Source organism: Aphelocoma coerulescens (assembly GCF_041296385.1).
Source record: "Aphelocoma coerulescens isolate FSJ_1873_10779 chromosome Z unlocalized genomic scaffold, UR_Acoe_1.0 ChrZ, whole genome shotgun sequence".
Lineage (NCBI taxonomy): Eukaryota > Metazoa > Chordata > Aves > Passeriformes > Corvidae > Aphelocoma > Aphelocoma coerulescens.
This window is the reverse complement of record NW_027184085.1, coordinates 31,759,246-31,820,751: the sequence shown is the minus strand read 5'-3', so window position 1 is coordinate 31,820,751 and position 61,506 is coordinate 31,759,246. Positions and strand designations below refer to the sequence as shown.

At 38.4% G+C, this 61,506-nt stretch overlaps 2 protein-coding genes across 6 annotated transcripts; both read left to right on the top strand.

Moving 5' to 3' along the window:
* Window positions 1–9,720: 9,720 nt before the first annotated feature.
* Window positions 9,721–11,415, top strand: CER1 (cerberus 1, DAN family BMP antagonist). Its single transcript, XM_069002432.1, has 2 exons — window positions 9,721–10,248; window positions 11,122–11,415. Exons 1-2 carry the CDS (start codon window positions 9,721–9,723, stop codon window positions 11,413–11,415), a joined length of 822 nt encoding a protein of 273 aa, XP_068858533.1.
* A 9,710-nt stretch (window positions 11,416–21,125) lies between these two features.
* On the top strand, window positions 21,126–57,807 carry ZDHHC21 (zinc finger DHHC-type palmitoyltransferase 21). 5 transcript variants are annotated; one of them, XM_069002006.1, is made up of 9 exons: window positions 21,126–21,222; window positions 24,013–24,105; window positions 27,422–27,620; window positions 28,411–28,509; window positions 31,194–31,305; window positions 32,286–32,424; window positions 38,669–38,785; window positions 52,236–52,279; window positions 52,814–57,807. In XM_069002006.1, exons 3-9 carry the CDS (start codon window positions 27,467–27,469, stop codon window positions 52,944–52,946), a joined length of 798 nt encoding a protein of 265 aa, XP_068858107.1. In that variant the 5' UTR covers window positions 21,126–21,222; window positions 24,013–24,105; window positions 27,422–27,466; the 3' UTR covers window positions 52,947–57,807. The 5 variants fall into 5 exon arrangements, with proteins under 5 accessions (XP_068858107.1, XP_068858106.1, XP_068858110.1 ...); XM_069002007.1 differs by lacking the exon at window positions 21,126–21,222 and adding an exon at window positions 23,513–23,546; XM_069002005.1 differs by lacking the exon at window positions 24,013–24,105.
* Window positions 57,808–61,506: the final 3,699 nt, after the last annotated feature.

Genomic DNA, 61,506 nt, shown 5'->3' with positions numbered 1-61,506 from the left:
GGGGTGATGTCATGTAGGTACTGGAGTTTCTTTGGTGGATGCCCTAGTGCATCTTATAAAAGTACCAATGGCTGGACTTTGGCTGGTGACAGAGTACCAACAGGAGCAAAGTCTTGTATTTCTTCTACCTCCCAAGGCCAGCTTGAGAATTGCATCTGTTTCACATTCCTACGCAAATTTTTTCTTTTTTTTCCAGAATTACAGGATGGTGCTGTAATTTTTAGTGTAATTAAATAATGGGACATCTCTAAACCTAATGTCACAGCAAATGATGATTTATTAAAAAAAAAAGTAAACTTAATCCTAGGATATTATCTTGGGATATTCACTGATACATGAACATCAATAGGATTTATATGTGTGTATAAACCAATGTAATCATGAGACATATTTTGTAGTAAAGCAGCTATGGCTTTTGAAAAGTATTAATCTAAGTCTTTACTAGAGATTTGAGGTATTTAAAAATCCAGATTTATTTCTGAGAAAGGCTTAAATCCCAGCAATTAATAGGAAAAAAACAGCTGGCCAGAACTTATTATTTTAGATATATATCGTTGCAGTATAACCATTTTGTAACAATATATTAAATTTATACTTGACCTGTCAAAAGCTTGCTTTTGGACATTTTTACTGCCAGCCTTAAAATTACCATTAAAAAAAAAAAAAGATACAAGGATCCGAGCATAGGCTTATTAAAAAAAGAAAATTAAAGCTCCTCTCAACAGGAGCCAGTGTGCGACAGCTGTTTTGGAACTGAGCAGGGTGAATTTGCCCTGTACCTATGAACTCTCATTCTCCCCATCTGTCTGCCTGCTGCCAGCAGTTGATCCCCCCACTTCCTCATCTATTCAGCCAGCCTCTAGATCAGTTTTGCACCAGGGCTGCAAAACCTCCTTTTCGGGTTCCTCTCAGCAATTTCTCAGTCCTGCAAGGGACAGACAGAGAAGAAACACCTCTCCTCTCTGACCTCAAGGACACTGTTTCAGGGGTTATGTATTCCTCCTCTTTGCTTCTGCCATGCATATGTTACTCATCCTTCCTCCTTGCTATGACATGTTAAATCAAAATGTGAGTAGCTGAACAGTTTTTGTATATAGGAAAAAATCACCCCGAAGGGACTGTTGCCAATAAACATCAGTGCATCGCAACATCAGAGAAAAACATACTGGGGACCAAACGTCCTCACCTTTATTGTTGCTATCAACAGATGCAGACAAAAATATTTCCAGGTTTTCTCTCTTTTTTTTTTTTTTCATGGTAATAGTTATGACAAGCTTCTAGACAGTTTTGCTAGACACAAACTCTTCCGTTTAAGGAGTTTTCTAGGTCAACATAGATATGCTACTTGTCTCCAAACCAAGTACTCCTGAATCCCTGGTTTTAGACCTAATTTTATTTCTGATAGTTTTCATTACAGAAAAAAATCAGCATTGAAAAAAGCACTCTTGGTATCTCTTAGTGGTGTGTTCTGGAATTCCAGGGAAAATTGACTGAGACATAAACTTTTATTTCTTTAGGGCCCTTTTTAAATAAAAGCTGTAGAATTTATTGGTGCTAATTTGAAAAAGCCTATTGAGATTATTCAAATACCTCTCCCAATTATTTAATAAACTAATGATATCAGCAGAGAGGGAATTTTGACAAAGGTGCTTGTTACTTGATCAGTAACTAATAAAATACTCATGCCATCTGACACAACAGTGACTCAGGTTTGCTTCTGTCAGAGTAGGGCAATTTTTCCCTTTTCTGTACTTCATTTGAACTACTTTAAAATGACTGCAGAGTATGAAGATTTCACTACACAACAGACTCTTAGTTGTGCAAACTGCATGAGTTTACTGGTTTAATTATATCTAACACAATATACTAATGAAACTAAAATTCTTATATTGCGGAGCAAGTATATTTTCTGCCCTGAAAGGCTGCTGAATTTTTTTTCCAATACAATTAACTGTTCCAAACATTTACTAATAAATTTTATTTTTTTTCTGTACTTAATAAAGTATTTTTTCACAGATTTTTACATCTTTTATTTTTATTATTAGAATACTGGAGTTCAAAGAACAAAACATACTCAAATCAGGGAAAGCACAAATAATTTATTATTTTTTCTGTTGACATAGGAAATTATTGCTTCTAAGAAGTTTAGTAAAGGATGGGTCCACAGTCCTGAGGAGCTTTGGGGATTTTTTCATCTTCAGTATTTTTGAATTAGACTCTGAGTAAACTCCAGGAAAGATCAGTATTTAGAGGATCAGCATCACCAAGAGTATTTCAAAAGGCTGAAATTAAGAAAAAGGAGCATGTAAATTCTGGTATTCACATATGGATGTCACACTTTCTGGATAAACAAAGGATTAATTTCACCAGAACTATCCACATATCCATATCCAATAGAGGGATGGGCTGTGTGAGTGCTGCGTGTGCTTGTCACTTTAAACCACCTTCACTCCCTATCAAATATCTTTTAAACATGTCAATATTTCAAACAAATTTGACAGAGAACTAGTTAACTCAAAGCCAATGGTTATGAAAAAAATTAGATAGCCAATAGGTCACAGGATCACTTCTTCTGAACCAAAATATTCTACAACACTTGAGTTTTTATTAAGTTTATGTATATCAAGTATTTAGCCTGAAAAATATCAGAGAAGTTTTCCAGATCTTCTTTTTACACATGGATACTTAGTTGAATGTTTTCAAGTCTTTATTCACTCATATTATAAACATAACTTTGAGAGAATTATGCATAAGATTCAGTGAATACCAGTGATTCTACATTATTTACATCATGTGACTGGTGCTAATGTAATTCTTCTATTCAGAACACTATGTATATAGTTATGTTTAACTCTGTAATGTGCGTTAATAAAAACCCCAAAATATACTTCTGTGAATATGAATTTCTTTATTTCGAAATCTCACAAAAGCTTGTTTTCTCGTGATAAAAACTATAGTGTTTAGCATAGTAGAAATGCACTTACAATTCAGCATAATATTGCTGTTGTTTACTCCATGCAGTTTCTGAATTCAGTTTTTTCTTTTGTTTGGGCCTATTCTTGAGTGAATACTATAAGGATATTTGTACCATGAGTTAACCATACTTAAAAGAGAAAATGATGTTTATTTTGAGAAATTAATCCAAGGAAAGTTATAGTTCGGCAAGCAGATATACAAGAAGAATGGATTCAAGAAAGACTGTCAGCCTATAAAAATGAACTTTAATATGATGCTTGATTTAAAGAAGAATGTGAAAAAAGTCATTGTTCCTCAGAAACCTCAGTCATCTTCAGGGGAGAGAGGTAGTTTTCCTCTCTTATTACCCTTTGAGAAGCTATGCTGGCATTGAGGTAATACATTGTTTTCAATCAGAAGTAGTACCAATCAATAGGACCTAATTAAAGGAATCCCATGGGTTAGGGGTATAGAAGACAAGGGAGTCCAGGAGAGCTGGTCAATATTCAGCATTCCTGCCAACTCAAGACCAATGTATCTCCACGAGCAAGAAATCAAACAAAGCTGGCAGGAGACTTACAGGGATGAGCAGGGAACTTCTAGTAAATTTCAAATGGAAGAAAGAAATTTATGGAACGTGGAAAAAGATAGAGGCCATCTGGGAGTGATGCCATGATGATTTTTTGCCTTTTCTTTTATATCCCTTTTATATACATTTTTATAATTTCTGTATTCTTAGTGTTTTTTAGCCTACATTCTTAAGCTAAAAGAATTTGTCAAGCTAGGAGACTAAACATTTTAGAAGTTTTGTAGCTAGGGATCAGTGTGCCCCAGACCTCAAGGTCCTCTCCAGAACACATTCTGTAAACCAAGATAGAACCATCCAGGGGAAGGTTCCTCGGGGAGGGGGGCTCACTTGAGCCTCTCACTGGGGAATCTTTGATAGATATGCTAATTAGTAAGACCTACAATGTTATACCAGATCGATTGTGTGTGTGCATTGTGGTGTGCATTTCGGTGCATTCCACCTGGATGTGGTGCACCTAAAGATCCTTAAAATAAATACAGAGGTAAAATCCTTTCTCCCCTTCTAATCATGTTTTGATTCTTGATTTTAAGACCAGGAAAAGGCATCAGGAGGACTATAGAAATATTGTGGGTATCCTGGTGATGGATGACCCAGAGAAGGCTGAGTAACTGAATTCCTTCTTTGCCTCAGACTTTACTGCTTAGGCCATCCTTCAGGAAACCCAGACCTTGGGGACAAGAGAGGAAGGCTGGAGAAAGGAAGACTTGCCCTTGGCCATAGAGGGTTTGGTTAGAGATTGGCTAGGCAAACTTAAATCTACGAGCCCTGATGGGAGGCACACATGGGTGCTGAGGGAGTTGGCAAATGTTGTTGCTAAGCCCAGTCTGCATCTTCTTTGAAAAATAATGGAGGTGAGGTGCGTGACGACTGGAGGAAAGCCAATGTCACTCCCATCTTCAGAAAGAGCAAAAAGGAGGAGCTGGGAAACTAGTGGCCAGTGAGCCTCACCTCCATCCCTGGAAAGGTGAAAGAACAGATCACTCTGGAGGCCATGACCAAGCACACAGAAGAAGAAAAGGCCATCAGGAGTAGTCAGGATGCACTCACCAAAGGCAAATAATGCTTGACCAATCTGATGGCCTTTTGTGATGGCATGGCAAGATGGGTCAATGAGGGGAGAGCAGTGGATGTTGCCTACATTGACTTCAGCAAGGCTTTTGACAGTCTCCCATAACATCCTTGCAGGTAAGCCCAGGAGATGTGGGTTAGAGGAATGGACAGTGAGGTGGATTAAGAACTGGCTGAAGGCAGAGCTCAGAGGGTTGTCATCAGTGGAGCAGAGTCCAGCTGGAGGCCTGCAGTCAGTGGTGTTCTCCAGGGATCAATACTGGGACCAATCTTATTCAACTTGTTTATCAAAAACTTGGAGGAAGGGAAACTGGGGGGAGTGGCTGACCCACCTGAAGGCTCTGCTGCCATTCTGTGGGACCTGGATCAGCTGGAGGGTTGGGCAGAGAGAAACCTGATGAGGCTCAACAAGGGCAAGTGTCAGGTTCTGCACCTGGGGAGGAGGAACAGTCTCAAGTGCCAGCACAGGCTGGGGTTGACCTCCTACAGAGCAGCCCTGTGGAGAAGGACCTGGGACTCTTGGTGGATCACAAGCTGTCCATGAGCTGGCAGTGCCCCTGTGGCCAGGAGGGCCAATGTCATCCTGGGGTGCATTGGGAAGAGTGTGGCCAGCAGGTCGAGGGAAGTGATCCTCCCCCTCTACTTGGCCCTAGTGAGGCCACACCTGGAGTTCTGTGTGCAGTTCTGGGCTCCTCAGCACAAAAGAGACAAGGAGTTACTGGAGAGGGTCGAGTGGAGGGCCACAAGGATGATCAGGGGTCTGGAGCATCTCTCTTATGAGGAGAGACCGTGGGAGCTGGGCCTGTTTAGTCTGGAGAAGACTGAGAGGGGATCTCATCAATACATACAAATATCTCAAAGGTGGGTGTCAGGAGGATGGTGCCAGACACTTTTCAATGCTGCCCAACACTGATGTTGGATGAGGAGCAATGGCCATAAACTCAAGCACAAGAATTTCCACCTCAACTTGAGGCAGAACTTCTTTGCATTGAGGGTGGCAGAGCACTGGAACAGGCTACCCAGGGAGATTGTGGAGTCTCCCTCTCTGGAGACATTCAAAATCCACCTGGATGCATTGTGTCACCTGCTCTAGGAGACCTTGCTTTGGCAGGTGGGCTGGACTGGACAATCTCCAGAGGTCCCTTTCAACCCTAATGATTCTGTGATTAAGAATAGTGTTTCTGAAGTATTGCATATAAGCACAGTGAGCAAAAGATTATCATTTATTCACAGAGAAGAAATTTTAAGATAAGTCTATATAGATTTTTATTTTACCTAAGAAATCTTATCTGCATCTTCCTTGGATTATATTACAAACATTTTGTTGGTGGGGTAAAATTCTTCAGTGAATTATCTCTCTCAAATTATTCGCAACAATCTAAGAATATGCATCTTCCTGAAGACTGAACTGTGTGTTTGCCCAGACTCCTTTTTCCCTGTCCCACAGGTCTTCCCAGTCTCTTTATCCCTGTCCCATGCCTTAGCAACCTGCAGCAACCAATCACATACCCAAGGGAACTCCTCATGCTGGGTCTGGAACTGGACATACTGTCAATTAGGCAGTACATATGTGCCAGGACCATTCAGGAGATGCTTCAGGAGGAGGACACCTGTACAAAACCCAGCAGTATGGACAATTCTAACGGCGAGAGAACCACCCATTGTGTCCTGTGTATTAACCTATAGCCAGGAGAACATGGGCCAACACGAGTGAAAGGACACTCATCCTAGCCCCACTGAAAACGTAAACATTTTAAAGTGTGAGCACCTTCATTTTGGCTGCAGTAGGAAACCTACTGCTGTTCTTCATTCTGTTGCTAAAACACAGAAAAGAAACAGAGAAAAGTGAACACGAAAATATAAATGAGTGAAGCAAGAAACAGGTCAAGAGAGGACTTGAAACAGAGGGGTGTTCATAATGTAGAGTATCTAAGGTTGGAGGTACAAAACTAAACAAACCTATTGTCTGTTCTTTCATCTCATACCTTGTTAAAAGACTCCTGGTTTCATAATTAAAAATTTCCCATGAGGCCTGTATGTGATCTGTTTCCCTGAAACTCAGTAAAACAAAGACCACAGATGGCCTTCTTTGATAAGTACAATTATTGGAGAACAAACTGCATAGTGATAATTCATTAGTTCTGAGGTCTTCATATGGGATCTGTTAAAGATATATCTGAATACAAGTTTGTCTACATAGGATGTGTTTTGAAAATTAGGAGATATTGAATTGGACTGTATATAGAAAATCCATTTTAATGATTTTATCATCAATCATGGTATGATGAGACTATTTAGCTCAACAGAAGGCAAGTAATTCAAGTGCTGCCCAAGAATTATTTTTAGGCATCAACTGGCAGCATAGATAATGTCCATAATGACTGAATAAACTCCAGCTTTGAAACGGATGAATAATACCACTTCGCATTTGCATAGCACTTGTCATCTGTAGACCTGACAGTTTTAAAAGGATGGGCAAACATTCACAGTGACTATTTCTAGTGAAAACAGAATGTCCTGAATAAATTGCTACTCTGAAGGCAAATCAAAGCCTGCTTGAAAGGCACTGCTGCATAGAGCCAGAAGATTTAACAACCAAAATACAGTGAAAACATGCTCTATGCTTATATGAAAGGGTAATCAGGCAGGAAAACAAGTTTTTAGAAAAGAAACAGCATTGTTTTTTTGTATAAATCTGAGATTAGGTCTATTTGGAACATAATGTTTATGTGCCCAGTCCAATCCCTGTAGTCAATTATTAGTCTTTGCAGTTGATGTCACCACAAAGAAACTTGCAAATGCTTGCTATTTTTAACTTTAGAATGATTATCTGAGCTTGCTGTCTGAGCTGGGATGCCTTCCTGTAATGCATGCAGGCTCTTGCCTAAGCTGAGAGGCTGAGGAGAGACCTGCTACCTCTGCATAGTTATATAGGCAGCTGACTTTGAAACAAATTAAGGCAGTATTTATATATTGAACAAACCATGCCCAGATGTACCAGGTCCCACATCTTACCAACTTTGCCTCTTGGAAAGCAGCCATAGCATACTATTGTAGGCATGAGGGAACAGTCTTAGACTTGCTTGGCAAAACCACAGCTGGCATGCTGCTTTTGGGTCTCATCAGATCTTAGGTAAAACCATCCAAAAAACCCCAGGAACTAAAACTGGCTTGACCTAGAAGTGAAGAGAACTCTTTTATCAGCCTTTGGGTTGCGGAGCAGCTTGCAGAGTGACTTGCTGACACTTCTTTGCTTCAGTCTTCTTCCCTAACCTTCTGTAAATGATCATTTGTGCATTTACATCTGAAGCCCCCAAAGGCCTTTCTTCTTGCTGTATGTTACAGGACAGAATGGTATGTACCAGGAATGGATTTTGATCTTGAATACGTTTTTTTTCATATCTGGAAATATCTATACATATATGTCAATACTAAGATTTTTATACATTCCTTCTTAACATTCACACTGCAGCAATAACCCAGGCCAGTTTAGGTTAGATAGTCTGGGAAGCCAAATCATTCCAGTTCTATTCACTTAGTTTTTATCTGTGCATTATCAGAGACATCCTTAGATGACTTGCAAATATGTATCTCGCTTCAAACAGACAAATTTCATGTTTGAAAGGCACTGGCAAATGTATCACATCCTCTGTGTAAACATAATACAATATAATACATAGGTGTGAATATCAGCCCAGTCTCGGGGCTCTTCAGCAACTAAAACAGAGTGGAAAAAAAGAAGGAAATCCCAAAATTCAATGTTCTTGTAGTTGCTGAATAGTTTTGAGTGACTTTTACCAGTACACATCAGATACAAGGTATTTTAGTTACAAAAGTCAACTGCTTCAGTTCAAATTGTTGGCCAACACAGATACGACGTGAAGATTCAAACTGCAGTTCTAGGTAATAAATTAATTCCCTGAAAATTAAAGTCAAGTAACATCATACATCTAGTACACACTATTTATTTTTTCAAGAATAATAAAAACTTTAGAGTCTATGGATAGACTTTCGTAGAAACAGGAGTGTGTAGAAATTAGGGTACCTAAATGGCAAACTATCTGAAGCAGAATTTCTTTTTAGTATTTTAATATTAGGATCCCTATTTGTAATGTTTATTGAAAATAACTTTTCTGTCTCCCAAAACCTTTCTCTACATGCTGTTCTAGCAGACTTTTTTTCTTACATGTTGCATAACATGGTAGTTTTGCAGAAAATGCCTCTATTTTAAGGTCTAGTAGTCTTGAGGTATTTCTGTTGAGACTTTGATAGCTACAATCATAAATATGTCTTTTCTAACATGTTTTATTTAAATGTTCATTTTGTTTACCAACTTTATAGGATGCCTGGAGTGGCTTTGGTGCCTGAACAGGACGTGGCACTGTTAGTTAATCTTTGAGAACCCAGGAGGCAGAGTTTCCTCACCTTGAGACCTTTTGCTCTTTTCTGGTGACACGTCTGCCCTCCAGCAGCTGCAAACCTGCTGTGAGGAAGATCAAGCAAGGGCTAGTGCTCCCTGACAGATTCCTCTGATTGTCTGAGTGGCAGTCTGTTAGCAGTGCAGACCTTGGGTCCTATCTCAAATCTGAAAGACCAAAGTTAGATTTCTGAAAACATGGTCTCAAGATCGAGCTTACTGTTTCTGCAAACTTTAATCAGCTTGTCTTTTCCTACTGTAATGAAATAACACTCCCTGTTTTGACAGTCTCTGGCTGTATGGAATGGAAAGTCAAAATAAACAATGAAGACCACACTGAACATTCTAATACACAACCTTGGAAGTTTCCTTAATTCCTCAGCCTAAACTAGACACCTTATCCAAACATTTCCTCCTGTTGACTCCTTCTGTCCTCCACAACATCCTGGGTTACTAGATTTTAGATAGGAGATTCTAATACACATAACTCAGATTGAAAGCAGAGTTTCATTAGCACAAACTTCCCTATCATAATTGTAATCTATAGTAAATGAATGTAATTAGCCACACCAGTGTCTCTCCCAAGCCCTCCTCTCCTCTGCCATAATCTGACACTAGGTTCTCATATAAAGCTAGCATACTACATTCACTGCAATAGCAGGAGGTCTACAGGGTTGCACTTTCCAGGATCATGTCACTGCTTCTCCTTCAGATGTTAGTGCTCTCATGTCTTGGAGCCACAGAGCTACAGAGAAATTCTCAGCAAAGGAAAAGCAGAAGGCCATTTCAGCACTTTTTCTACCTAGACAAAAATCTGTTTGAAAGTCAGAGTTCTCCTGAGCTGGTAAGCGAGAACCCAGTAGGTGCTGATGAGACCCTGAAAGTACCAAGCTTTTTTGTATCAATTCCACAGACAGCATCTGGAAGTGAGAAGAAAGAGGAGAAAAAAATGTCCAGATTCATTCTTCCCAATACAGGACTCCACGCAGACCAAGACCTGAGAACCTGGGTTGCACCCAGAGAGATCTCTCCTGCGGAAAACTTCTCTCCACCCCATTATTCCAGCAAGAGAGAGTCTGAATTTCCCTACAGAAAAGATGCCAAGAAATTCTGGGACCACTTCATGTTAAAGAAAAATTCAGACTCTGAAGAGGTTGTCCTGCCAATCAAGACCAATGAAATGCACCAAGAAAACTGCAGAACCCTGCCTTTTTCCCAGGTAAGAACAGGCATTCAAGATCAACAAACATGCCTTTGCCCCCCGTCTCCTGTAATCAGCAACTGAAGGGACAGGGCTTATTTCAGTGGCTAAGTCACAGGGCTTCAGAACACTTGCTCATTGTAAGTGGCTGAAAGACACTGATGAAAAAGTTTTAGTCTGATGAGGCAAACTGCTAAATTGCAGCACTGGAAAGCCAGAGACTCAATTTTCAAAGAATTATTTATTATTTTTATGCACAGATATTCTGACAAGGCCTATGCAGGCAGGGAAGTGATGAGTAATTATCCATTCAATAAATAAACATCTCAACTGTTTGTAGATCTGAATCATGATCTCTCTCTCTCTAGATAGATAGATAAATAGAGCTAAATATGTGTATGTACACACACACACACACACACGTGTGTGTATATATATAAACAGGAAAAGCTGTTTGTTTTCTTACAGTTAAGCAAGGATTCTTTTCTCCTGTATTAAGTAGAAAACTTGCCTATGTCTAATTCTGTGCTAAGAATTTCGGAGAACTGGTAAATTGTCCTATGCATAGATGAAGCCATTCTATCATATTGTAACATCAAGACAAGCAAACAGTATAGGTAAAAGTGCTGTATTCCCGGTAAGTTACCATCTATTCTCAGTGTTTCTGTAATCACAACCTGTTCAGGACCATGTCTTTTCATACCCAGAACTAAATTTATTTCACACAGACATATGTACATACAGATGTGTCTTAGAAACCTGTACTTTTTGTTCTGAGAAAAAAAAAGTGCAGTGTTTTTTTTTTTCCTTTTTTTTTCTTCATTCATGCCTTCTAGCAAAGTCCATGGGCCATTTCTGCACCAGAAATCTTGGAACTGCTTTCTGTTTCAGGGTGTTACTCATAACAGCTGTGAGAAGGTGACAGTACAGAATAATCTGTGTTTTGGAAAATGCAGTTCCTTTCACGTTCCTGGTTCAGAAGATCATCTTTATACCTTTTGTTCTCATTGCTTGCCCAGCAAGTTCTCCATGAAACGCCTGGATCTCAACTGCACTGATTCTGTTCCAGTGATCAAAGAAATCATGATTGTAGAAGAGTGTAAATGTGAAACTAGGAAGATTAAAGACCCTGTGATTGGATCTCTACTGTCAGACTTGTATGCAAACGTACATGGGCACAATTAACCTGTGCAAAGTACTGCTTAACTTGATCATAAGAATTTGCAAATAAAAAAATCCAAAAAAGTTGTCATCACAACAGTATGCAAAAATATGAAAAATGTAGACTTTCTACATGATCTTCTCTGTTTCAACAATAACTTTACCTAAAATGTAACAAATGTTTCCTTGCCGTTGTTAGGGAAAAGGAGATGAAACTACTGGGCTTATGTGTTAAGTTCTTACTTCAACAAGGGAAAACTAAAAATTTTTCCACCCTTCCTATCACTGTTTCTAGCATGCTAGTAAACAAAGGCTGAAGAACTAACATGATTTATCTGTGCAAAAACTGAATGCTGACTTTTTCTTCATTGCCTTTGCTTGCAAGGAGTACCAATTTAACTTTATTGGCAACAAAGAAGAGATTTAGTCTGTTCCCAGCAAAAATATGTCTACTTTTACATCAAGATAATGGCTGGAGAATGTAAAACATAAATGGAAATGACGTACATAGAAAGCTGTGACTAGTTAATGTCATACTGATTGATCCCAGCTGGAGTTCAGTTCTCATTGAAAACTAATATACTGCACAATTTACACTGATAGTGGCAAAGGGTATTTTGCCACAGAAACCACTTGTTCTCTTTTCCACATACCTACATTCGCTCTGTACCTCTAATTTTACTCAAAGTGTTCAACTGCAGAAGGAAAAAAAAATATAAAAAATGCCGTAGTCCTACAGAAAACATCACAGATTAATACACTGTCATTGTTATTTAAATTCACAGTGGAAAGACAAGGCACATTTTCCAGTCTGATGAATTTTAACATTGTCAATGAATCTAAGATAAAGTTTAAATAATGTTCTCAACACTTAAACTAAAGCAAAAAAGGTATTCATGGGACAGAAAATCTGAGAAGTATTTTATAATCATAGCAATACCTTAACAACTTTACAGGAACAGCTGAGAGAACTCTGCTAGGAAGGGTTGGAGTCTACTGCTAGGCAACACAGCACCAGGGGCTATCAGCCCAACTGCTGGCTTTCCTGCTCTCTCCAGCTGCTTCTCCCTGGATTTCTCTTGCAGACCTGGCACACCAGACAGCGATCAGCTTCCAGCAACAGAGCTCAGCATACTTCTAAGCCAGTTTTTTCCAGTCCTCTGGGAATCTGCTCTCAGACCTGGGCCACTGTTGCTAAACTGTCACAGCTCTTTTTTAGGGTATTGGAAGTCACTATTGACTTAGCTGGTTAAGTTCAAGGGCTGGGTAGATGATTCCTTGTATTTGAACTGCAATGGGATTAAAGCTATCTTAATATTCTGTCAGAAAATATATGCAGCATGGCTTTGGAGTGCAAGGCCCATGTTAAATATTTACCAAAAATTGCATCTGAATTATGTTCTGATACTGGATCTGAAGCTGTTTACTTCTGCAGGTCACTCACAGTGAATGAACTGAAGATTAGTATATAGTTATTTTTCATTATATATAAACCTGTTTTTAAATAATAAAAATTGTGTACTAAAACTCAAGAAAGTATTTTCTCTATTCTTTTACATGAAGGACCTATGTGAAAACTATATATAGCTGTTTATGGCATGATATATGGTGTCATTCCAAGTAACTAGCTATCAATGTCTTATAATCCCTGTACTGTGTATGAAAATTGGTGTTCATTTTTAATCAAGCCTAAGGAAGAAAAGCACAAAAGCACTAAAGTTCTCAACTTTTTTCTCTTTATTGATGAATTTTTAAAAAAAATCTGAAAAAGCCAAGTGTTCCGTTTTTCTCAGAATGTTTGACACGTTTTAAAGCTGTCCAACTATATAAGAATGTTCACCCACATTTTCTCTTTTGTTTTCTGAAATGCAAATGTGTTTTTAGGTTTGATACTTGCAGAGAACCACTTGAAAGTAGGACCTACATACACTCCCAGTAAGATTACACCTCAGTTAAAAAGAAAAATCTTCCAGTCTTGTCATTTTGACAAAACTGACGGATATACTATGAGGTTATCATGAGGATGGCTGAACTGAAGTTGTATTGTGGACTGCGAAGTACTCAGTCTATTTTTTAAAGCTTCTTCTCTATGCTGAAGCATTATTCCAGTTGAAGAAAGCTATTCATGTAAGAACTTTGCGGGACGAGATTCTTAGTGTAAATTTGCACAGCTTAAAAGTAGGTGAAAAGAGATAATGACAGCTGTAGTAATTGATAATTAGATTAGTGCTGTAGGTTTTTTGGATGTATGTTTAATTAACCCAGCAATGACTGGTTGCATGTAATTAGCACAGTATTCCACAAAATCAATCAATGTGTTAATTGGATCAGATTTCTCAGCCTTTAAAAACATCTATATTAGGAATATGTTTTATCCAGGGGCTAACAGGATTTTGCTCTCTGGGCATAATGATTGCCTCTACAAACAGAACACTGTGGATCAGAAAGGTGAGGGATCTGATCTGCATCACTGCATGGATGCTTTCAATAGTAACATTACAGCAACAAACCCTAGTTATGTCCGCTCAGAGCTTGCAGGCTTTCTGTAAGTGCAGCTACGCCGACAATATAAGTGCTGCTAATGTGATCTATTTTAGAGCACTCCTTGTGCAAACCTACCTTACATGTCGCAATGACCGCCACTGACCAGGGCAGCCCCTGCGGTGTGCGACAGGAGTGGGGAGCACCTGGAAGCTCTTGGCTTTAAAGCTGCTCCTCAGGAGTTCAGCTCTGCCCAGGGGAGCTGAAGCTCCAGGCACAGTGGCTGTCAGCAGCCCGGACGAGGGAGAGGATAAAAAGTAGCAAGGAGGCTTGCCACCTGGGATAATCCAAACTTATCGGAGGCAACTCACAGGGGACAAGCCTCGAAAAACTCCAGGGAACCTCTTATAAAGGGAGGTGTTACAATGGGGATGGCTTAACTGGGGACCAATAGAAATCTCTAAGGGAGGGATATGGACGAGGATAGACATTTCCTTGGACCAATAGCCTCAAGGGGAGGAGGGAAAGGGATCACATGCCCCAATGGGGCATCGACGTTTAGGGGATTTCCAAAGGGGGAGGTATCTAGAGGGGTAGGGTCTCGGGGGATTGACGGGGACCATATAAGGGTAAACTGGGAGGTTTCAGATGATGGACACTGGACCTTCGGGAACAACAGGAGGGGTTTGGGTGATTGATAGGGAAAGAGCTAGAACAAGGGGAGGAGAACAACCATGTAGGGAGCGCCGGGGGAGCGGCTTGGGTCTGGGGAAAACCAACTGGGAATAGGAGTGGGGAAGGTAGGGATGAACCATTGGGGTACAGAAAACTTATATAAAAATACAATAAAGGTATCGCATCACCACACTTACAGAACAAGACTAAGCTATAGTTTCAGAGCTCTCTGAAAATTCCGATCAATTCCAAGAAGAGTTTCTATGCTTCTGCCCTTTTACTTGTCCTATTGTCTCTTTTTCAAATGGATGTGCTTTATGTAGAAAATAATTGAAGAGAAGTGCTGTTTTTTTCCTATTGCTCTAGCAAAATAAATCTTCAGTCCAGGCTATTCTTTTAAGTGTGGATGTAATGCAACCAGTTTTAATGTCTGTAAATACATCAAACACCAGGGTTACATCAAACTCTTACTGAATTCTGTACAACCACGTATTCCAGGGAAAAGTCTCTGAAGCTGCACTTCATGCTGTGCTTGGTACTTTGTTCACCATCTACGAAACATTCACAACTAACCCCATGGCTCTCAGCTGACTAGCTTTTACTGGCAGGTGGTGAAATCTCTTGCAGTGTTTTCTCCTAAAGGTACTCACTCCCTGCTGCAAGAGCAAAATAAGACTCCTTACTCAGACAGAAGATCTCTGCCAGTCTATACAGCTGCATAATCATGTCTGGGATCATAATATGCTGAGCTGGAAGGGACGCCCAAGAATCATTGAGTCCAACTCCTGACCCTGCACAGGACAGCCTCAAGAATCACACCATGTGCCTGAGAGCACTGTCCACACACTTCTTGAACTCTGTCAGGCTGGTGCTGTGACCACTTCCTTGGAGAGCAGTTCCACTGCCCAACCACCCTCTGGGGGAAGAACCTTTGCCTAATATCCAACCTAAACCTCCCCTTACACAGCTTCAGGCTAATCCCTTGGGTCCTGTCAATGGTCACCACAGAGAAGAGATCAGTGTCTCCTCCTCCCATTTCCTTCACAAGGAAGTTGTCATCCAAAATGACGTCTCCCCTCAGTCTCCTCCAGGCTAAACAGAGAGTGACCTCAGCTGTTTCTCAGAAGGGTTTCTTCCCCTCAAGGCGCTTCACCATCTTCACTGGCCTCCTTTGGATGCTCTCTAATAACTTAGTATGTTTCTCATATTGCAGTGCTCAAACTGCCCCAGCACTCGAGGTGAGGCCGCCCCAGTGCAGAGCAGAGTGGGACAATCCCCTCCCTTGCCAGGCTGGTGATGCTGTGCCTGATGCCCCCAGGACAGGGCTGGCCCTCCTGGCTGCCAGGGCACTGCTGATTCATGTTCAACTTGCCACTGACCAGGACCCCCAGGTCCCTTTCCATGGCACTGCTTTCCAGCATCTCATTCCCAGTCTGTCCATACATCCAGGGTTGCCCCATCCCTGGTGCAGATTCCAGCACTTTCCCTTGTTGAACTTCACATGGTTGGTGATTGCCCAGACCCCTGATTTGTCAAGGTCTCTCTGCAGGGCCTTCCTGCCTTCGAGGGAGTCAACAGCTCCTCCCAATTTTGTGTCATCTGCGAACTTGCTTAGTATCCCTTCCAGTCCTGCACCCAAATAATTTATGGATATATTGAAGAATACAGGGCTGAGGATGGAGCCCTGTAGAACTCCACTAGTGACAGATCCCCAGTCTGATGTCACCCCATTCACTGTAACCCCTGGTGCCCAACCTGTGAGCCAGTTGCTCGCCCATCACATGATGTGTTTATCCAGCTGTGTGCCAGACATTTTGTGCAGAAGGATCCTGTGAGAGATGGTATCAAAAGCTTTACTGAAATCCAAAAACATTACATCAACTGGCACCTCCTGGTCAGTGACGTGTCTTACCTTGTCATAAAAGTAAATCAGGTTTGATAAGCAGGATTTCCTCCTCATGAAGCCATGCTGGCTATGACCAGTGTCTGTGTTGTCTTTCAGGTGCTTTTCAGTACCTCCCAGAAAAATCTTCTCCATAACTTTACCAGGCACCGAAGTGAGACTGACAGAACCCTGCAGTTTCAAAGACAAGTCCTTTGTCTTCCCCTTCTTATAAATCAGACAATGTTCACCACCTTCCAGTTAGCTGGGACTGCTCTGGATTCCCAAGACCATTCAGAAATCATTGAGAGAGGCTTTGCAATGACATCAGCCAGCTCTTTGAGGATTCTCAGATGAATCCCATCAGGCCCCATAGATTTTTAGGGATCCATCAAGAGCAGCAGATCCTGCACAATGTACCCAGAAGTATGTACTGTACCAGATGGTGCATTTTTAAGAGGTGTGGAACTGGGGGTACTTCGGGTCCTCCATCAGACAGTCTACCAGTAGAAACAGGAAACACTGGTAAGGAATTATAAATTTTTTGCATTTTCTGTTGTGCTAAACCTAACTCCTTGAATATCTTGGCATGTAACCACCAACTCCAGCTCACCTGAAATCATTCCCTGACAGCTGTCCACACTCCCTCTGCTCAGATGAGAAAGAATGGGGCTTAAAGGACTCTATAGCTGGCCCTATTGCAAGAATATTGATAAAAGGTTAACTGGCCTCACTGAGAACAAGATTGTCCTGTTTACAGCACCTCAGGCTCCACGGCATCAGCAAAATGCATTTTAACTTGAAAATTAAAAAATTAACCAGAACCTAAATACTTACTACTACTACTACTACTACTACTAATCTAATACTGATAATGGTAATAACAATCATAAAAATGATGATGATAATAACAACAATAATAAATAAAAAAAGTCAGGAATAGCCTGATGTTTCTCTAAGGGCTTTTCTGAGGCATTTTCCTTTTTCCTGGTTTTAGCTACTGCTTTTACCAGTCATTTAATGTGATGTTCTGCTGGTGGCTGCAGCCCACAGCAGGGTGTTCAAACTGAGCAGGCATGCACCTAAGCTGCCTTCTGAACAAGGGTGTACTTGCTAAAGCTTGTTCAAACTCACCTCACGCTACATAGATGTGGAACATTCAAGCCCTCTGTTGCCTTGCCTGGTCTTTAGACAGCAACTCTTGGAGGAAGAGAGGCATTAGAAGAACTAATACCAGGACATCTGCAGCTTGACACTATCTGAGCAGAACTCCTTACACCACTGAAGTGCCTAAGATGAAAATTAACTCCCTAATTTACACTACTGCCTGGTTTATCTTAGTACCCCATGTAATCTATCTAGACTGCAGGCTCAGGAAATTTCACCATGTCTACTATTGAGGCAGGAAGATTAGAAAACATACCTTTCCTTTGATTTTTCTGGCTATTAAGTCAGAGAGAAAATGGAGCCTGAGACACATTTTCCCTTAACAGCTACAGCCTCATCCTAAATACGTCACATTGTTGACTGACAAAACTTCTAGGCCACAACAGGTTTTGTTTCAGCAAGCTGTTTCATTGACATAGACCTTTTTCTTCATGACATGGATCTTCATGACATCAAGAATTCTGCCCCCATTCTAGCATTTACAAGTGTCTTCTCTGCACGTCACCAAGGTTTACAAGAAAGTGAGCAGTGCGTCAGTGCTGCAGGAAAGTGGTAGCAATGAAATTGCACATTTTAGAAGGATCCAGGAAACTGAGTACTGCTGAGAAGGCTGATTTCTCAGCTCAGGATGTATCTGTGCACAGACAATGCCCCTTCTGCACACTGGTTAAGGGGCACAGTTGGGCTCAAAATGAATCCTGGAAAACAGTCTCAAGAAACAAGGGGCTTGTAAGCCGTAAGAATCATGGGAGTCACAGTGCACATCTCTCTCTTGCATGTACCCTCCATAACAGAGCCTCAGCTGTTACTGCACATGGCTTGATTTTAGCAGGCTGATTTAATATTTACAGAGTGCCAATAAAATTTATAGGATGACAGCTGGTGGCTCCTGTGGTAATTTATAAACAGCAACAACAACACAACACAGACATCAGAAACTCCAAGAGGAATTCTGTGCTATCGTGCAATATTCAGCACTGAAGAAAGCAAATAATTTTGCAGTCTCCTAATAATCTTTCTGTAATACATCCATATTGGATTTTATGTAAAATCCATATTATGCAAAGTTAGTATTTCCCATAGGTATGTTTTTTCACACAGAGTGGAGCTCACCACAAAGACTCATTATCTATCTATCTGGATTTGATTTTCTGGCAATAGAGTCAGGTAATATCTATAGGCCAAGACTTTTCAGTTGGGAAGTCCAGCACGTAACCCCCTGCTTTTCCTCCTGCAATGTGCTTTCTCAAAAAAAGCCTTAACAAAAGGGGATGGCAGTGTTGATTAAGCCAGAAAAGACCACTGCCCTTGTTCCACAACCTGCGTTTACTTCACATCCCTAAGTAAAAAAGAGAAAAATACAACCTATCTGGCAGGACTACAGGTCTAAAGAGTGGCCATTACCAGCATACCACTGCAGAAATGCAAAGCCTGATATTCAAATGGAAGATAGTATTACTGACTGATTCTTTTTCATTCTACATGAAACCTTCATTGATCATACTATTATTCTTTGCTTATATTTCCATTTTACTTTTCAAGTCCATGGTTTCCTTCAAATTTCTTGATTGTTTTGGTTTGTGGTTTTTTCCCATCAAAATTTATTCCTCAAATAAGTGAAAAGTTTTCACAACTTATTAAGTCTTTTACAAGTAGACGCAAATATGTATATGAAATTTTTCATGGAATAGAGCCAGAGGCTGGTCTTTATTGTTTACAAATATTTATAAAAGAACAACTTTTTCAGTTATTCTCTTCTCCTTAATAGAAATATTAACAGTCCAATTAATATGTCTACTATTTTCAGTGTTACCTGCTCCTATCGACACATATAGGTTGCTCTTGAGGAACTGCTCTTCTCTGGATTACCTGGAACATGCTTCTTTCACCTTCCAGACAACCTCCAGTTTCTGCTACAAATATCTATATTCAGGTCAGAGAAACTTTAGGTTGAAATGTTAACAATTGCCCTGTGTAATAGAAGACAGTGGACACACAAACCAGGACAAAGTCCAAAATCTTGACAAAAGCTTGAAAACTACCTAAACACTAACCTGACTATTTGGGTTCTGCTTTTTTGTTTGTTTGGGAGGTTTTTTTGTTTGTTTTTGTTTTGATTTTATTGTTTGTTTGTTTTTTCAGAATAATCATGTTATGATTATGTTTTTGAAAGAATACGATCAATAATAAAGAAGAATTTTCTGCCTTGGTGGTATTCACAACATTACTCTTCATCCATTTCATTCATCATCATGAAGGAAAAATGCTCTAGGGTAAGAGCCCATCAATTTACAGTGGGAACTATGCCACTCAGACAGATGGGGTACCTTTAGGTAGCCAAACAATCATATATGTTCATCAGCAATGGGTGCTCAAGGCGTGTTTCCCAGCTGGGAACACTGAAAAATTTATCCATTACAAGATGTCTGTGGCTCTAAGCCACAGCTAATCCCTCGTGGGTCTGAATTATCTTTTTAAAACAAAGATTGGGTTCTGTGGCCAGGTAAGGGCCCTACGTGAGCAAAGGGCATAGCACAGCAGGACACCTGAATGTCATGAAAATGTTGCATCTGGTCTGTGCTGATTGAGGAGAGAGACCAGGATGCAAAGCACAGAATTACTAGGGTAATTCTTTATTCATGAGCGTGAAGTGTCCCATTCAAATCAGGGCACACTGCATGTGTTTGACAAATGGTTCTTATGCCTTTCATGCATTCATATACATGATTTGACCACTCACTACGTAACACACATTCTGCTACTATGTTGGAAAACAGCAATAGATCTGTGGTGTCACAAGTGATTCTTTCTTGACTTAGGTGTTCCCAGAGTTGGTCTTGCTACAGCTACCTACGATGCCAGATTATGGCAGGGCTTTGTAAGAGGTATTGAAAGGACTGGGATTCTGCTGTTATCTTCATACCCCAGGGGCATTTTTCTTCTTCATGGACGCCTCTAAGATTCTGAAAGACAAGAGGTCCTTAACTGCAAGGTGGAGAATTGTCCTCCTCCTTGCAGGGAGCTGGGGCCTTTCCCATGAAACCATAGTTATGCAGTATACAAGCAGAAGTATCTCTTAAGAAGGCTAGGTACTATTGACTTCATTCAACTTCATGCTGTAAGGCCTAGCTGGTGCAGCTGCCAGATTCTCCTAGCAGCAGCTTGGGCACTGAGGCAGAGGTCTCGTCTGCAGCACTCATTTTTGTCAGGGACTGCAAAGAGACGCTGCAAAAAGACGGACGGCGAAGGGCTCATGCCGACTGAAGTCTGTGCTCGGAAACGGGCCCGTGACAGCGAAATCCAGCCCTGGGGAAGTGCGGCTGGCTGTTCCGCCACAGGCGGATTGCTCACACAGGTTTCCCACCGGGCAGGGTAAACCACCCCTCCAGTGCGGCTCTTCCGGCCGCGCCGGAGGCGAGGTACAGACCGCACCGTGCCCGCCGTGTGCGTGCCTCTCGCATACGAAGCGACACGCCCCCGTTCCGCGGCCGTGCGGGGCAGCCGGGGCCGGCTCGGGCGGGTTCCAAAGGCCGGCTCTGCCTCCGCCGCTCCCTCCCTGCGGGCGCGGTCCCACCCGGCGGGGCGCTCGGAGCGCGCACGCGCGGCTGGAGCGGCGGAAGCCCACGGTTGGTTCCGCCGCGTGCCCGGGCGGGGGGCGGCGCGCGCGACCCCCGTTCCGCCGGGAGCGGCGCCGCGGGCGGGCCGGGCCGGGCCGGGCCGGCGGGAGGGGCGCGGGCGGCGGAGCGGCACCGGCACCTCGGGCATGGCCCCGCCGCGGCGGGCGGGCTCCTGCGGGGGCTTCCTCCATCCTTGCGCCTCCGCTCTAGCATTGCTGTTGTCTGTGCAGGGAGCTGGGGAGGGAAGCCTTGCGCAGACTTGCCGGGTATCTCCCCAGCTATGAAATAAGGAAATGCTGGTGTCGTTTTCGGGCAGTTCCAGGGTGCTGGCTGTCTTGTAAAGGAGGAGGAGGAGGACGTTTGCTGCTATGGAGGTGGTAATAGGAGAGGCACGTGGTCTTAATTGGCTGTGTGTTCAGCTGCGCGGCACAAGGAAATGCAATGGGCTTGTCCTCCCTTGCTTTCACACTTCCATTTCCCAGCTCCAGTAGTTAGTCAAATAAAATTGCATGTCTTCAGACTGATGATTCAAACAGTAATGTACTTAAGTAACGTGTATTACCTGTCTCCAAGGGGCTGTTTGGTCGGCAATAGGTGAGGACAGTTTTCATGGACTTGGGATAAGGAGGGTTTGGTGTGCATAGGTTAATATCAAGCCACATCCCTCTCCAAGCCCAACTGACATTTTTTATGAATGCCGTAGGTGTTTACAGACACGCTTTGTTAGATCCTATCAATGTAAAATAACTGGGTGGGAATGTCTTGCCTACCTCAACACGCCTGTCAGCGGCCACTTAACTGCATTGTGCCAGGGTCTCTACTACAACCATCCGCTATATAAACATGAGAAATGCCAGGTGTGTGGGGTTTTGTCATAGCAAAAATATGCTGTTGCTTATGTTAACTGGCTATTCAGATACTATTCTGTTTTGTTAAACAGAAGAGTTGCAAAAAGCTTAATGACAATTCTGTTTTGACACTTGATACTATAGTGTGACTTCTTTAAAATTTAGTTTGTAAAAGTAGTTTGGTTGATTGATTCAACTCCACCTTGTTTTTTCCTGTTGGAGTGTATTTTTAGTTTTAGTATCAGTAATCTTTGGCAGCAATTCTTCAGATTTCAGAGAGTCACTGGTCTAAAACTGCAGCTGAATCCAGAAATTGGGGGAGGCTGTTGATTGTTGCTGCCTTGCCTTAGCTATCACAGATATTATGGGAATTGTGACTCTCTTGTGTTTCTACTCTTTGTTCCTTATTCTGACTTGCTTAGCGTTTTTAGAAAGTGGTGTTTTTTCCACTCTAGAACTGTGTATTGTAGAGCATAGTATTGTTCACTTTGTGTGGGGCCTTAAAATTGTGTTTCACAGTGAACAATACAATAAATTACTGATCTGTGTTCTGCACTTGTGAAAAAAGTTCTGCAAGTCAGATTTCAGAAGTCTTACTTTTCTTAATGAGCAGAGCTAAAGTGCGGCACAGTTTCTAGTTATGTATCAGTGCAACAACACCCATGAATGTGCAAGGAGCAGGATGTCCTCAGAGCTGTCATGCTTCTTAGAGTGAGAAATTGAGTACTGCCCATGTTGGGTGTATTTCTGAAATACAATTTTCTGAGTACATTTTGGGACGGTCTTGATGCAAAATTGTATACTTTTTTATTTTTCTGAGTTTGCATTCAAATGAGTCTGTTAAAGCAATTTGTATTTCATATTAACATTTCTGGTTAGCACAAAGCTTTCTCGTTTCTTGGTGTTGGCTTTCTGCCTGCCTGACTCATTCTGTGGTCTCATTATTCCGTGGATATCACATGAAGAGTCATATTGCACGTAATTGTAGTGAACAAAATACTGAGTTTATGATACCATTGATGGAAGTGGGCAGAAAGAAGAGGGCTAGGAAAAAATGCTGTGCAGGCATCCTGTAATAAAAGTATTTTTTGGAGAGGCAAGAACAATTCCTGATCATGTAGGAAAGACTCAGTCATGTTTTGGTGAAGCTGAAGCTTTTCATAGGGACAGCTACTGTTTGCTTTCAAATGATTTGTATTTGAGTTGTTTATTTAGAAAAAATAGCTATAAATTATGGTACAAGAGAAGAAAACCACAAAACCTCCGACATTAGTGCTCTGTATTTTCTCTTAAATTATTTCATTGGAGAATGGCTTTGCTTGGAGAATTCCATTGCTTGTATGAATACTTAGTGTATACAGATATAAATCACTTAATTGTTTCTCTCAGTTTATTTGTTATAAACCTTGTCATAGAGTTTTTTCTTTGTATATTGTAGTTTTACTGATCAGAAGTTATGAATTTTAAAGAACAAAATTATTTGAGGTCAGTGATCTCTTTTTTTACATTGTATTTGAAAGAGTAATAAATTCACTTTCTTTGTGACTTAAATTTTAATGTAGTACATCCTTCCTAGTTATCAGATTTTGTACCTCTTAGTTTTCTTTATTCCTCCCACTTTATATATTTATGCATGGTACATAAACCATAAAAAGGGGAAAAAACTCCCCTTTGCCAGGAAGCAAATACGTGTAACTGAAATATGCTGGCAGTAGTGCAGTTTTACACAGACCTTTCTTTTTACATCCTTTTAAATCTATATTAAAATTGCGAAATGGCCTAGAACTGAGATTTGAGGAATGCTAGTCAGAATTAACGTGTTGTTTTGGAGACAGCTCTACTCAGTAAGGTGAGGTGTGAAAAATAGAATAGAAAGTAACCTGTTACATGCTTCCTTTCGAACAAGTGATGATGGTTGGCTGTGTATCACACTATTTTCTGTCTCTTTCAGAAGATAAAGAAGTCAGATGAAAAATCACCCTGTCTTGAGAGTGGAGCCTGTATTTGCATGGTTCTGACTTAATTGTGGAATTTGTTATCTAAGGTACAGTTTGGAGGGCTGCTGATGTTTGTTTTAGATTTTTAATTTTAAAAGTCAACGTGGTCATGCAGGCAAGAGTAAGTCACTGAGGGATAAAAACTTGGGATATATTTCCTTGATAGGCATTCTTACTGTTTTCTCCCGAATTTCTCTCACTGCTTATTGCTCACACATGGTACTAGTAGGTCACTCAGAAGCAAGTATTTCAGTAATTATATCTCTCTGTTTTGTTTGTTGAGCTGTTATTTCCCATTCTGAGGAAGTTCTGTGAAGTAATGGAATCTCTACTGCTCTGGTAAGATGAAAAACAGATGGATTCCTCAGTGGTCAGCAGTGTTTCTAGCTATGTTTGGTTATTTTGGCCTCTGTGTTTCTGTCAGTCTGCATGATTTTTCCCTTTGTAAATTAATGGTGATTACTCCCAGTCACCTTCTTTTCCTTCACGTGTTTGAAAGTAGTTTCCAGGATTGTTTCCTTCACCTTCCCAGGGAACAGGATGAGGCTGGTAGGCTTGTAGTTTCCTGGCTCTCTTTCTTGTCCTTGAAAACAGGGTTGACATCCTCTAGCCTTCCTTAGGCTGGTCATGTATGTACCTCTACAAAGCCTTGTCTTGGAACTTCATATCCCCTATGTCATACCAGATTGAACTCCAGGGGCATTTTGGTTTCCCTAACCCCATCCTAGTGCACCTAAGTGGTGTTCCTGCATCAGTTGTGTCCACACACTTGGTGCAGCCCCAATTCATCTTGGTTTGGTTGGTTATAAGATCTCTGTTGTCCACGTCTTCCTACGTCCTTTTCTTGCAAACCCTGACCACCATTTCCTTTCTCATTCAGAGGTCACCGCCTTCCTCTATGATCATGCCTAGTTTAAGCATTCCCTGAGCAGATGAACCAGCCTCTCGGCAAAGATGCTTTTACCCCATGTAATTTTAGGTGGATCCTGCTTCTCTTCACCCTCAGTTCTTGGTCCTCGTAGAAGGTTCTATGGATGTAAGTGCTACACAGCCGCTGTTCATTTTCAGGATCTGTCTACTTAAGTTCTCCCCCTTCACCAGCAGCACGAATGAGATGCCACTTGGCTACCAGGCTTTGGCCAACCCCCTGTGAACTATGTAGTCATGCTTGATACACTTCTGCTCTGCCCTGGCTATGTCCATTGTGCCTGAATTGAAGAGCAGCTGAGGGTAATAGTGTAAGGGCCAGACTACTGCCAGTCTCAGTAACAGCCTGTCCATGGTATCCAGGACCCAGGCCCCTGGCAAGCAGCATACTTTGCCAGGTGACAGATTGGGCCAGCAGAGGTGTCTTTGTCCCTGAAGCAGGGACCCACCACTGTTCTTTACCCCATCCTTCCCATACTGTCACTGGACTCAGGCACAGATTGCTCGGAGGCTTTCTTGCACAGAGCTTCCTGTCCATGTCTGCTGCCAGGGCTCAGAATCTGTTCTGTAGATCAGAGCTGCAGGCAGAGCAGGAGCCTTCCTCCTGGTACTGGAGCTCAGAGGCTCGCTCCCAGGCTTTGCTTCACTCTGTGTCTTCATGTCGAGCTTGACAAGCGGAGGCTCTGTCTGCTTCTCCTGGTGTAGTGGGGTTCCGGTAACTGCAGGAACTTGGTGGGGATCTGGTCTGTCTCCTTTTCAGCACCCCTGGTACTGTACAGTCTGCTCACCTTCTCCCACAACTTGTCTGCTTGATGAGACAGGTCCTTCATCAGTGCACATTTAGAAGTATATAAAATGGTTTTTTGTTCTAAAGCTGCTGGTTGCCCCAGCTAGCGTACAGATCAGATAGATTAAGAACTAGCAGATCAGTAGTATAATACCACATCATGTTATGTCTGGAGTCTGTACATAAGTGTGTAGTGTATTAATTCTATGTATGTAACAGCCGGTAGTGCATGTGTGCTACGTATTAAAATAAATCATAGGCCTAAATAGGTTTTATGATTATTGTGAACTTGAAAGCCAGTTTTAACAGCACAGCAGCTTTATTCAATATACAACATGGTTCTAAAAGCAAATGTCAGGAAATTCAGTATATTTTTAACATAAAAATAAACATTTATTACTCTGCTATACTTGAATGGGAACACTGTTACATTAGAGGATAGTGAACAAAGGGTTATGATAAATAATGCAAAGGAAAAGTGTGGGAAAAAGGCAGCTTGTTTGGGTCTGATTTTGATTAGAAATCTTAAAAATTAAGCAAAGAAGACATTAATTAAATTTATTAATAATATTAAGTAAAGAAATTTAGAATGCAATTGAGGACAGTCAAACATGAAACAAGTAAGCAAAACCCCTGGAACCAGAGATGTCTGACTGATGAACAAAATTTCAATGCAACAAGTAGAAGCTGAAAGAAATGGAAAGAAATCCATCAGAAATGGACAAGACTCCTGAAACCCAGAAACTGGGGAAGTGAATGGGTAGGAGAGTAGATTGGGATTTATGTGTGTGTTGCAATATGAAAATATGTGTATGAAGGTAGTCTGACAAAAAAAAAAAACAGTAGTAATGCCTCCCTTGAAAGTTGTGCTGAATAGTGGTTAGGCCTTAGTGCTGTGTTGTTATGGAGATCAGTTTATGAAGCTCAGAAGTTCACATGGTAGGACTTGGTGGGGTTTCTTCAGTCTCAAACAAAAAGGGACCCAGCACACTAAAATGTAAGAATGGAAACCTTGCTGTTTTAAATGTGATTAATAGAAAAGGTTCTACTGTGTGATCCTTTTAGTAACCTATGTGAAAGATGTAGGGGTAATGACTCCTTTCTCTCTTAGTTTGCTAGAAATGTCATGAAGGAGGTTTTTTAAGCAAGGAAAACCCAAATTCTTAGTGAAGCTTTTGTCTGTTTTAGTATAAAAGCTTTAAGAAAACAATCATGAAACATAGGGGGAAACTACATTAGGTAGGCAGGGTGAATCTTTGTAGAACATGAATCATTCCCTGTATTTCTTATTTGCTTTGCAAACTTCTTACTTTGATGGAAGGGTTTTCTTTGCTGCTGCCAGCTGACTGATAGTAGCTGCTTTACCTATTACTTAATGGTTTTCCTAGGTAGTGGTTTTACTTGCATCTTGGTGGTAAATACTGTTTTTTGGCCAGATATAACTAATTAATGAAATCATAAAATATTTTTCTACCTGGTGCTCGAAAAATGTATATGAAATGTTTGTAAGTTTTTATGTAATTCAATAGCTGTCAGGTTTTTTTCTTTCTTATTTGAATGTGTGAATTTGAATATATGAACCCTGTAGGTTGCACTATACTAGTTAGTTTAGACTTCTTAAAAAAATACATTTTTATTTATCTCTTTAGGATTATCTTCCTGGGCTGTGACAATTTATTGCCTGTTTGTGTTCAATGGGGCAACGAATTCACTTTGTGGTTGACCCTCAGGGTTGGTGCTGCATGGGCCTAATTATCTTCGTGTGGCTGTACAATACAATCTTCATTCCAAAGGTCATCCTTTTTCCTCATTATGAAGAGGGAAATATTTCGGTTGTGGCAGTTTTGTGTAAGTCCTTTTAACTTTTTTCTACTAATAAAATAGTGTCTCTACTTAACATATATATATATATTATATATATATATAAATTTCCTGTTAAATAAAAACTAGGGTGAAAGATAAAGACAAAAGGTGAGATAAAGGCTAAGAGTAGTGGGATGCGACCTATGTTTTTGTGTTCTGGGAAGCTGAGACACTTCATTTCAAAGGTGTTGTAGAACTTGTTTTTGTGGAAACTGGTGAAAAGCCTGCATGTGGCTTTCAGGTCCTGTACTTAGAACTTGTTGACAGGATTTCAGGTCCACATCTCTCAGTGCCTGTCAGAGTTTGGGGTTATAGTACTGATGACTGGCAACAAACTAAATTTTGTTAACTTTGTCATATGTGCCTGGATGGGTCAGCTCATATGAGTTTTGCTGATAGGTTTGCCGGGGAAAAGGCTTGAATTATGGCTGGAACAAACTTTGAAGTGAAAATGCACTATTGGGAATGTCTTTCATATTGAGGCTTTGAGGTGTGGAATGATTGGTGCTTGTGTGGTGAGACAGTGGAGGAACATCTTAAAAACAGTAGTACAGTCATAGTAGCACCTGCTGGTGCTATAGGAACTGTTTACTGCTTTTTTCACTCTATTTATTGGGGAGTACTTAATGTTGTATACTTAGTATCAAAAACATACCTGGAATTGAATGAGAAGGCTGAGTATTTTCCAGCTCAGTTCTGGAGCAGCTATATTTTTGATGTAGTGTACTTTGTACATCTGAAAAAGACTAACAAATGCTTATTTATTTTTTTTTAGGTTATTACTTCTGCTCATTGTTTTGTATAGTTTCATTATTTAGAGCTTCAGTAGCAGATCCAGGAAAACTACCTGAAAATCCAAAGATACCAATTACAGGTACATTAAATTGTTTCTATATAATTGAATGAAAGTTGTTTTATATCCTCAAAATAGTTACGAATAAATTTGACTCTGTGGGATTTAATGGATTTAATGTCCCTGCTGAGTAAAGTTAGTATGTCACTGTTTTTAAGTTGTAAATTTTTAGCACTTCTCCTTTTGTATCAAAACTTCATTTTCTAAAACTTGTATTCTACCAGAAAGTTCAGTTATTTAGGACCTTCTGATAGGAAATTCTTCCACAGGAAGAATTTTTTTACATTTTAGACTTTCGAACATACTGCATATGCTACTAACTTAATATTTAATGAAAAATGTTTAGAGATTGCTATTTATTTTAATTCTAAGTAAATTTATATGATGTTGAAAATGGTGGTGGAAGGTAATGCTATGCTGGATTTTAGCTGTGTGGTACCTACTCTTTTTTTTCCAGAGTCTTATGTTTATATGGGCTTTTAACAAAAAAAACCAAACCATGATGCTGATTACATTGCATTTCTATAAGGTAGCAACTTAACAGGGCAAGTCCTTTCTGTCCTTGTAAATTTATCTCACAATTCCTGTATGGTATCCGGTGCTCCAGAAGTTGGAGGAAATTTAAAACCTTAAGGGTTCTCCACAGAGAGACAGTATTTTTATGAACTGTTAGGTGCTATTATCTAATGCATAGAGCTTTTACATAAGAGTTTAGAACGGAGTAGGGCTGTTAAACAGCGTGAGGCTTGTCACATTAACAGATAACACCTCGTGAATGAAGAAAATGTATCACATGCAGTGAGGGTGAATACTTCAGTCGTGTCTTCAGATGTGGTTAATGCCCAGAATAAAATTTTGCTCTTCTTCCTGATGTTACTGAAAATCTAGGATGATGTGTTTGGAAACATGATCTTTTTAGCCTTAGTGCTGATGGTGTGTTGTGCATGAAGTAGGCAGCTGATAGTAGAAAGGGATGTATCTCCCTGGGATTCAGATGTGTCAACACTAACTGCAGAAGATCCCATGCCAGTGTTCCTTCTGCTTCTGGCAACTGATCCTTTGACCCAGTAAACTGTAAGGTGTCAGACTTGGATTCTGGAGTCAGAGTTTTTGCTGGAGGAAGAACAACATGGATTTTGCAACCTGAATTGGAGAATGGAGGCACTTGCAACAGTTACAGTTACATTTATATTGGAATTTTAATTTACCTTCAAAAGACCAGGACCAGTGCAAATTCCCTTTGTAGAAAAATGTTGCTTTCTAATTTAAGGTATCTCTTTGAATAGCCCTCCAACCTTTGCATGCTCCATTCAGTCCATATGGCAGTGATACTTTATATAGGTACTTCTGAAGGTGAAATATTTAGGCTAGGTCATGATATTTTGATTTGGTGTGTGGTATATCAAGGATTTCATACTTTTGGAAGTAGCATTTCATTTATTCTTGTATTCTCTAGGTTGACAGGAGGATATGTTTTTGCATAGTATAAATTGTATTAAAAAATGAGTTGGGTGTTTCTGAACTCTGCTGGTAGCTACCCTATTAGTGAGTGACACCTTTGTGACACTGGATTTATAGGAACAGATTGTAAATCAGTTTCCATCTGTCATTATTGCTAGTTTAATGATCTCAGATATTGGGCTTCTTTACTTCCAGTGTCCAAATGTTATTTTGCAGCAAGAAAGACCAGATTAGAGCTGCCTGCAGGTGGCTCAGAAGTGCTAAATATAACTTTATTTTGTTTACACAGGGACAGTGTTTTACAGTCCAAAATTTCAGAATGCTGTACTGTAAATATTAAGCTTTTTTTCCTTTTTTTTTTCCTACCCTTAACATACGAGAAATATCTGTGCCTCAAGAAAAGTTTATTTAGATAGGAACAAAGCTGAACAGTTGAAGTATTTAAGTTTCTCAGTTGTCTACCTGTTTTTCTTAAAGACAGAAAATATATGCTTTTGTGACTGGAATTAACGTCAGTGTTAATCTTATTTGTTTCCTATGTGAAGATGAAATTTTTGAACAAATAATTTGAATTTTCATTTTCAAAGAATTCCTCCGGTTTGGATGGTGCAATTTGAGATAAATAATAGCAAAGCTGAGCAATAGTAGCTCCTGCTACTTTCAGCTACTCAGTACCTCTGGAGATTAGCTTTTAGAAGATTAGTCCTTTAAAACCAGTATATATTTGTAAATACAAGCCTATCCTCTATCTGTTTTTTTCATTGCATGTGGTGTGACACATGTCTTTAAAATGCTTTGAGGTAGAAGATGCTCCTGGAGTGTTCACTGTGTGTCATATTTTAGTTAGCTAGCAGTACCACTATTTCCTGAGGAGGTTCTGGAATAACAGCGAGATTGTATCATGATTCTGTCTAGCAGATAATTCTTTTCACAGTAGAAACGTAAGAAAATAATTGAGTTACAGTATTCCTTGTCTGAGTGACAGCTTTTGTACTGTATTAATTACTTTGTAGAAATTTATAGGAAGAGAGAATGTTTTGGAGAAGGAAACTGGCACAGAGTAGCAGTAATATCTTCCAGTTTAATTAAGGTCACAGTGGGAAAAAGTTTTTTATGTGGTGCTTATCCTTCTCAGATCATAGTAAGATTTCTTTTTTTAATTAGAATCACAAGCATACAGATTTATTATGAGCACACACTACTGAGTTTGAACCTCTCTAATGTGTCTTTACATTTTCACCTAGAACGAGAATATTGGGAGTTATGTAACAAATGCAATATGATGAGACCAAAGCGTTCACACCATTGCAGTCGCTGTGGACATTGTGTGAGGAGAATGGATCACCACTGTCCATGGTAAAACTAGCACATTTCTTCTAATAGTTTGCTGTTGTTGTAGCGAATAATTTTGAACTTTGTGGTCTTGACTGCTGCTCATTTGTCCTAATTAATTTGTGCTTAATCATTTAGGCATTTAAAGCTGGGAAATAATAAATTTGAGCTTTCATATGTCTACCTGTAAAACTCAGAATAAGTGAAAATAGATGTTTCAGAAGTAGTTTTGAGGTATCATTTCCAGCAAGACAAATTGTGGAGGACAGAATTGACATCAGGATTCCCTTATGTTGATTTAGCCATTTTTAAAACTACCTTTTTTGTCAAGTTATTGCTACTTCAGAAAATAGTACTGGTATAGTGCTTCTGTCATTCTGGCTTATCTTGGTACTGATGTCTGTGCCAATGCTTGTATGAAATTGCATCCACGTAACTTCTGTGAGGCAGACTATGCCCCAATTTCAAAGGTTTTTGATCTTGTACTTAATATAGCTAGAATCCTTGTGTTTCCTTTACTCCTTCATGCTGGGGTATGTAGAAGGAGTTTCTGAATAGGGATGCTATTGTCTTCTGTACCTTTGGTTCATTTCTAAGTCATATTTCTTTGTTATTGGGGTAGCCTGTGATTATTTTAAAACATTTATTTGCATTTTCAGTTTTTTGACTCTCTGTAGTTCACAACCTGTGAGATGTGTTGAGTAGCAAAAGATAAGACATAGTACTGGGAAATTTTGCAGACTTTAAAAAAACAATTTTATTACTAGAGTTCTTAAAGTTGCAGGAGTATCTTTGTTATATGAAAATACAGAGAAATATGTCTCTTGTTCTAAGCAGTGATCTCAGCAGTGCAACCTACACTTTAAGTGGTAGTGCAAGGGATCCGGTAGTTCTTATGTTTGCTCCATAAGTAATCATAAAGTCTTCTATTCACAGTACCATAATTTTAGTGTTAAAGTATTTGTGTTTCTGTTTTTATATATACACACTTTGTTTCTCTGCAGGATTAATAATTGTGTTGGTGAAGACAATCACTGGCTGTTTTTACAGCTGTGTTTCTACACCCAGATCCTTAGTTCCTATACACTGATACTTGATTTCTGCCATTACTACTACTTTTTGCCTCTGAAAAAGGAAAACTGGGTAAGAACCTGTTTCCTCTGTGGAGCAAAGGAATAGCTAGTATTGCAATGTAATTTGTTTTGGCATCTACTTACTATGCGTTTCTGGTGGCTCAGTTGTTGACAGTGAATAGAGTTCAACTAGCTGTATGTTATTAAGTAAGCAAACTGATTTATGGTAAGTAACAAAAGGTGTATGGTTTTATTAAAGGGTGTATGATTTCTGTGTGTTGAAAACACACTAGTTTTCTTAGAAATCTAGGAAAGGACAGAACCAGTTAGATTTCTTTGGAAGTGATTATGAGTACTGGAAGGAAGTAAGGTAACTACTTTGGATGTATTCAAATTTTCTTCTACTTTCTCTGAAGTAGATTTATGCAGAATATATATCTATCCTAATATCCTGTTTAAGAAAGCTGATACTGCTTTTTTAAGAAAGGAGAAAAATACATGAACATTCTGCAAGGGGAAAAATATACATTGGTTTTGTAGCAGTATTTTATGTTGCTTTGAAAAGGTTATGTGGGTTAAGGGAGAATTAAGTTTGGTTTGTTTTATATGGACTATATATAAATAGTTATGGTATTTCCATGGCTTGTCCTCGGTAAAAGGCAGTTGTACACACAGAGAAAGTGGACTTACAGACTGGACTAGAGTAAAAAATTAAGGAATTTCTTGCATTAAGAAACTTACATTGTAAAGTTGATGTGTCTGGTGCTCATTTTTGTCTATGTATTTGTCTATGTGTAACACTCAGAATACTGAAGAGGTTTGCTTGAAAGTTGCTTAGTGCTTAAAAGTGCCAGAACAGCAAAGTTAGAACTCTATAAGAAAACTGTTATGCCATCTTGCTCATGAAGAAGCATAAAAACTTGTAGCCAAAATCTGAAATGAACTTTGTATTTGTACTGGACTATAACAAATACAATTACACTAAAGAGAAAAACTTAGAAAACACATTTAAAATGTTTTAAAAATTAGGTAACATTGCCAATGTTGTAAGTGAAGAGAATAAAATGATCTCAGATATTGATAGTGCGCTCTAAATTTTGTGGAGATTTTTTCCAAATACTGGGGTGCAGCAGATTTTTTAATTCTGTTGATGTGACACCCCAGCATGTTCTCTGCTGGTGATGTCATACTTATCTTTCCAGGCTACTGGAACCTGACTTTTCATTGTGGGTAAGGCAAGTCCTATTTTCCATTATTTTGAACAATTGAAGTTTGTCATATGACTTTCACTTTGCGAAAAATTCTGCTTCTGGAAAAGGATGGGCCATAGTCTTCCAAGCTTCGTATTTGTTCCTGTATCAGTCTGAAGTGGATGTGATGTTCCTGTAAAAGTGTATGTGAAGATGATGGGGCAAAGGAGAGCTGCAAGTGTAGGAAGACTGTATTCCTTGGATAATCCAAAACTGATAAAAGTGCTATATTCAAATTCATAGATACCAACTTTTTATTATATGGAATATACCAAAGTTGAGGATTTTTGTAAATCTTTCTTCAAAAATTTTACTCTAAAGGGATTTAATCATTTTTGTCCATGTACATCAATACTTCCATTTAAGTAATTTAAGATACTCTAGAAATGTGGAACAGAAAAGAACTTGCTGTGTTCTTGGAGCATCTTTCCATAGGCACTGAAACAGACTTGTAAGCTTCTAGTAGTATTATGTCATGGTAGGCTATCCTCTTGTTACTGTGAATGGTCCCTGAATGTATTGCGTATAATTACACTGTGTTAGGTAATGAGCTGAACTTCTGTCTGTTTACCTTGCTTTTTAAAAGTAGTATGAAAGGTAACCAGATTGTTTGCTTGGAGCTGGTCTGTGCAAGAGAGGGAGAGGGAAATCTTGTTTAGTTCAGATGTTTTACAATACCTAAAGAGGTGGTAATAATTATTAATGATGACAGTTCATAAAATGAATATGAATTTGTATAAAACTTGTTCTTGTCAGTATAACTGGATTCATATGAAGTCTTTTGGAGAGAGGCCTAATTTTAATATCTGCCCTTTGATAAGTGACAGGTTAGGAGGCGGAATACATGTGCAACAATTATTTTAACCCATTTTTATGTGTTTGCCCGAAGAGTGGATCAGGCTTCTGTGTTTGGCTGCCTAAGTATAAAGAGAGTTGTGAAAGAAATTGAGTACTTTGTTCTGTTTAGTTTTGTTTAGTTTTACCTGTGGTTTTTTTGGCTTTATCAATTTCCATATGTGGACATTGCAAATGACACTCTTCCTTTTATAGCATACAGTATTCTGTTCCCCAGAGAAAAAAATATGTTTATATGATATAGGAAAACAGTAGACACAGCAGGTCTGGTCTGTTCAGACCTTTGTTAAGTATAGTGTAACACTGGATAGTATTCAGCTTTCTCAGTTTTTCAGCTGCAGAACTGGGAGCACACAGTGAAGTAGAGAAAACTAAAAATAGTTTGTTGGCATGCCTAGTCAATATATCTGCCTGTAAGATGACACCAGAGACCCATGAAGCTGATTTTTTAAAATGTTGCTAAGGATGTGATACCCTATAGCTTTGTGCTGCAGAACAATTTGTCAGAACTATGTATTTTTGACACCAAATGAACAGGACCAGTGAGAAGGCTGGCTTAGTAGTAATTATGGTTTTAGGCAAGCATCCGGAAGGATTCTTTTTGTCTTTGTAGATCAATTAAACCTGAAGTACCAGAGCATCCCAGAGTGCAGTACCTTCAGCCTTTCACAGAAGCACTGTTCTTTGTAGAAATTTTGGCTGTAACTGAGAGCTTACATTTTCTGAATTGACAGGGACTAGTGTTTAGCACAGATTCAAAGAACTGGATGACTTTTTTTCTAAACAGCCATCTGGAATAAGCTTATTCTTGCTCATTAAAAATACTTACATTTTTTTGGCAATGTGCCTTCATCTGAATTTTTATTCTTCGGGTATAAAGTAGTACGTAACACAGAAGCTGTAGAATTATAATTGCTTTTAGTGCTGTTGTGAAATAATAATTTTACTACAGTACTGATTAATGCATTGTGCAAATTTGATCAGCATGTTAGTATCTTTTATCTGAATCAAAGTTGTGTTCTTATTTTTAAAGAGTCAGGAAAGAAAACCTCAAAAAGTTTTAATTAAGTGTTCCAAGTTTAGGGTGATAGCTTTAAAGGTAATGGAGGAAGCCATTTCTATAGAGATGCAATCTTTCAGCTTCACCTCCTACTGCAGAAAATTGCTTCATAGTATTCTTTGTTCTTGTAATTGATAAACTTGCAGAAAGAGATTGTGGTTGTTGCCTCTGTTTGTCCAGCAGGAGGAGTGCAATTACTGCTAGAAGTAAAGGAGAGGGTAATTAGATTGACTATGTGGGATGATAGCCCAGGAAAAATAGATAGTTTGAGTAAAATCATTGTATTAGTTCTTCTGCAAGCTTTGGTGATTTTCAGAGGCTAACACAGGAATAGTCTTCATTTTACATCTTCGTGAGAAATATCAATGTCAGGAAGTCTGTATCTTTTGGGAAGTAGTCAATCTTGTGAGTAGTGAGACGATAAGAAAAAATACTAGACTTCTCATCACTGCGTAGTTGTTCTCTCCCTGGCTATGCTGGCACAGATTCTAGATACAGCTGGTCAAACTGCAAAAGTAAAAGGTTTGGCAGTATATTTACCTTATTTATAGAAGGCTTTTAATCTTTTAAGCAAAAGAAATTCTGCTGATACATTCTGTTTCCTAGAAATGTTGCTACAATAATTGTCATAGCAGAACTCCCTGACATACAAAAACCCTAGGCCCCTTTGCTCTGGTTTAGTTTTATTTTGTTCCTGTTTCTGCAATTAAAAATCTCTGTATTTGACTTCAGAAAAGGATTTTTTGCAGTAATATTAATATTATGCATTGACTAGTACTAACTAAAATCTGGAAATATGGATCATCCAAAGTTCATTTATATTGTAAAGAGAGTCTAAAGAAAACCTTTTCTCATAGAATCATGAAATTATGTACAGGATGGGAGAGTTTTTTAAAAAATGAAAACATCAAAATTTTCCTTCTCAGCGTTCTGCAAAACGAACCCAACCCTGTTCTCCTACAGTATAGTATGAGGACAGTACATGAATACTGATTGAATTAAGTCCTTCCTTTTTCTTCCTACAAAACCTGTGGTCTGTATTTTTTAGTTTGCTTTCTGGAAAGCCTGGCTTTCTTTTGTATTCTACACTGGTTTTGTGATAGCCAAGTTAATAGACTGACTTCATCATCAGGTTGGGGTGGACATCCCAGGCATTTACAACTGAGCACAGACAAGCAAGTTAGCATGTGTTACATAATATATCATCCCCCAAGAGAAAAATGAGGTTTCTTAATATATTTTCTTGTGTATTCATCTCTCTGTGTGTCATATTTCAATAAAGAATAAAGATTGAATAAATCAATCGTCCATTGTAAGTGAAAAATTATGAAGATGGACTCTTCTAGAACAGATACAATAGTCCTGTGTTTCTGGCTGAAAGCTCTGTCCTCAGTACAGTGTGCTGCTTTAAAGGAATACTATAAATCCTTGAAAACAGCCTAATTGACAGTGTGTCCAATTCCAGACCCAGCATGAGGAGTTCCCTTGGGTATGTGATTGGTTGCTGCAGGTTGCTAAGGCATGGGACAGGGATAAGGTTGGAGGGGGAGCTAATGGTGGAGTGTGATGCTAGATTCAGAATGTAACTTTGCATTGGCACTCTTCTATTTTTCTGTTTTCTGTGGTGCTCTTGAGCTTGAATACATCAAAACATTAATAATATAATAAAACATACCAATGAAGATATGAAGAAGTAGTATTTTACAACTAGTAGAAGTTGTGTCTTACCTTGCTTTTTTTTAAAGCTTTGATTAGCTAATGGAAAGTGAAATAAAGAATAGTATGACTGGTTTTATTTTGATTTATCTTTGAATTAAGTCATTAAATGAGTAAGAAGAGTTAAAAAAGTGGAAATTAATGTATTTTCTACAGTAGCAAGAAAGGCCAGTATTAACAAGGGAGGGGGAGAGGGAATGCATCATTACAGTTCAGAAAAGACTGCTGGGGATTTTTTGTTTTAGCTGCTTAACTAGTGATTTATACTTGCTCATTAAATACTGACTTTCTTCACAGCTTTAGTAGGCAGTCTAAACTTTTTCCTGGGTTTATATTTTGAACTTTCATGGAAATTATTTAAATGAAAAATCAGATTTTTTTACTAAACATTATTTGCTTTAACTATTCTCTGTTTAATTAAAACCCGCTATCTGTCTTCCTCAAATCAACACTTCCTCAAATAACTGTTGTTTTTGTTGTTGTTGTTTGTTTTTCATTCAGTTCTCTTCTGTATTCTGGTTATAATTTAAAGTTTACTTGAAAGGTTTGATACTTTCCTGCCATGATCTAGCATCTGATGTGTATATTCAAAAGACAGCCTTAAGAACATAACTGTAACTTACAAATAAGAGAATGGGATCTGAACTCGAGTACACATAATGTAACTGCCACGTAAAAAGGTTCTGTGATAAAAATAAGATGCTCTTTCCTTTGAAGACGTACATAACACTCTCTAATGCTTCTCATATATTCTGCTGGATGAGAACAGGCTTTCCAATGCAGCTGATCAAATACATCCATATTCCTCTGTGTCCTGAAGCATCTTTACTGTGCATCCAAAGTGACAGTAATCCACTCAAGGCCAAAATTTAAAAGTTGGAGATAAGTTTATGTTGGATAATAGACAGCACCACAGTGAGAACAATGCAGATACTTGGACTTTGAAGATACAATCTTCAAGAGTCAAGCTTGGAGTGTTTATTTTCTTTCAAAAGAGGTGTTGTAAAAATGAAACGTGCTATGTGTGGTACCTGAGGTATGAGAGTCTTAATAAATCACACTGTTTAACAGAGTAGTTTTCCTGTCTTATGTAGCTTTTGTGTAGCAGTCTGGCACAGTTTGAGATGAAAGGTTCAGAAATAACCCATTTGAGCTTGATCTTTTCCCAAAACCTCAACTACTTGTAGGAGATTTTTTAACATTCTGTCAAAATAAACTGCCAGCTGTTAACATGTATAAAGAAAAGATTATTGGTTTCTACTTTTAAAATATAAATAAATGTATCAATGATGCGTAGCTCAAAATCCAGTATTTGCCTTCAGCTTTTAGTTTTTGAGAACACCTGTTACACCTTGCATCCAGTATTTCCACTTGGTTCAAAGACTAATTAATTTGTAGCTGCTAAAGTCTCTCTTCTTTCTGTCTTGTTCTAGGATGTGTTTGTATTTAGACATGAACTTGCTCTCCTAAGAATATCTGCCTTCATGGGTCTAATAATACTAGGTGGAATAAGTCGACTCTTTTATACTCAGCTAATGGGTATTTTCACTGTAAGTACCTAATTTTAGAAGTATATATTAGTTTTATTTTCAGTACAATTAGTCAAAGCAGAAAAGCAGATTGCATTTAAGGGAAGACTAGAAAAACGCACTACGAGGCACTTGTTTGATATGTGCTCTTTCAAGCCTCTTGACACCAGTGAAGTCTGAGAAACTTTCTAACAAACAAGTGTCTAATAATTTCACCTATCAAGTCAGTTTCCTGATTTGTATTAGTAAAATAAACTCATACCTTGTCCTGGAATTGTGCAGTATACAATGTATGTAGTTGTGTGTTTTCATTTTTGTTTTTATTTTAAACTCTTGTGTACCCTGGTCAAAATTATGTGACAGTGAGGCTCACTGAGAAATCAAATTTTGAGAACACACCCTCTTTATTAAGTATTTTGATAGATGTGCTTATGTTCATCTTTTTATTTGCTAAACTGTCGAATGTAATCATGTGCAGTTTACAGTCGAGATGCATATTCTGCATTTAGAGATACAAAGAAAATAATCTTCTTTATGGAAAAATTTTCCAGTTAAATGAATTTAACTGGAATTTGGTAATGTAATAAATATGTACAAGAAACAAGCTTTTTTTGGTGTAACGTCCTGTTCTGTACATTAGAAGGTAATAGCTGCCAGGAAATGCATTAAAGTTATCTTGAGAAGCCATACAAATATTTAAAATACTGTTCAACACTACAGAGAGAGTACATTAATCGGATATGTACATGCTGGAAGAGTCTATGATGTTGCCTGCTGAACTTCTTTTTAAAGGCAGTAGCATTCAAGATGGCAGCATCTTTGTGACTGCAACTGTTTGAGATCTGCCTGATATTTCATTGTGGAATTACGAAGGTTTGCACAGTATTAACCTTTGTAGGTACATAATGGAAAACCTCCTAACTGTATTGTATAATTCTTTTGTATGGAATAAAGGAAAAAAATTACTGTATAGTTTTTAATTACATTAAAGCAATATTACTGCTTTATGGTTTTACTGTATTACCTTTACATAAATTTACTGCCTTTTTCTGTTATGGTAGCTATACTGTCTATTATTATTCCCCAGCTGCTCTACCAGGCTGCCTTCTGCTTACTCTTAACTCCCAGGTCAACAGATTTATGCACCTTTACTGTGTGCCTGATTTCTGTTCCAGGGTCTTGTTGACAGGTTTTCTCTTCCCTGTTTAAATGTTGGCACACGACCTTTATGTCTGCATCATCTAGAACTGGCATGTTTTTCTAGACCAGCTCTGTGGTGGCTATCTAGCTGAAGTGATGAATTCTGCTCACCAGTAACAGGAGAGACAGAGACAAAAACTCAGTGAGCCTAATTGTTCAGATGCTGAAATATGGATGTCTTTTAAGTTCTGTTAAATGGGTATGTACAAGAAGGATCAGAAAACCCATGTGATCAGTACTGCACTAAACCATAGACAGGATATAGAAGGGAAAAAGGAACAGACCTTAAGTCTATCATTCTGTTCTGTGTGCTGCCAGAAGCTGGACTAAATTTTAGCAGTGACCATTAGCATCCATTCAGATGCTATTACTGGATGTGAAATAAGACCTCTCAGACTGAACCTGTTTCTGTCAGATACACCTGGAGCCTGGGGCATTTCTGTTCTGACAGAGTATACCAACTGTGCTGCCACTGCAATAGGCATGATGCATGCCTAGTTGTAAATTCACTGTCCTGAGCCTTAACACTTTCAGGCTGCTGTAAAATCTTTTCTTTCTCTGTCAGTTATATAATATACTGTGAAGTACATTCACTTACAGAACTGACAGCTACGCTGGAACAGATGTGGGCTAATAGCATTCTCAAGTCCAGTTTTTCTGCTGAAATCATAATTGCTGAGCTGCAGTATGCCTGGACACTCTCTTTTGTTGACTTTGCCAAACTTTGTGAAACAAATATACTCCAGTAACTGTGGATGTGGATGGTCTGTGAGAGGCAGATGCTGAAAAGTACAGGTCTTCATTAAGGCCTCTCACTGCACCCTACCTGTCCCCCCAGTAGCAGAGGGGCTATTGTCATACGGACAGTTTTTAGGCTTGATGGGATTGCTGGGGAGGTAGAAATCCATTACGGGTATTACTCAAACATTAATTCATTCACACCATGTGGATGCTGTTGCACTTACTCACTGAACGTAGGTCGTGTAGTCCATCCCCCAGTCAGAGCATTTCAAACCAGCAGCACAATCATCTTCTCCCTTTTCATTCCCTTCTTCATAAGTACAGAATTGGCAAGAATAAACTATACAGTCATGTTGAGGAAATCTGCTTGGCAACAACCAGTCAGACTTCAAATAAAGCAAGTCTGTTTGGTACAGTTGTGCTTAGTCTGCAAGTGGTGTCAGAAACTCTGTGCAAACCGTTTTTGATTGCCAGCATTCTAGTGTGGGGACTTGCTTCCTGTGTAACCACTGACAGCTTTGGCTAGCAATGGGCCTGTGGTGGTAGAGTAGGGAACAATGCAACTGGTATACCCACCCAGAAGCTGAGCACATTGAGTGTGCAAGACATTCATGTCCTGTAGAAGCAATCAACCATGAACAGTAAGAAGCAGTGATGTTTCTACTGTGTGCTGTGCTGGAGTTACAGTTCAGCGTCTAACCTTCCTGTGTAAATTAAACAAATTGTATCTGAAATGAGCTCTATATTAAGTATGGAATTAGTGATGAAATTAACTTAGTATAAGGTATAGATCAAAACTTAATAGCAGAACACAATCATTAAACTGTAATAGTGCAGACAAGGTTACGTTGAAAGAAAATTAAGATGCTTGGAGGCATGGATATGCACAGTTAAGGCATTCATGTCATATGAATTGTTCTGTAGCTGTTCTTGAAAGCATTAACTTCAGTGATTGCTGAAGCTGCCTAGAGTTGTGTGCAAGGGACAAGAGCATGGGCCTTTTGAAAAAGGCAAAGCAACTCTTGTGCTAGTATGGCAGAACAGGTAATACACATTTTTGTAGTTCATGCTCTTGTGCCTGTTCTTGCAGTTTAACACATACCAAGATTAATTCCACAGCTCCTGGAAAAACAGCTGTTCTTAAACAGTAGAGACAATAAGTGTTGCAGCCCTGTGATCTGAATTTTGGTGGAGTCCAGCAGGTTAAGGTTTGTTGGTGTTTAACATTACTATTTATCAGTATTTCAAGTGCTGCAAAAATTTTTGGAAAGAAAGATAAATCTAAGATTTATCAAACTTTCACCCTTTTATAACAAGACTTCGTGATTCTCCATAAGGTAAACTTGCTTGACCATCATTACATAATTTTCTGGAAATGAAGCCAATAGTTTTTGTTTTCATCTTAGTAATACAAAGCTAAGGCCCCTTTTTCCTGGGAATAATAGACATGCTTATTAAAAAATTCCAGATTCTTGGTCTTTATATTTTCAGAGATTTATCCTTTTGCCACAAAACCAAGACAGATAAAGTTAATGTGCAGAATAAATTTGCATATGTGATCTTTGTGTACATTTTTAGAAGTAGAGTTATACTCTGCTAGAATTGAGCTAAGTGGTAGATTGACAAACCATAAGAATTACCAGAAGGTTTTCATAGGCTTTCATAGATTGGCATTTTTTTTTTCTCCTCTTGGATATATTTTTCAAGGAGTCATAAAATGTCTGGCTTAATGCATCTGAATATCTGAATATGAAGAATGTATCTGATATCCTCCATCATGTTTTTCTGAAACAAGGCAGTGGCTAATAAGAGAAAAGCAAAGCAGCGTATTATGAAGTGCAGGTGAAGTGTTCTGCCTTGTGTGCTGGCACTTGGGAAAATTCAGGTTTGTTGCACAGTTGACTGATCTGTGCCTATCATTGTGTAACTGTCATTGATTATAACAGTAGATCAATTTTTTAAAAGGTCTTTAAGAAAAATATGCATGTATTCTGCTGTTATCCTGCCTCATGTGTGTTCAGCAGATACCAAGATGCTCGGAAAAAATGTGCTCTCTGGTAAAAATGAAAACTTTGTAACTTGTATAGTAAAATATGGCTCTTACTGAGGGAATGTTCTTGAGGCTGTACTGCTTGATAAGGCGATGAATAGACCAAGTAACCTACCATGTAGTAATTTCTCTGAGTACATTTACCACCACTGTAATTGTGGTATCACTGTTTAGGGTATCATTAGCACAAGGCTATTCATAACTCATTTGGAGGTCCAGGAAGCCAAAGAGCAAAGGAGGTGACTTCCTACAATGAGAGGAGAACAGCTGATTGGCAAAAACTGTCCTTAGAGGAACTTTTGACATGAATTGTTCTGATGAAGAGGGGAGCAGCTGAGGTGGCCTCTGTATACAGGATTAGTGCTTTCTCCTTAGAAACTAGCATATGTGAAACACACTTCTATCAGAAGGGGCACATGGCTCTTTTCATCCTCCTTCCCCAGTTGCTTTCCCTGAGCTCTACTTGCCTCTAATTTTGTTATCCTGAATTTTAACACTTCTGCTAGCATGTACTTTACATTACTCTTGGGGAAGTTTTATTTGGATAATTTGGAAATAGAAGTATTTAGGTTCTTTCTAATTCAGAAGCCTCTGAAATAGGGAGAAATTTAAAATCCTAATTTAGGAACTCTAGGACTCTTAAGAAGATGCTCCTCTTAAAATCTTGTCATAACAATTAGTCTTCTTACTTACAATATTCAAGTTTTTAGAGAACTGGATGGAAAAAATTCATTTCAGCTGTGAATTAAACACTGTCTGATGTACTTTCTAAAATGATCATGCATTTATGTTGAAGGCCTGCTTGTTACTTGCTTTACCACTCCTCTATTCCCTGTCATTTCTTGTAGTGCAATTTCAAATTGTATATTCCTTAACTGGAAATTTATATTCCTTAACTGGAGTGTGTGTTCTTACGTTCTCAGACAGCATGATTTTTTTAAATTACACTGCTTGAAAAGTAGAAGCAAACTTTTAAGTTGAACAAACAAAAACATACCAAAAAGAATTTTGGGAGTTGCACCTTAGAAGAGTGCAATTCTTCTACTCTCCTACTGAGAGTAACAATTTTAAAGATTATTGTTCTCTTTACTTCAGACCTCCTCTAGCTGCTTGTAGTCCACAAGCAGTCTTTGGCCTCAATCACTACTGGGTGACAAGATAGCTGTAGTACAGACACTTTAAAAACCTGTGAAGACAGAGATGTGGGGGTTTGTTGCTGGTTTGTTGTAAGTAGTAGAAGTGTGATTTATGGGTAAATTATCACTTTGTCCATTTCAGAAAGTTTGAAAATTTTCTGAAAAAAAAAAAAATACAGACAACCTGTCTTGTGCAGCAGTTGTGTACACCTATTAATGGCATTATGTTGAAATGACAAAAACAAAGTTTATCTAGAAAAGAGTATTTTGCACTTAAGCTAGAAGAAGGTATTGAGAAGGATGTATTTGTGTTACTGGTTTTTATTTCCAGTTCCTTTTTTTGACGTAGGTATATGAAACAAATTAATTGGGAAGCTAAGTCAAATGGTACGCAGAAACTTGCTTGCTTTCTCAAGACATATTTTCTTGACATGTGCTTTTTAAGAATTTTTCTCTCATTTTTATATGTAACAGATGTTTGTTTTCCTCAAAACCCCCATAACTAGCCTACTTATTCATTTATTCATAGGAAAAGGCATAAATTTACCTAGAAAAAAAAAGTCTCTTTTATCAACCCCAGATTGTTTCTGATGTATGATTGCTGGAGGTACAGAGCTATTATAAAAAAAATGCTTTTTTTCAGTCTGTTTAAAAAAGGTGGCACTGTCAGGATGCTCATGTGTATACTAGTAGAAGACTAACCCTGGAATTTGCATTTCTCTCACTCATATTCCATTTTAGTTTTAAGAAATTACTCCTCTATGTCTTTCACATCAAGAGTTAAATGATGATAAAACCTAGTTTTTCTGTTTATACTGTAAGATTCTTCCATTGGTTATGTTTGATCTACAAGGCACTACTATAGAACATATGTCATGCTGTTTTTTAAACAATGGTTTTTCTGATTATTTTCATATTTGTGTGTATCTGGTGAGTTTTTTAATTGCACCAGATACTGCTAAGAAGTATTCAGTTTGTTGACTGTTTTTTTAAAAGTGGTACCTTTTGCATATGTGAGATTTTCTTCTCTCAAGATCTGTGGTGTTTTTTATTTTGTTGGCTGTCACCTGTCTGAAGCAATCAGCCACTTCTTTCTCTTCCTCTGTACAAAAGGAAAATCCGGTCTTCCCATGGATGGTGGAAGGTAACAGGATAATCAGTTCAACAGTGATCCTCTGATGTCATTGTGGGAGCCCTGTAAAAGCGGATTATCTGTGACCCAGATAAAATAATTAGAAATTACTTGGACACTTACAAATAACTGATCTACTAATCTCATTTCCAAAGTTAAAAAAGGCCTGTCTCTCAACGTAACGCTACCAGATGTTTCAGTTAAACAGCATCCTTTGCAGACACTAATCTGAATCCTAATTTTAAAGGATTACCTTTGATTGTTTTTATCTCAAACACTAAACAGTGCTTCATTTTTCCGTATGTTCTAACAAACTATTTCTATGGAAGAAAAGAAATTTTCTTAATTCTTCCACTACAGTCCATTAAATATGATTTAATGTGATTTATGCTGGTATTGCAAAGAAAAACTTTTCATTGAAACTATTTAGTAATTAACTTGTTTCTCTGGGGCAGAACTATTTAATGGATAGGCTTTTATAAATTTAATAGATACCATGTGGCCTTTGTGCAAAGTAGTGGATGTATTATCATAAACTAAATGGACAGTGACTTTATTAATTTAATTAATGCTACCAGGGTTTCCTGTTAATTAACTGTTTGAATGGTGTGCAGTGATATGCCAATATCCTGTTGCAACAATACTTTCTGGATGTGGAAAAGAGAAATTTCCCTTTATTTTCTTTAGGAAGGATAGAAGGGAAAATAGTGTTCAACAGCCTGTGTGGTGCACAATATGGTGCCTACCACATACATTTTTCCCCTTAGAAGCTTTTAAAAATATTGATACTTGCTTTTTATTGTTGCAGTGTTTCTCCTTTTCACCTTAAAACAGCAAGTGTATCTTGCTAGGTAGTTCTTCAACCTTTTTACAAAGATTAAGTTTCAAAATAATGAAAATGTAGCTGCAGTTATTCTGTTAGTAAAATCAAGAGCTTTTTAATTCTTTGCATATTTTATAGTATTGATCCATTGCTGATTTAATATGCAGAGTGATCTAGTTCTGCTGAAATGCTTTTTGTCTTTAATGATAAGTATCTTGTAATTAAAAATATTTGTAATCATATCTTTAATCAGATAATCTATTAAATTCTATTTTGATTAGTGAATACTAAGGGCTTTTCCTGTTTTTTCACACATGGCACAAGCATAATCAAGGAACTATTAATCCTCATAATTAAGTTTAGCATATTAAAAATTAGGATTGGTAGGGGAAATTAGGATTTCCAGGCAATTGTATTCTTTATGTGGCTATAACACAGTGTAAGATATGAAGTAATTGTAGAGGGAAAGCAAGGGGTTTGTAAACTACAATCCCCAACAGTAATTGGAAATTACTAACAGAAAATAACTTAATGTTAATGTTGTCCGTCTTCCTCTTCCTCGTTATTCTTATCCCTTCCCCTTTTCCTGTCTCTACCTTTAATCCACCTATAGGTAGATCGCCTATTAAAAGACTGTGGGAAGTCCTATAAATTAAATTGTCAGGAATTAGTAATGTCCTGGTCTGTGAACATGATTTTTGTTATCTTTGTAAATTCTTTTGTATCTTTACCTTATTTTTCTCAAATACACTTGGAATTTGTTTAGCATTTTTAATGAATGTATTCTGACATCTTTAAATAACATATTTACCATAAAAATAAAATACTAGTTTGTTAAAAAAATCCCCTCTTTTAAAATGTAGGAATAAATAGAAATGTAAGAAACTCTTATGTGGCAAAAGATCTCATCTCTTTTCTTTAGGTCACTGCATGGTCTTAGGTAAATAGGAATACTTTTATTGAAATTAATAATTTACAATATTATAAGGAAAAAGTGCAAGTTGGAAAATGTAATCAGATTTTATGCTGTGCAAGGAGTGTAAAATATCGTAAAATATCATGCCAAAATTATCCCCAGTTCATCACTCAAGAATGAAGTCCTTTTACTAATCTATTTTTCTAATAGTGAAGGTAGTACTTTAAACCACTTGAAGATAAGTAACTGTAAAAGTAATGTTTGAGTGTTCCATGAGCTGAGTACATTCTGTTTACATGTTGCTTGTCAGATTTAGACATCAGACCATTAAAATGGCTTCTGTGGGAAGGAGATAAGCAACTAGCTTTCTTAAGTATTTTTCCCTGATATTTTTGTCTTAAGAAGGTAATTGTAGGTATCAATAAATATAACATGTTTTTTATGTCTCTTGTCATGCAGCTATCTGCACCAAACATACCATGGGTTTGAAATAGCCTGAAGTTATGAGACCTGCTTGTATTTCCTCAATTGTGGATGTAGCCCTCATTTGTTACCAGAAGGTTTCTTTTCATTGAATCATTTTCCAATATCCAATAAATAAATTGGAAATCTATTTAACTAAATTAATCAGAGCATAGAGGAGTGCAGGACTATTCCCTAGACATAACATAGTGTAGCTTTATTTTTCATTTAGCACATGAATATGATATAAGGATTTAAAGTTAAAACAGAACTAATAATTTTCAGGCTGAACATAATTATAATTGATAAAATTAATCATATATGAGAAGTCTAGATTAAATAAAGAATGCTAAAAAGTGGCCAAAAGTAAACCAAAATGTATTTAATGCCAAAAAAGAGAAAATTTCTCAAATATGATGTATTCTTTCTGTGTTTAGTATTTTATATTCTTGCGTTGCTAATCTGTCACTTGTGTGCACACCATGAGAGGATGTTATACAAAAAGCAAAAAAACCCCTTTATATAAAGGATGCATTGTCTTGAACTTTCAGATAAAAGCAAAAGCTGCAAATCCAGGAAGGCTTGCAAGTTTTGTTTTCTCTTTTTTTGTTTCATCGTACTTTTCTGCTGATTCATCTATACTGAACATTTCAAAATACTGAAAGCATGGCACAATGCTTACATTCTTCTACTACAAGTATTTAATAGAGCTGTAATGATAACATGTCACTTTAAGCAAACACAAAAGAAAAACTGAACTTCATGCTTAGGAGTTATTCGTGTAAGTTACAAATTACAGTTTATCCTTTGGAAAACATGAATCAGTAAGCGAAAAATATCCTTTGCATGTGGTTTTTTCATACTGAATTATTTCATGATAAAACCCATCCTATAGCACGGTTTGTTAAACAGTGCATGTGATCTTTTAATTTTTTTTTTTTTTTTGGCAGTTGGTTATGCTAAATAAAAGCGTAGATGTGAAAGATACAGTTCTCTTAGGAGCTAATGTGGATGCATTCATTTGCAAGGGAATCTGAAGCTGGTTTGCAGAACTCTTTCAGTGCTTTCACGTATGTGTCTTTCCATTCTTCTCCTTCCTCTTACAGCAGTCTTAGCTGTGGCAGTAGCTTACTTGGAATAAGCAAAGTGCTCTTACGGACTTGTGGTATAAGCTGAAAGTGAAAAAAACCCACATTTCTTCTCCCCTCAGCAGAATCTGAACACTTTGCCCTTTTCCTATTCCTATAACCTGTGTTTATTTCCTCTAATTTCTTTTGCCTATCTCACTAAGGTGTGATTTTTTTCTCTAGTTGCTTTAAGATGCTTACCATTGGCTATGTATCTCTGAATAACCAGGTGCAGGAACAATTTTTATTTCCAATCTGGATGATGACTTTGGGAATCCAGATGATCCATCATGTCAAATTAATCAGTTGTGTGTTTGTCAATTTCATCTTGTATTCAGTTGCAAATTTTAAGGGATTTTTAGAGTTAGAGATTACTAGGATTCCATAGGTATGTGATGTTTGCTCATAGCAAGTTATTTTAGACTTTTGGATGAGTGCCAGTGCTCCAAAAGGTTTTAACATTAGCATTAGCTTTGAGTCTGGAAAAAAAAAATCTTAGCAGAGTTCTATTTGTATTAATAGTAATCCAAGCTGATAGTAGACACAGACAGCCAAAGCCTCTTAGGCTGAACACAGTAATTCTGATGTTGTAGCAAAATCTTGGTATACATCAAATGAATAATTAAGAGAGATAATATTCTGGTTGAAAGCCATTTGTGAGATGTCTTAACGAGCAGAACACCTTGTCATTCAGAAGAATAGTGGCTATTCTGGTCCTTTGTCTCCAAAGAAGAAATATTAATGTCTGAGAAGGAAGCCTTAAATAACAGGTCAAAACTCAGCTGTGGTACTCTCCTTTTCCGTCATCTCCTGTCTCCAGAGGGGCTACTGACTTTCCTGGGGTGCTATGAAGTTTCACTTTCATGTGAAAAGGTAAATTGGTTCAGTCTCAAATGAAAGTTTATTTCAAATGAGTTTGGCAGCAATATTGGGGGAAGGAAGGTATGAGGGGCATTTTGTTTATTAAGTTCAGTCACCAGCACTTGTTAAGCAGCTAAACCTCAGAGCAATGTTTCTTTGCTAGTTTGCAGCTTCTCTGAAATTTTTATAATTCTGAAAAGTATCTGAGAAGCAAAGGACTTGCGGATCAGCCCCAATTACTTCACTGTAAAGCAAAAGTAATCTAAAGCGTATGTTGGCATTTTAAGGGAAGGGGAGGGAGGAAGGAAGGATGCAGAGAATGCAGGAGGGAAAAGGAAAGGAAAGGAAAGGAAAGGAAAGGAAAGGAAAGGAAAGGAAAGGAAAGGAAAGGAAAGGAAAGGAAAGGAAAGGAAAGGAAAGGAAAGGAAAGGAAAGGAAAGGAAAGGAAAGGAAAGGAAAGGAAAGGAAAGGAAAGGAAAGGAAAGGAAAGGAAAGGAAAGGAAAAAGGAAAGGAAAGGAAAAGAAAGGAAAGGAAAAGAAAGGAAAGGAGGGGGGGAGGAAGGGTTGAAGGGAGGGAGGGGAAAGGGAGGGACGTAGGGAGGAAGGAAGTTCTGGTTTTGATGCTTTAACTTCGTTAATTTAACAGGTTACAGTTTTGAAGAGAGCAGACCCGATGAGAACCTTTCAGGTCTTAATAACATGCCATGACAACACTTAAAATGAAATACAATCTCCAGTTTCTAACCTGTGATTTCCCCCCAAAAATCTAAAACACAGTATTTTAGGGAGCAGTACAAGTGTATTAGTGAATAAGCAATGTGCAGAAACATAGCAGAAAGCCATATGTAAGGTATTTGGTGATGTTACTTCTGCACCCAAAGCTGGTTAAAAAGCCCCTTTTTTGAAATGGTAGCGTAAATCTTCCATAGCTACAAGTCAATCTGGAGTCTGGACTAGCATGTTACTGTTTTAAAAAAGACCATTTGCCATTATTGCTTTCAAACATGCCAATATTATTTTGTACTATTGGATAGATAGGTTTGAGTTGACCAGAGAATTATTCCTAGAATGGAAATATTTTTGCAGTTAAAAAAGGAGCTATAGCATCTCCTGAAAATGCTGTTTCCACCTTGCTGAAATACCACAGAAGTAATCTCTTGTTCATTTAGTCCTTTTTATTCAAAAAGCTATGTATGAATTTCTATGGTTGGCAAAGGTGGTGTTTTTTTCTGACAAAAGCTGAACAAAAAGCCCAGTCCAAGGAAGCAAAGTACTCCTTTGCTCTGCAGTCGGGTCCTGCCCTAACAAGGAGGATGACTGGGGTCTTGTACTGCTTTCCTGACACTTGTAGCAGGAGAGGGAAGACAGGCCTGTAAGGTGAGAGAAGCAGCAGTTTATCTGTGGGAGTCAAAACAACAAGTAGTATTTACAGTTTGCTGCCTCCAGTCCTTTCCTCCCTCACTGCTGAGTCGGTGTTAAAACCCACCTGACGGTGGGGCCAGCATGGTTTACCTAACCTGCTCTGGGCATGCCTTCTCTACACAAACTTCTGGGCAAGAACTTGTGCATCCTGATGGGTTAGTGTGAGAAAAGGGGACTTCTCCCCTTTGCCATAGTGCGTCTGGAATCCAGCTGGATAAGTTGTGGACAGAATTAAGATTTTTACCATTTAGTGTGTGGTAAGGGATCCTGTTCCAAAACTCATCAGAGCTGGGAAGTAGAATAGAAGGACAAAAACTGGCAAGGGAGTTGGGGCCACCCATGTCTGGTGGAGCAGGGAATTAGCTTCCTGTACATTATTTCCCACTCGTATTTCACCCTTCCCCCTTAAAACTGTGGAAGATGGGGCAGAGTCCCAGCAGTGCCTGCACTGATGGCAGGAACAATCAAGGAGCACAGTATGGTTTTTAGTGCTAGGTAGTGTTTCCAGATGACAATGCAGTTGCAGCCTAATTAAACCATAGTCCTTTTGTCTGTATGTAGTTGGGACAACTCACATTAGCTCTTGGTCTTATTTAAATGCTGCTGTAATTTGACAGGTGCATTGTGTGCATGCCTGAATCAATGAAAAGTAAAGGGAAATATCAAACTACCAATGGAAAGGAGTTGAAACCATGAGGAATATTTCAATTAATAGTGTTTTGAACTCACAAGTGATTTGAGGATGTAATGAACTATAAACATGTATTGAAACCCCCTACGTGATACTCACAAAAAAAAAAAGGAAATTGTGAAATACATAGTGAAAAGTGAGAAAAAAAGTACTATTGGTAGTTTTATAAGTTTTATTTGGGGATGATCTAAGCTAAAATTGGTCTGTTACTTTTCTCAGCGTCTTACAATTAAAGTATGACTTTAAGTTGCTGTTAGCTGCAAGATTGCCTTAACTCTGCACATTATTTAGCTTTTATATTTTAAGAGAACAATTTTTATATTTGGTATTTAACTGTAGAACTGTAGAAATTAATGGTATATTTCCAGTTGTGCTTTTTGCATTATAATACTCATGAAGATAATGGTTTTAAAACTTCTGACTATTTCCTGCTTTTGAAAATACTACATCTGTCAATGGTTGCATTTTACTAACTTTTCCTGTGGTTGTTTCAGTGGAATGCTCCATGTCTGGAATGAGTGCTTGTGGAAAGTATGGCAAGAGTGTACCTTATACACATTGCTTCTAAATGTCCCATGAATTAATTGTAATATCTGAATTCATTTTAGCTGTAATAATGCTGTAAGTTTTTGTTGGCATTCTTTGGTATTGTAGTCAAACTACACAGTATAGTTTCATACTGTGTTTGTAAAAATCATTTAACAGACTGAGTTAAAATTTATGTGTGTAATCTCACATTAATTTAAAACTAATATGGCATATGTGTAATATGCAACCTTTGGAACTAATGTCAAAGCAGTGTACACTAATAATTAATTCCCTGCTTTATTTACTTGCTTTCCTAATGACATTTTAAAAGTTAGGAATATAAATAAATACTTTTTAATGGTGGGGTTTTTTTCTTCAACAGGACACAACAAGCATAGAAAAAATGTCAAACTGTTGTGAAGACATGTAAGTTCTGTAAAATTCCTATATTGCTGAAATGCTAAGGGAGTAGCTGGTTTTTTTTAAACTGGCTGAGACAGTAAAGGAACTAAAGGCACTTTGTTAAGATGATTTTGCATGGTGCTGTGCTCTGTACTTCCTATCTCTAGCAGCACTTCACTAATCTTTTAATATTGGTTGTACACAAAGTAGCCTCATGTTGTTCCCTTTCTTTCCCTACCCAAAGCCAGCGGAACTATATTTTCTTTCAAAAGTACAGACCAAAAGATACTTTCTGCTGTGTTTTGATGTATATTTCATTGATTCTGAGGTCTCCTGTGCTTCAGAAGGTGCCTTTGTTTGATTGATGACACAGATAGTTTCTGTTCTCCAAAGTTAAGTCTCAGCTGTGTGTCGTAATGAAATAGAAGTTGTATTTGTGATGCTCAGACACAATTCATCAGAGCCCAGTAATGGATCCCCAGCCAACCTACACTGTTGCAGATGACTGAAGTGCACTGTGGGCATGCTGTCTTCCACTAATAATGCTGTCTTCTGTAGATCACGGCCCCGAAAGCCATGGCAGCAGACCTTCTCAGAAGTTTTTGGCACTCACTGGAAGATCCTGTGGTTTATTCCTTTCAGGCAGAGGCAACCACTGCGAGTTCCCTACCACTTTGCCAATCATGTCTAAACAGATGGATGGTGGGCACAGATGGGTCCTCCATGCTGGAAGTGCATTACAGGTTTTATGATAATAGGACTATGACAGTCTTCAAGTCAATTAAAATCCAGCTATAGGCATCACAGTGTGCCCCAGGCATTATTTTAGTTATGGTCTTGATTCTGTTCTGAGATTAATGCAAGTTAAACAATCAACTTTATGCATATTTACTTTCAAATTAGCTTTCTAAAGAGATTCTGTTTGTCTTTGAGGTTAATACCAAAAGCAAACAACTGGAATGTAATTGTCATCCAATTTGATACAGGCTCTTTTTTGTTTTTTCCTTTTTTATCCTTTTTTTTTTTTGTGTATGAAGCACTGAAGTTTACACTGATGGTTAGATTTCTCACTAAGTGTCTTATTCTGCCTTGAATTTTTTTTTTTAAGGTTTTTATCAGTAGGGCTGTCTGAATAATAATAATGTCTTTTTTCCTGCTACATGTGTTTAAAATTCCGTAATTCTGCCAGTTATTTATGATATGCAAAAGTAATCCTGCAGCACCGCACTATGAAAGATAACACTTAAATCTGAAACAGAGTACCTCCTAAACCTTTCTCGGAGAGGTTTTGTAAATGCATGCAAATGTGTGTGTTTACACAGAGAAATCTTACAGTTATCTTTCAGCCTAGATACGATGTTAGTGAAAAATGTTCATGTCTTTATGTCAGTGAGGGGGATTAAATATTTCAGGGTAAACTATGCAGATACAAAGCATGTTTTCCCTATATCCCAAGGATTTGAATCAGCAATAATCAACAAAGAAGTTGCATGGTGCAAATACTAGAATGATTAATTTTAAAAAACACAGATGTAGTTAGTTAGCATAATGTACCATAAAGAAGAGTATATTGTCAATAAAGTTAAAAATTTATATTTTCATTTCTATAGTCTTGATTAGCTGGAATTGGTCTGAGTGTTTGTATATTGAAAATAAAAGTAATTAAAATATTTATACATAAATATAGATTTGTTACTAACATGAAGTATATTAACTCAATTAATAGGGTACTGCATTGATGTGGATAGCTTGTTGTTCCTTTAAGTATGGAAGTAGTTGACCAAAGAAAGCATCCTTCAGATCTGGTAAAATGACAACTATTGCCAAAGTACCAACTCAGTCTTCCTGTATCTGGAAAAATTATGTACTTACTTTAGCCCTCTGTATCTATACAAATATCAACTTGAGATGATTGTGAAAACTACTGTGAATTTCTAGAAGGAATTCACAGCTTAATGTTTCCACTTACGCTGCTTACTGTGTTTGTTGTGTAGTTTAAATAGGACTAGGACCCACCTTAAATATCATCCATGCAAGAGGACACAGTAAAAAACACAAAGTCAGGATTTAATATATGTAGATTGTTTAGAAAGTAATATTTTATTTGTGAACAGTTAATTCAAAAAAGAAGGGTAAGATTTGTCATGAGTGGTGTTCGCAACAAAGTTTTAGATCAACTCTTTTAAAGTCTTAATACAGTTCCTGCTAATGGTAGATGTCCCTTTATTGAACGAACAGATTTTGATGATCCATTCAAAGTTCCAAAAAGTGCATCTTAAAAATCACTTGAACTTTAAAGTGTAAATGTCTAACATTTGATCCAACTTTACTTTTCCTGTCCTTTTAAAAATAGATGCAATGTTTTATTAATTTAAATTTCAAACCTAATGTTCAACCATTTTCCTTTTTTTTTTTTATATACCACTTGTAGTGAGGTTAGGCTTTTTTTGTATTGGCAGCAATATTTAAACAAAAAGAAGCTTGAGGAAATGGGTGAAAAGACTGGAGCAGTGCTTGTGAAAAGAATGTGGATATACATAATAAAGTAATGGCTCTATTATTTCCTTTTCTTTCCCACCGCACCCCCCCCAACTGTAATATACAGGGAAATAATATTTCATTTTCTGTTCCAGTATTTAAATGTTCCATGAGCAAAACATAGTTTGAAGTTTTCAATGCTAATCAGTTATCATAGCAGATTGTACAGTTCTGAGCCTTATTCAGAAGGAGAACCAAGGATTTAACTATTTTTGGTACATTTACCGTGGGGCATATAATTGTGTGTTCTGTGCTGAGGCAGAAACCTTCGTTTCAAAGGGCGCCGTGGTTGCTGAGGCCGGTGGGATGGTGCCGTGGGGTGGCGGACCCCGGGAGCGGCCCCGGGAGCGGCCCCGGGAGCGGCCCCGGGAGCGGCCCCGGGAGCGGCCCCGGGAGCGGCCCCGGGAGCGGCCCCGGGAGCGGCCCCGGGAGCGGCCCCGGGAGCGGCGGCCGAGTCCCGCACCGCCCCGCGCCCCCTGCCGTCCGCCGTGCGCGGAGCCGCCGCGGGACCCCGCACAGCCCGGAGAGCCGCCAGAGCCACTACACCTCCCTCTCGAGCAGCTGCCCGTGGGAAGTTAGAAAACCTCTGCATTCCAAGGTGCTTGCTTAAATGACTGACAGACGACCCTGGAGGCTGGAGTATCAGTTACACTTTCCAGCAAGTGATGTCCGTGAAAATCTTGCCTGATTCTCAAACAAAAGTGCTAATTTCACAAATTCACATTCTCAAATGTTTCCATATTGTTTGATTTCCTTTTATATCTACTTTTTCACAGTCTCCTGCTCATCATAACGTTAGGAATCAATCGCAACATGATTATGACTGCTAGTTCATTTCTATCCCTTTCATAAGTATTTGGAGGACAGAAGGGAGAATTCGGAGAGGCTTGATATTTTAGGAGGTACTAAACTTTATTGTTTGAATGAGAGGCCTCTAAAATGGTAAAAGTAATTATTTTTTCCTTAATTTAATTGAATGACCCTATCATACTACTAGTTTCTCCAAGTAATGTTTCTGAAACTAATTTTCAGAAAGAGTTGTTCTATCAGGAAAAACCAGATAGACTTTTTTATGAACCAATTTGAAATCCTTCAAACCTTGAAATTCTTGAATCCTTTGAACCATTGCTTTCTTTCTCTCCAGGTCTTTCTTAAGATTCTTTGTTTCAGTATAAACTGCATTTTTAAGATTGATTAGTGTTTGTCATTTTTATGCATTTAAAAAAATCTTAGACAGTGTTACTAAATTTCATCCTAATAGAATATCAGAACAACACATACTTTATTGAGAAAAGTGAATATTATCTTCTGACTTGGCAATATTTGATTTCCTTAGAGGCACAAAGTGAACTTAGACAACCAATTAACTCCTCCCTGAAAACACTGGAAAATAGCTGGTTTATGTGCAGTGTGGGGTAACACCCGGTAGGACTGAAGAATGCTAACTTGCTGTCTTCTCATAATCAGAGATTTGAGATTTCATTTGAAAAATGCTGATGTCTAAAGTAAAAGATAATGCAGTAAATAATGTCTGTGAATCTGTCCTCTGATCTGTTGCTTTGAAGGAGGAGTCTTGAATTCTCATGTACTTGGAATTTTAAGAATAAATTTTCTATGCATCAGTCTTTATTAATATACGTAACTTTTAAAATATGTTCTGAGCTGTTTAGTTAATTCATTAACTAATGATAGTTAATTCATTAGTTTATAAATACATGGTTAATAAAACACCAAGTGGGATGTCACATGTCCTTGTTTAACCCCAGCCAGCAACTAAGCATCACAGAGCCACTCAGTCATTTCCCCCCACAACAGGATGAGGGGGAGAACTGGAAGAGTAAAAATGTGAAAACTCTTGGGTTGAGATAAAGACAAACAATAGGTTTGATAAGCAAAAGGCACACACATCTAAGCAAAGCAAAATAAGGAATTAATTTACTGCTTCTCATGGTCAGGCAGGTGTTCAGCCAGCTGCAGGAAAGCAGGGCTGCAGCCATGTGACGGTGACTGGGGAAGACAAACACCAGTCCAAACATTTGTGCATTTCTTCTTCCCCCAGCTCTGTGTGCTGAGCATGACACCATGTGGTGTGGAATATCCCTGGAGTCAGTTGGGCTCACCTATCCCAGCTGTGTCCCCTCTCAACTCCTTGTGCATCTCCGGCCTCCTTGGTGTGATGATGTAAGGAGCAGAAAAGGCCCAGTCACTGTGTTTCCTCATGGTTCTTTCTTCAAAAGACTTTTGTACTACTTTCTCAGTGCTGAGCATTTGAACTTGTGAGGCATAGAAATACTTGTATCTGTGGACTGCATTAGGCCTAGCATTTCAGTTCTGCTGAAATTATCCAGTGGCATCTTGTGTCTTGGCCAGTCTATGGCAGAGTGGTTAAAGCCAGTTGTTGCAACAAGGGACATCTAAGTACCACCTGCCTAACTGTAAGAATAACTTATATTTACAGTGGTTTTCAAGTTAGAAAATACTAAATTTAATTTCTATTTTAACTTCTAATTTCTGTGCATTTCTGGGTATTTTTATGCACATTCCTAGGACTGGTATCTGCATATCACAATAGTCTACACATAGAAAACTATCACTCTGTCTCTTTAACAGGCAGAAAAATAATACTGATTTTTGTAAACTAGCATTCTGAATTTTTTAGCTCACACGTGGGCATGTGTTTGAGTCTTAGTCATTTGTTTTTAGTTTGATTTTGACTGTTTTCAAATAATGCTGAATAAAGTTCTGCAGGAGTTACTGAAAATTATGAGGTCTTACACTGGTTATGCCTGAATGGGTAATGTACAAGGTGAATGACTGAATAATATAAAAACAGGAAAGCTTACTCTGGTATTCTTTTAATCAAATCTGAAAATGCAAAAATATGTTCAGCTGATAAGCAATGTATTGCTTTATTTCTCTTTGCTTGTTTCATTCATGTAATATTTCTGTGAGGTTTTTTTAAAATTGATTTAAGTTATGGTTTATTTTTTTCATTCCTACTGAGAATTCTTTTGTCCTGTATTTTTATGAAATCTTATTTTTAAATAAAAAAAAGTAAAAGTTTCTTTCTCTTCACTGAATTTCATTTACATAGATTTAAAGTTGTGTCAATTGTTTACTAATATTTTTCAAATCTGTTAGTAGATTTTCCTAATTCTGTTTTAAATTACTCTCATTGCTGTATATTTTTTATTGTGACAAGTGAAAAAACTACAATCCCAAATGATTGCTTTGAAAAAATGAACTGTGAAAAATTGCTGAATAGTTAGTGAGGTACTTATCTGAGTTTTGTTGTTTGCTTTTAAGAGAAGAGCTGAATGTTGGTGGAAGTATAGAAAACTTTCTCTGTTAGGAGTAGTATACTAACTAATGTTGGCATAACAACACTAGTATTATTATAGTATTGGTTATATTTCTTGCCTACATAATCACAGTTCCAGCCAGAGTAGGAACCTCTGATGTAGGTACAAACTAAGATTTATATAAATTGCCATTTTTCAAATTGCAAAAATAGAGTCTTTTTTAATCTTTGACTTGTATTTCTTTTTTTACAATAATAAATCATTCATACTTGTAGCAGTTTTTGAGAGAGCTAAATGAATCTGAATCAGCAGCTCTTCTGTTTTGTGCACATGGGAATTTATGTCACATTTTGATGCAGAAAAATTTCACACATTTTGGTCTATTTCAAATGAGATACTGGCTTTAAAGATGTAAAAAGAAGTGCAGCAGTGGCCACAGGAAAAGATCTTAGAGAGCAATAAAAGCTGCTGGGTATGGTGTGAGCTGTAGTCTTAGCTTTAGAAATACAGGCAAGATTTTAGACACCTGGGAAGATCACTGCAAGACTACTGAACCCAAGAAGAAAACCAGTGGTTATTCCTGCAAGGAAATGATTAAAGTAGCTGAACTGTGTCACTTCATGAATCAGGAGGCACAAACTACATGGTAATTGTTTGTGGTGCAGGCATTGCATCTTCTGTTTCAACCCAAGAACCGGATTCTGCTAATAACAGTAATAAATAATAACAGTAGTAACAGTAATAAAAATCACTTCCATACTGATATTTCCACAATAGCCTAAAACCAGCCTGTAAAATTCTGTGTTCTGTGCGTATTCCAGAAGAAGCTGTTCTTACCTGCTGCCAAAATGTCAGTTTCTCTTGCCTGAAATTTCAATGGCCTCTTTCCCCAGATAATAGTTTCAAATCTGGTATCTCTGAAATGAAGTTTATTTAGTATTTATGAATTAGATACTACTGACTTGTGGCTTGTATGAGTGCATGCTATCCTTTCAATGTGTGGAAACTGTGGTCTACTTCCAGTCGCCCATAAAAATAATTTTAATAAGTATACTCCAGTATTTTTAGTGCCTAAGGCTCCTGAAAGTATTTCTTCATGTGTTTTGTCTATTTACAAGCTGAATGAAACAGTACTTTTGAGTCTATACATTTATTTTAAGAGGCAACCAGGTAGTACAGATGAACAGATACGTGCAAACACTCCTGTAGTCTGAATAATTACCCATATAAGCCCAAATAATACTAGTGTGGAAGGGCAGTTGGAGTGAGAATTGGACCCTGTGTACTTCCACCTGAGTAAACGGGCTTGAGGAAGGATGGAGGATGTGTTAGTCCGAATAAAATAAAGCTAAGCTAATCTGAAAAAACCCCAGGCCATAATTTGTATCAGTTACAGCACATTCTTTGTATGTCCTCTAGTTTCACAATATTTTTCTCATTAGACTTTCCATCTCAAAAACATTCCCTTTGCTGAAGGATTAGTGTGAGCACAGATGTGTGCATCAAATGCTTTGTATGCAGTAAGCCAAAAAGCTGTATTTCAGTTGCACAGAGATGAGCATAAAATAAGCTGGATGGGTGCTGCTGAGGAGTAACAACTCTTTCAAGCCCAAGTAATAGTTTATTCCTAAATACAACATGATTTTCCTGTTTAAGATGTGCTTCCTAACATCACTTTTATTCCATGAAGCTTGGACTTTCCTGGAGCTGTGGCCAAAACCCCAAAAATCCAGTCTGTTGGCTGCCATGTGGGTAATGGGCTCCTCTTTTTTGGTAAGTATAAAGTGCACGATGTGTAAGTGCAGACAGTGCAGTAATTTGATCCCTAGGGAGGTGGCATTTGGTAATTTATTTTGATAGCTAATGGATGTTAATTCGCTGGGTTAGACTGCAAGTCTGGGACTCAGAATATCTGCCTTCAGTTCTCTGCATGACCTCTGGTTCTTGTAGCGAAGACACCTGGGTTTCCAAAGCAGGAGTTGTGCAAAGCTGCAGTGCTGAACGTGTACTGTCAATGTCACAGAAATCTGGATAATCCACTTCAGAAGAAACAGCCATATCCCACAGGTCACATAAGGAGTTCGGGCTAACATCCAGCAGTGCATAGGTGACTGGAATTTGAAATATATGTATTTTTCAGCTCATTCTGATAAAAGTTTTGGACACACCAAGAAGAAAGATCACATTAAGAAACTGTATTTAGTTTTCTACCTTTGAATTTGGATTAAATTAAAGGATAACAGATGACTGTGTCATGGGTAATCATTTGAGATAAATTTATTTTGCTTTCAAACATTGAAGTTTTATGTATATGCCTTTATTATAGAAAGTACTTGTAGGGAAATTGAAAATACCTTTCTGCATCTAATTTGGCTCTTTTCTACACAGTTACATATTCAGGACATATTTCTACAAAAACATGTATGTGCAGCATATGTATGGATGAGGAATAATTCTGATTATTTATCACTAACAGCCAAGACTGGAAATTTTTATTGTAAGTCTCTTCATTCACCAGTAGAATGGCTTCAGCATCATCAGCTGTTCAGCTTTATATCAAGGTTTTTTGATCTGGCATTGAAAAATCAAAATACGGTTTTCCTGTTCTTCTACCTCAATACTCCCAGAACAAAAAAGCCAAGAAGTTTTTTTTTCTTAGACTAGTCAAATGATCTCATAGCCTCATAACTCTGAAAAAATACTGCTAGAGAGTACTACCTTCATATCCTTGGGCAGTGAGAAGCCATAGCAATATGTATGTATGGGAGAGGGCTTCGGTGGATCGATGGTGCGTTTGTCCCTACAGGGTCCCTCGTGGCCCGCTCAGGCGGCGCTCTGCCAGCGCCCACGCGTGCGCTCGATCTCACCTTCGCAGGTGGTTGTGAACAGCCGCTCACACACAGTCTGTGCATGAACCAGAGACAGAGAGGCGAGAGGGGCTCTCTGCCTGCAGTTCCGAGGTGTTTAATGGCAACGCCCCCAAGGGAACAGAGGCAAGAACACCAAACTGACAGCCCGCACCTGTTTTGTCCCAAAAACTCCCAAGGGCGGGCAGAGCATCCAAAACCAATAGTCTGAGGGCTAGGGGCAGAGGCAAGGTTGAGTGGCATAACAGGGACCAGTGTGAAAAGGGATGGGAGGGGGAGAGGGCCAGTGACCAGCAGAATCTAGACAAAGGGAGAACTTTCTAGCACAGTGTTGTAAGGAGAGACCACTTTTAGGGCAACTTGGGGGTTGTAAAGTGGACTTAGCCACCGCAACATGTATGAACTAGGAAAGGAGATGCAATGCCTTTTCTACTGGTCCAAGTGTGTTCTCTTTTTTTTTTTTTTTTAAATCTTTTTTGCTGCATACTGGAGAGTCAGGAACGTTGTTTGATGAATAAAGCATGGATTTTTAACCTAGTGTTGT

What these genes read in the sequence shown, in the direction of transcription:
- CER1 (XM_069002432.1), top strand. Translation starts at nt 9,721, where the DNA reads ATGTCACTGCTTCTCCTTCAGATGTTAGTGCTCTCATGTCTTGGAGCC. An exon ending in GAACCCTGCCTTTTTCCCAG is followed by an intron (nt 10,249 to 11,121) that starts GTAAGAACAGGC and finishes TTTCTGTTTCAG; the next exon opens with GGTGTTACTCATAACAGCTG.
- ZDHHC21 (XM_069002005.1), top strand. Translation starts at nt 27,467, where the DNA reads ATGGGGCAACGAATTCACTTTGTGGTTGACCCTCAGGGTTGGTGCTGC. An exon ending in ATGGATCACCACTGTCCATG is followed by an intron (nt 31,306 to 32,285) that starts GTAAAACTAGCA and finishes GTTTCTCTGCAG; the next exon opens with GATTAATAATTGTGTTGGTG. An exon ending in TCAAACTGTTGTGAAGACAT is followed by an intron (nt 52,280 to 52,813) that starts GTAAGTTCTGTA and finishes TGTCTTCTGTAG; the next exon opens with ATCACGGCCCCGAAAGCCAT.